This window comes from Gorilla gorilla, chromosome 1, assembly GCF_029281585.2.
Source record: "Gorilla gorilla gorilla isolate KB3781 chromosome 1, NHGRI_mGorGor1-v2.1_pri, whole genome shotgun sequence".
NCBI lineage: Eukaryota > Metazoa > Chordata > Mammalia > Primates > Hominidae > Gorilla > Gorilla gorilla.
In genome coordinates this window covers 223,768,148-223,821,621 of record NC_073224.2, presented here as the reverse complement: position 1 = coordinate 223,821,621, position 53,474 = coordinate 223,768,148, and the positions used below count along the sequence as shown (strand labels likewise).

General features: G+C 49.6%; 3 protein-coding genes across 6 annotated transcripts; 1 reads left to right on the top strand and 2 right to left on the bottom strand.

The window, feature by feature from the left end:
* The first annotated feature begins 3,436 nt into the window (after positions 1-3,436).
* Positions 3,437-34,520, top strand: SZRD1 (SUZ RNA binding domain containing 1). Of its 4 annotated transcripts, none has more exons than XM_031001403.3 (4): positions 3,515-3,657; positions 27,753-27,802; positions 29,606-29,857; positions 31,410-34,520. In XM_031001403.3, the coding sequence occupies exons 1-4, from the start codon at positions 3,607-3,609 to the stop codon at positions 31,510-31,512; spliced, it is 456 nt and encodes a 151-aa protein (XP_030857263.1). In that variant the 5' UTR covers positions 3,515-3,606; the 3' UTR covers positions 31,513-34,520. The 4 variants fall into 4 exon arrangements, with proteins under 4 accessions (XP_030857270.1, XP_030857266.1, XP_030857263.1 ...); XM_031001401.3 differs by having other exon boundaries at positions 3,522-3,657; positions 29,603-29,857; XM_031001410.2 differs by lacking the exon at positions 27,753-27,802 and having other exon boundaries at positions 3,437-3,657.
* Positions 5,500-5,880, bottom strand: LOC101143400 (large ribosomal subunit protein eL22-like). Its single transcript, XM_055385666.1, has one exon. The coding sequence runs from the start codon at positions 5,878-5,880 to the stop codon at positions 5,500-5,502; it is 381 nt and encodes a 126-aa protein (XP_055241641.1).
* On the bottom strand, positions 32,823-47,242 carry SPATA21 (spermatogenesis associated 21). The gene is given in 10 exon segments (XM_063702432.1): positions 32,823-35,197; positions 35,719-35,896; positions 37,095-37,270; positions 40,114-40,231; positions 40,355-40,426; positions 41,354-41,447; positions 41,449-41,492; positions 45,500-45,585; positions 45,983-46,425; positions 47,168-47,242. Coding segments are annotated over 10 exon segments (1,443 nt in total). The 3' UTR covers positions 32,823-35,040.
* Positions 47,243-53,474: the final 6,232 nt, after the last annotated feature.

Below are 53,474 nucleotides of genomic sequence, written 5' to 3'. Positions count from 1 at the left end.
ACTCTTGCTCTGTTGCCCAGGCTGGAGTGCAGTGGTGCGATCTCGGCTCACTGCAAGCTCTGCCTCCCAGGTTCACACCATTCTCCTGCCTCAGCCTCCCAAGTAGCTGGGACTACAGGCGCCCACCACCACACACGGCTAATTTTTTTTTTTTTGTATTTTTAGTAGAGACGGGGTTTCACCATGTTAGCCAGGATGGTCTCGATCTCCTGACCTCATGATCTGCCCGCCTTGGCCTCCCAAAGTGCTGGGATTACAGGCGTGAGCCACCGCGCCCAGCCCCGTCTGACAGTTTCAACCACTTTGCTGTTGCCAAGACTCAGTCAGGATAATTTATTTCAACGAATGGGTTCACAGTAGAATGTATTCCAAGTAAAGATAATCTCAGAGAGTGAACAAGCCAAAAATCCATGAAATTGGTGAACTCAACAGAATTACTGAGTTTTTGTGTGGTTTTTTTTTTGGTTTTTGTTTGTTTGTTTGTTTTTTGAGATGGAATCTCACTGTCGCCCAGGCTGGAGTGCAGTGGCATGATCTCGGCTCACTGGAACCTCCACCTCCCGGGTTCAAGCGATTCTCCTGCCTCTGCCTCCTGAGTAGCTGGGATTACAGGCATGCGCCACCACGCCTGGCTAATTTTTGTATTTTTAGTAGAGATGGGGTTTCACCATGTTGGTCAGGCTGGTCTACGAACTCCTGACCTCGTGATCCGCCTGCCTTGGCCTCCCAAAGTGCTGGGATTACAGGCGTGAGCCACTGCACCCGGCCGAGAATTACTTGAGTTTTAGAGACTTAAAAGCTGCTAGTGGAATATCCATGTGGAGATGGCAATAAGAAGCCTAGCTGTAAAAATCGGAATCAGAAACACCAGGTCAGTTCACAGCTAGAAGTCAACTTTGGCAGTCTTCAGCATACAGTGGGTGGCTTATACCATGAACATCTAGGTAAGAACAATGGACTGAGGACAGACCCTGGAAATGAACAATATTTCAGAGTCAGGAAGTTGTGAAACCAGAGAATTAGTAAGCATATCACTTAAGCTTCTAAATAAAGACCAGTAACATTTAACACATGGTTGCAGTTTATGATGATAATCATTAAGAATACAAATAACAGGACGGGCAGAGTGGTTCACACCTGTAATCCCAACACTTTGGGAGATTGAGGCAGGCAGATCATCTGAGGTTAGGGGTTCCAGACCAGTCTGGCCAACATGGTGAAACCTGGCCTCTACTAAAAATACAAAAATTAGCTGGGCATAGTGGCAAGCACCTATAGTCTCAGCTACTCGGGAGGCTGAGGCAGGAGAATCACATGAACCCAGGAGGCAGAGGCTGCAATGAGCCAAGATTGCGCCACTGCACTCCAGCCTGGGCGACAGTGAGACTATGTCTACAAAAAAAAAAAAAAAGAATACAAATTATGAAATTTCACAGCAGGAAGGTTTTACTTCAGAAAGATTAATGGCATACTAAAAATACAAGAAAAAACACATTCCAAGTCAGATAACTTGGTTATAGCAGCCAAATGCAACACTACTGAATGACATGTATTTAAAATTGAGAGAAAAACAGGAACATGTCAGTAAGAATATAAACACATGGTGTTTGCTTATCTCCCTGCCTTTTTTTTTTTTTTTTTTTTTGAGACAGAGTCTCGCTTTGTTGCCCAGGCTGGAGTGCAATGGCGCAATCTTGGCTCACTGCAACCTCTGCCTCCTGGGTTCAAGCAACTCTCCTGCCTCAGCTTCCCAAGTAGCTGGGATTACAGGTGCTTGCCACCACATCCGGCTAATTTTTGTATCTTTAGTAGAGATGGGGTTTCACCATGTTGACCAGGCTAGTCTTGAACTCCTGACCTCAACGGATTAGCCCACCTCGGCCTCCCAAAGTGTTGGGATTATAGGCGTGAGCCACCGTGCCTGGCATCTCCCTGTCCTTATATTTTAAGAAAGGATGATTACAGAAGTGACAATTATAAATCTTCCTCGGGCAGACAAGACACTCCCATAATGATAATAGCTAACCCTTAGGACTCTTACTATGGGTCAGGCACTGTTCTAGGCATTTCAGCATAGTAACTGGTTAAATTCTTACAATCTACTTTTGAAGTAGCTATCTCTAATGTATACACTTGGGGAACTGAGACATAGAATCCTTATGTAACTTGCGTAAGATCACACAGCTTTTTTTTTTTTTTTTTTTTTTAATAGTAGAGATGGGCTTTTGCCTTGTTGCCCAGGCTGGTCTCAAACTGCAGGGCTCAAGCGATCCACCCGCCTCACCCTTCCAAAGTGCTGGGATTATAGGCGTGAGCCACCATGCCCGGCCACATAAATAACTTTTTTTCGAGATAGAGTTTTGCTCTTGTTGCCCAGGCTGGAGTGCAATGGCGCAATCGCGGCTCACTGCAACCTCCGCCTCCCAGGCTCAAGCGATCTTCCCGCCTCAGCCTCCCGAGTAGCTGGGATTACAGGCATGTGCCACCACGCCCAGCTAATTTTGCATTTTAAGTAGAGACGGGGTTTCTCCATGTTGGTCAGGCTGGTCTCGAACTCTTGACCTCAGGTGATCTGCCCACCTCGGCCTCCCAAAGTGGGATTACAGGCGTGAGCCACTACGCCTGCCCTGACATAAATAATTTTTTTTTTTTTTTTTTTTTGAGACAGAGCCTCACTCTGTCGGCCAGGCTGGAGTGCAGTGGCATGATCTCAGCTCACTGCAACCTCCACCTCCCTGGCTCAAGCAGTTCTCCTGCCTCAGCCTCCGGAGTAGCTGGGATTATAGGCGTGTGCCACCATGCCCAGCTAATTTTTGTATTTGTAGTAGAGACGGAGTTTCACCATGTTGGCCAGGCTGGTCTTGAACTCCTGACCTCAGGTAATCCGCCTGTCTCGGCCTCCCAAAGTGCTGGGATTACAGGCGTGAGCCACCGCGCCTGGCCAATAATTTTTAGAGGTAATACTAACATATTTATCTACCATTAAAGACCCAGGAGAACTTAGTAGCTGGGAATCCCACTGGTTCTCCCAACTGAGGTGCAATATTATCTTTACTGTCTTTACCTTACGGTAGCGGATATAGTGTTAATAAACGATTAGAATACTGCTTTATGAGCAGGAAATACTGTAATCATTTTCACCCTATCAGAAATAATAAAATGTTTTCTGCATCAGCAGATATTTTTCATCATTTGTTGGTGTTTAAAAATGTTTTCAGAATTCTGAAGATACCATTATCTGTAGTTTAGGAAAACTACGACTCACTTTAAAAGAAAAAAAGTTTTCTTTAATTGCCTGCCCTTAGAAAAGATGGTTCCACAGAACACACTTCCGGTACTCGAGATGAGGACTTCCCTTGAGCGCCCATTCTGTAAGACAGATAACGCGTTGGCCCTTAAGAAAGATGGCATCTTTCCGCCTTCTCTGCCCCCTTCCAAGATGGCTGCCCTAATGTACTCTTGGGACCTTGCCTGGCGCCTCTTCCGGGCTTGGCAGCGGGCGGGGTCCATTGAGTAAAGCCTTGCGTGCCTGCGCCCGCGACGGAGGCGCGCTTCAAAGCGCAGGCGCGGGGAGGGGGTGGGGGAGGAGGGAAAGCGGCGAGTAAGATGGAAGATGAGGAGGTCGCTGAGAGCTGGGAAGAGGCGGCAGACAGCGGGGTAAGGAGGAGCCGCCGTCCCATGGCAGGGCCGGGCGAGACCTGGCGTGAGGGGAGCCTCTGGGGAGCGGGTCTGGAGATAGTTCTCCCCAAGGAAGGGCCCCACACGCTGGGCTGGGGGTGGTGGAGAGGCCCCCAGTTCCTGAGCGCCGTGAAGGCCTCTTAAAGGGGCCGCGATCCATTTTTCTCCTTTCCTTTGCCCGGTGCGCCTCCCTCCGCCCACTAACGCGCGCGTCACCCGGGGCGCCCCACCCGCCACCCGGGGCCTCCTTTCCTGACCCCCCGCGCCCACTTGCTGGCCGTGGGCCTCTGTGACTCTTTCCGATGAGCCTTGTGGCCCGAGGCACCATTTTAAAGTTCATGTGCTCTGACGGGGAGGGACACACCATGTGGGTGGTGGGGTGGCTTGCGCGGACCGGGGAGGCATGTCCGGCTTCGCAGGAAAGCGGGAGGAGGCAGCCGAGGGCGGGGGGAAATTGAATCCTCTTTGGGCTACTCAACTCTGCTAAAATCCCCCACCATCCGTCACGGTGCACGAGTCGGGGTTTTTTTCTCTTTCACTTTTACTCCAAGAAGAGTTTGTGGGCAGGCAGGCAGGTCTCACGGGGACTCTGCCAAAGCAACCGAAAGCTCTGCGGGGCAGCCCCTCTGCCACTCAGCGATCCGAGGCCCCGGGAAGGTCTAGGAGTTCGCTTGTCGGAGTCCAGGGTGTGATATATAAAACAGCCACATTCTTGGGAGAGGAGTGGGGAGATGGACCATTCGACTTGTTTTTGGAGTTTTTGTTTGCCTCCAGAAACTGTAGGAAAATAGTTTATCTCAAAGAGGATCTGTCAATTCTCTTAGATTTGTGAATAATTTGGTCTTTTCAGAGTTTGTCTGTGGTGACCCTTGTGAATATGGGGAGATGCTTTTTTTGTCTCCCCGTGTTCGTGTCTGTTCAATGCTGGCTGCACTGACATCCACCTTAAAGGTTTACGTGTGCGAGGAGTCGAGCGTACCAGAGTAGAGTAGGCGCTGGGTTTTTTTTCCTAAGCGCTTTTTGGGGGTGCTTATGAGCTCTGGAAGAGGCCGGGAAATTGACCCTGGCAGCAGTCAGTGGGTGTATCTAGCTCTACGGGAATGTCGAAACTTGGCTTTGAAGTTTTTTCCGCTGGTTCAGCATTTCTCTCAACGGTTGTTTATGTTTTTCCATTTAGCATAATTGAGAATTTGAAGGATTCGTTCGTTCAGAGGATATTTAGGAGAGTTCTTAATGTGACAACCATCTTTCTTGAGTTTTGGCTTAAGAAAGTTAAAGATTTTATAGGGAGTAACAGGTGTCAGTTGGCTCCTTGTTCATTCAACCAGCATTTTTGAGTGTCTGCTATATGCTAGGCAGTGTGCTTACCAGTGACTTTGTGCCAGAAAATGCAGCATTTTCGGTACAGGCGTTTATTGCCTACCACTAATCTGAGTGAATCATCCAGACATCCCTATAAAAAAGCTTGGCTTACAACTTTAATATCATGCAAATGATAAGTTTCTTGGGCATCTTGGCCTTTCTTTGGTTTTCCTCACCTGTTTCAAAGGGTCATAAATCCCTCATGTTAGAGAAGTTGGAGGCAAATGAACAAAAATGAATAGGATTCAGCAGAAATTGGGGCTTACTTTAGTTTTTCAGAATGGGTAAGTCAATTAGAAATTAGCTAGTACAGTCCCCCATTTAACAGCTGAATAAGCCTGGAGATGTGAGATTTAGAGACTTAGGTCTTTCTGATGCTTGTCCCGTGTTCTTTCTTTTTTCTTTTGTTTCCCAAGTTTTATTCAAAAACTTATACAAAATATTCCAGATAAATGAAATTTAATCCTCATCTTCCTCCTCTTTGTCCTGGTTAATCTGGAAGTAACGTAATTTGTAGCTATCTTTGCTGTTAGTGACTAGGAGCAACCAATCACGTAAATTATTCTTCATATATGTTTTGGTGAGATATTTGAAATACCTTTTGGAGAAAGGCACCTCGGATGTCACGTTGATCTTGCTCTTACTCCTTTCAATGGTCGCCATCCCTCCACCAAGGTTCTCAGCTTTTCCGTTCACTTTGATCCTTTCTTGCAAAAATTGCTCAAAATTGGCAGCATCCATGATTCCATCTTCTACGGGGTGAGTGCATTCAAGAGTGAACTTCAGAACCTGCTTCTTTTTTTTGCCCCCCTTCACCACAGGCTTTTTCACAGAAGCCATGGCAGCAGCGGAGGCAGAAAGCCAGAGTTCTTTCTGCTATCCCTTACTTTAGTAATATCCTTTAAAAATGTACCGCGGCCAGGTGCTGTGGCTCACGCCTGTAATCCCAGCACTGTGGGAGGCTGAGGTGGGCGGATAACCTGAAGTTAGGAGTTCCAGACCAGCCTGGCCAACATGGTGAAACCCCATCTCTACTAAAAATACAAAAATTAGCTGGACCCTATGGTACATACCTGTAATCCCAGCTACTTGGGAGGCTGAGCCAGGAGAATTGCTTGAGGAGGCGGAGGTTGCAGTGAGCTGGGATCATGCCATTGCATTCCAGCCTGGGCAACAAGAGTGAAACTCCATCAAAAAAAAAAAAAAAAAAACTACAGAGGTAGAACACAAACCTTGCCTTATTGGCATCATGAACACTTCTGCCAAAATGCAGGTTCTCTAATATATTTTATTTAATTGAATCCTTGAAACAACCTGTTGAGGCATTGTCCCCCTTTTATAGACAAGGAAACGGAGGTTTCGAGAGTAACCTGTTTTGCGCAAGATCACACAGCTGGGGGAAGCTGGGATTTGATCCCAAGCGTGTCTGACTTCAAGGCTGGGCTTTTTTTCTCTAGCATTTTGCTGCTACCTCTCTACCTGGGGACATGTGGAAAATTTGGGAATTGGGTGTTCTTTCTTTTCCTTTTTTTTTTTTTGTTTGAGAGAAGGTCTTACTCCATTGCCCAGGCTGGAGTGCAGTGGCTCAATCTCATCTCACTGCAACCTCTACCTCCCAGGTTCAAGCGATTCTCGTGCCTCAGCCTCCCGAGTAGCTGGGATTACAAGGCGCATGCTACCACGCCCAGCTAATTTTTGTATTTTTAGTAGAGACGGGGTTTCACCATGTTGGCCACGCTGGTCTCGAACTCCTGGCCTCAAGTGATCCTCCTGTCTTAGGCTCCCAAAGTGCTGGGATTACAGGCATGAGCCGCTGCGCCTGGCCTTTTTTTTAAAATTTTTTTTTATTTTTTGAGATGAGATTGCCCAGGCTGGGCCTCCCAGTAGATTATAGGCATGTGCCACTATGCCTGCCAGCTTTCATTAAAAAAAAAAAATTATTTATTTATTTTAGATACAGGGTCTCATTTGGTTTCCCAGGCTGAAGTGCGGTGGCATAATTATAGCTTACTGCAACCTTGAATTCTTGGGCTCTAGCAGTCCTCCTGCCTCAGCCTCCCAGAGTTCTGGGATTACAGGCATGAGCCACTGCCCTCAGCCAGCTTTCATTTTTAATAGTTTGTCTGGGCTTGTATTTGAACACTGTCTTGAATTTGATTCCCTTTTCAAATTTCACAAAGGTTCTTGTAAATATGCACTTTTGAAAGAGGGGAGCCAGGGAGATGATATGTCCACATCACTGGGAAACCAATGGACTGCAGGCTATACATGTCTTTCATATATAGGCAATTGCGTAAAAGTCTTGGCTTCAAGTTATCCCCTCTTCCTACTGGTAATGAGCTTTGAATACTCTACTCCAAAACAACAAAAACTGGGTGAAGACTAATAACCTAAATGGGAAAATTGAAACTACACAAAAATCCAGGGGCAGTTCTAATCCTTGGAAGTAAAGGATTTTGGAGATCCCTGCCCTCCAACACCACAAGAAAATTTTTGTCTTTTTTCTTTGAGACAGAGTCTTGCTCTTTTGCCCAGGCTGGGGTGCAGTGGGGAACACTCACTGCAGTCTCAGGCAATTTCCGTCTCAGGCAATCTCCACCCGCCTCAGCCTCCCAAGGTGCTGGGATTACAGGCATGAGCCATCATGCCCAGCCAAAAATTTTTTGACATCATGTAGAATTTCTCCCCTCCCCTCCCCTCCCTCTGCTCCCATCCCTCTGCTCCCCTCTCTCCCTTCCTTTCTTTTTTTTTCTTTTTTTTTTCCCTTTTTTTTTCCGAGACGGAGTCTCGCTCTGTCGCCCAGGCTGGAGTGCAGTGGCGCAATCTCGACTCATTGCAAGCTCCGCCTCCCGGGTTCACACCATTCTCCTGCCTCAGCCTCCGGAGTAGCTGGGACTACAGGCACCCACCACCACGCCTGGCTAATTTTTTGTATTTTTAGTAGAGATGGGGTTTCACTGTGTTAGCCAGGATGGTCTCGATCTCCTGACCTCGTGATCCACCCGCCTCGGCCTCCCAAAGTGCTGGGATTACAGGCATGAGCCACTGCGCCTGGCCCCTTTCTTAAGGCAGGAGGGTCTTGCTCTGTTGCCAAGGTTGGAGTGCAGTGGTCGAAATACAGCTCACTGCAGCCTCAGCCTCCTGAGTAGCTGGGCCCACAGGCGTGTACCACTATGTGCCTGGCTAATTTAAAAAGAAAATTTTTTTGTGGAGACAGGGTCTTGCCATATTGCCCAGACTGGAAGAATTTTTGTGTGTGTGAGTCATCTGAGGTCATTGTTTCCTGTATAGCTTCCGAATTCTTAGTATCAAGTCCTATTGTGTCATTTAGAGAAAGACTGACTTTGAGAAGTCCCTCACATATTCTGTAAATAGACTTTTTGCTTTTAGTTAGTATGGCAAACACTTTTTTCTTTTTCTTTTTTTTTTTTTTGAGACAGGGTTTCGTCCTATATCCCCAATTGTTTAAGACAATCAATAAAATATGCCAGGCGTGGTGGCTCACGCCTGTAATCCCAGCACTTTGGGAGGCTGAGGCGGGCAGATCACCTGAGGTCACGAGTTCAAGACCAGCCTGGCCAACATGGTGAAACCCTGTCTCTATTAAAAATACAAAAATGAGCTTGGCATGGTGGCAGGTGCCTGTAATCCCAGCTACTCCGGAGGCTGAGGCAGGAGAATCTCTTGAACCTGGGAGGCGGAGGTTGCAGTGAGCAGAGATCGCACCACTGCATTCCAGCCTGGGTGACAGAGTGAGACTCTGTCTCAAAAAAAAAGAGTTCATAGTGCTGGTAATGAGCTAACCCAGCTAGGGGAAGGCAGCAGATGATATAAAAATGTAATTGGACCAGTGGTTATTATAAAGCACTGACAACCTCTGTGATTTCCCTGTATCTTGCAAGTTTCCTTTTATTCTTTTTCTCAAGGTCAAGGCATGCAGCTAGTGGGAAGAAAATGCATCTTGAATAAGTTAAAGGATGACTGGTGTTCTGGATTAAGAATTGAAATTTATGTTTACTTTATACCCCCATGAGCCAGTTATCCAAACATTGCCCCATCAGTGATGCTGGATGGTGTATGAGTCCATAGGAAGGTGTCATTAAACATTAAATAACTATCGCATATCAGGCATGGAGGCCCTGTTTAGTGGGGGAGTCAGACAGGTCCGGCAGCACCTTCAGGAAGAGGCATAAGTGGGGTACCATGGCTGGATCAGAGAAGGTCTTGTAGAGAAGACGATGCCTAAGTTAAGATTTGAAAGATTAGTTGAATTAAGCAGTGGTAAGTCTGGGAGAGGCAGGTAGAGTGTAGGGCCAAAGCAGGCATGGATGAGGAGGCCGAGAGACAAATACACAGCATTGGGAGGGCTACAAGTATTTCCTTCTGGCTGAAGGGGAGAGGGTTGGCAGGGTTGAGTGGAAAGAGATGAGACCACAGAGGTATGTAGGGGCCAGATTGGGAAAGGCTTCCTTGTACTTGGTTCTGGAAGCTTGAACTTTGTCCTGAAAATGCAAGGAGCTTTGAACTTTTTTTTTTTTTTTTTAAGCAGAAGAGTGATACAGCTAGATTTATTTATTTATGTTTTAAATTTTTTGCCGGGCATGATGGCTCACGCCTGTAATGCCAGCACTTTGGGAGGCTGAGGCAGGTGGATCACCTGAGGTCAGGAGTTCGAGACCAGCTTGACCAACATGGAGAAACCCTGTCTCTACTAAAAATACAAAGTTAGCCAGGTATGGTGGTGCATGCCTGTAATCCCAGCTACTCGGGAGGCCAAGGCAGGAGAATCGCTTGAACCTGGGAGGTGGAGGTTGCGGTGAGCTGAGATTGCACCATTGCACTCCAGCCTGGGCAACAAGAACGAAACTCCGTCTCAAAAAAAAAAAAAAGACAAACACATTTTTTTTTTTTTTTTCAGACAGGGTCTCACTCTGTCACCCAGGCTGAGCGCAGTGGTGCAATGATGACTCACTGCTGTCTCGACCTCCCAGGCTCAAGTCATCCTCCCACTTCAGCCTCAACCTCCTGAGTAGCTGGGACTACAGGCATGCACCACCACACCTGACTATTTTTGATTTTTTTGTAGAGACAGGGATTCACCATGTTGCCCATGTTGGTCTCGAATGCCTGAACATAAGTGATCCTCCCGTTTCAGCCTCCCAGAGTGCTGGGATTGCAGGCGTGAGCCACCACACCTGGCCCATAGTTAGATTAAATTCAGGAGATCAGAACTTTGATTTTCTTCTCTTTCTTTGGAGAAGAGGCCATTCTCCCCAAAGTGTGACTGCCGCTTCACTCTGGGGTCCCCAGTGCTTTGTGTAGCTGCTGTCATTTTGGAACATGTACAACAAAACAACAAAAAAAGGCTATGGGTAGTGGGAAAAAAGAGATCAATTAGTTTGGGGCTATCTGATGCTGATTTCTTTATGTCTGTCCCTGCAGTAAAAAGAAGGCATTTAAGATTTGTGGTATCACAGAAAGCACAGTTCCAGATACACCATGCCTAAAGGGGCCACCTCTCAGTTGGTGCTAGTCTTTCTGGAAAGGTTGAGCCTTATGGACTGTGATGTCCTCAGAAGGGGCTTTCTGTGAAGCAGTTGGGCAGTTTAGGCATGATTCTGCTGAGCAGTCTGTCCCTGGGACTCTGGAAAAAGGTTGGTTTCACTGTGGCTTCAAAGAAAGGAGGATAATGAGCTTTTCACTAGTAACTTCTCAGCCCTTTTTTCATTGGCTGCATGGGAGGGCCTGTTCCCAGCGTGCTCTGGGTATCAAGAGAGCTGCCATGGTTGCCGTGGGCTAGAAATTCCAGCAATCACAGACCTTCTTGTTTTTACTTCTATGACAGGAGAGGATTTAGTGCGTCTTTCTAAAACTGTTGGTGCAGTCCTGCAGAGAAAAGTCACAGTTGTCTAGGTCTGATGACTGAAAACATTCCAGGGGCCAGCGCTTTCCAGTTTCCACCTCTCCACTGCTGTTGGCCCCCGACAGCTAGCATCAGTTTCTGGCTGTATCAGGTAGCTAGCCTCTACAAGGTGTGTTCTGTCAGGAAAACTACTGACCTGTTGGTTTCCTAGGAGAAGGTTGAGTTTAGCTACTTAAATCTGTGGCCAAAGTATAAAATAAAATAAAAAAATTTTAATGTAGTATCCATAGAGATTTCTCTTCTTGAGTGTTTTTGTTTTGTTTTGTTTTTTTGAGACGGAGTCTAGCTCTGTCGCCGAGGCTGGAGAGCAGTGGCGCGATCTCAGCTCGCTGCAACCTCTGCCTCCCGGGTTCGAGCGATTCTCCTGCCTCAGCCTCCCAAGTAGCTGGGATTACAGGTGCCCGCCACTACACCCAGCCAATTTTTGTATTTTTAGTAGAGATGGGGTTTCACTGTGTTGGCTAGGCCGGTCTCAAACTCATGACCTCATGATCCGCCCGCCTCGGCCTCCCAAAATGCTGGGATTACAAGCGTGAGCCACCACGCCTGGCCTTTGAGTGTTTTTCTTAAAACTGTTTGCTCCTACCAAGCATCCTTCTCTTTAACATCTAGCTCTGTGCAGGATATTAAGGTAAAACCATGCCCCACAGAAATTAGCAACAAACCCCAATAGTCTGTATGGAGACAGATAATTTTTTTTTTTTTTTTTGAGATGGAGTTTCTCTCTGTCACCCAGGCTAGAGTGCAGTGGTGCAATTTCTGCTCACTGAACCTCTGCCTTCCGGGTTCAAGCAGTTCTCATGCCTCACCCTCCCAAGTAGCTGGGACTACAGGCTCATGTCACCATGCCCGACTCATGTTTTGTATTTTAGTAGAGATGGGTTCACCATGTTGCCCAAGCTGGTCCGGAACTCCTGAGCTCAGGTAATCTGCCCACATAGGCCTCCCAAAGTGTTAGGATTACAGGCATGAGCCACCGCGCCCGGTCCGAGACAGACAATCTTGTCCTTGACGGTGAGACATTTCAAAATGCCTATCACAGTAAGCCAGCCCCTCCCTCCAACAAACTCGTTCCCTTATAAAAGGAACACAGGAAATAACGGTCATTCCTTTCTAAAAGGAATAATAAATATGTACAGCTAAAATTGCATTCTTCAGGGGCCATGGCAATTAGATGAGATTGTATAGAAGGAAAGTATGACTTGAGTCTGGAAAGGTCAGGACTGTCACCACTCTTCACTGACCTTGAGAACAATTCCCAGCCCAGCCCTTCCTAGCTTATAAAAACATTTGTGACCTTCCATATGTCAGTAGTGTTTCTGCTGTCTAGTTGTTCATCTCACTGGCGAACAAGCGCGCAGCCTGTGGGAAGCTCCCAAGTCCCTCGGGCCCTTTTTGGAAGAGCTTCTAAGATATATGTTGTATGGCTGCCTACAGCCCAGGGGGAGTGCATTTTTACAGTCATTAGCAGTGACCTTGTGAGGTGTAGGTGCTATTATTCCTGGTCCGGGGGAGGAAATCATGTGGTCGGTCCAGCCCTGGCTGTTAGGCCTGAGCCCACACTCTGAGGGACCTTTTTCGGAGCAATTTGTTTACATTTGCTTCTCACCAGATAATTAACTAGTTAAGTGCTTTAGGATGCTTAGTTACTAGCTCCTTTGAAGCATTTCATTTGTTTTCACCTGGGATTGACCTCCTGCCTCTGTAGCCTGCATGAGCTCATAAACTGCATCTGAGAAATTTGAACTCAGTGCTGAAGAGCCAAGCGATAATCCTGCTGTCAGTTATAATACTAAGAACAGTGACTGCAAGTGAGATGCTGGTCAAAATCTTGATCATAAATGAGAAATAACTTTTTAACATTTGGCCAAGTGGAAAAAGATAACATAAATAATTGGGCAGGGCGCGTTGGGTCATGCCTGTAATCCCAGCACTTTGGGGGGCCGAGGCAGGCGGATCACTTGAGGTCAGGAGTTCCAGATCAGCCTGGCCAACATGGTGAAACCGTGTCTCTACTGAAAATACAAAAATTAGCCAGGCGTGGTGGCAGGTGCCTATAACCCCAGCTACCTGGGAGGCTGAGGCAGGAGAATCGCTTGAACCTGGGAGGCGGAGGTTGCAATGAGCTGAGATTGTGTCACTGCACTCCAGCCTGGGCGACACAGCGAGACTCTGTCTCAAAAAAAAAAATGTTGCTCAGGATTTTTAGATGGAGGGGGCGGTGGTCTTGCCTTGTTACCCAGACTGATCTGAACTCAGATCGCTTCAAGTGATACTCCCACCTCAGCCTCCTCCTGAGTAGCTCGGAGTACAGGTGCGTGAGCCACTGCACCCAGCCGGCAGGATTTTTAAATATTGAACTTGAATGCCTTTACCGGGTGTTGGCTGCTCTCTGCTGTCCTCTCCTCTGCTCTCCCCTGCAATCCTCCTTTACCTGTTGTTACCTCTTGTGTTCCATTCTGCCTGCTTTAGCCATTAGGGCTTGGAGGCATTGTGTTTGCCACCCCTGCTGAGTGCTGGCGATTCTAACTGGGATTTGATGAGGGCACCCTTGGGTGTTAAAGTGAAATCTGGTGGATGAGGGTTAATAGTGTCTTTGTTTCATCCTCCAAAGTCAGTAATGCCTGATATTTCCTTTGGGAGAGGAGCCTTGCAGTCATTATAAAAGGTAGCAAGAGTGGCTTACACCTGTAATCCCAGCACTTTGGGAAGTCAAGGCGGGTGGATTGCCTGAGGTCGAGAGTTCAAGACCAGTCTGGCCAACATGGTGAAACCCTGTCACTACTAAAAATACAAAAAAATTAGCGGGACGTGGTCGTGTGCACCTGTAATCCCAGCTACTCAGGAGGCTGAGGCAGGGGAATTGCTTGAACTAGGGAGGCGGAGGTTGCAGTTAGCCAAGATCATGACAGAGCCAGACTCTGTCTCAAAAAAAAAAAAAAAAAAAAAAGTAGCAAGAAAGGATAGGTTCCCTCTGCCAGTTAACGGCCTACTTTTCTCCATTAATGGCAATAGGTCAGAAGACTGGGATTTAAATGCCTGGTCTGATTTTTGGGCAAATCACTACCTACCCTTCTGTCCACATCAATCTCCTAATTTGTAAAACTGAATTAATAGAATTTGCCTTGCCTGGTAGTGAGAGTTAAAACACTTAGTAAAGCGTCATTCACAGGTGGATGTGGGAGCCGAGAGTGCCGTTGCTCTGAGTGTGAAGGCATTGTTCCCGGCTCTCCAGCCACTCACAGTGTAGCCTCTATCTGGTTTGGGTTCAGGATTCCTAAAACTGGCTGAAGGGTCACTTTCTTGCTGCCCCTGAGGACTAATATACTCTCTTCTGAGAATTGTATTGCTTAGTGTTGTACGAAAATCAACAGGGAGAAGCAGTTACAAAAACACAGAGAAAGCAGGAGCCCCATTAGATTCGACCCCATTTTATTTCCAGGGCAAGACTCTTCACCATTACTTCTGCCTATCCCATTACTTTCAGGTATAGGGCTGAGTGTGTCCCTCCGGCATGGAGACCCTTTGAAGAGGCACTCAAAACAATACATTGTCTCAAGATGGCATCTACAAAGTTTTTGAGGCTTTCTAGCCTGGGATACATCTAAACTGCTAGGCCTGGTTGCTGCTGAAGAATTATTTCTGTTTGGCAACTTCTTTTTTTTTTTTTTTTTTTTTTTGAGATGGAGTCTTGCTTTGTCGCCCAGGCTGGAGTGCAGTGGTGTGATCAGCTCACTGCAACCTCCGCCTCCCAGGTTTGAGCAAATTCTCCTGCCTCAGCCTCCTGAGTAGCTGGAATTACAGGCACCTGCCACCATAACACCTGGCTAATTTTTGTATTTTTATTAGAGACAGGATTTCACTATGTTGGCCGGTCTGGTCTTGAACTCTTGACCTCAGGTGATCCACCCACATCGGCCTCGCAAAGTGTTGGGATTACAGGTTTGAGCCACCATGCTTTTGGCAACTTATTTATAGCTTTAAGATCAGGGCCTTCGGAGTCAGCTGTTTTTGTCTGTTACTGCTATAGGCCTTAGGAAACCTGGGCTTGCACTGACCTGGCCTGAGGTGTAGCAGCAGGCTGGGATGTTGTTATCTGTCAGCCCTTATCCTACTTTATTTATTTATTTATTTATTTATTTATTTATTTATTTATTTATTTTGAGACGGAGTCTTGCAGGCTGGAGTGCAGTGGTGCAGTCTCAGCTCATTACAACCTCCACCCTCTGGGTTCAAGCGATTCTCCTGCCTGAGCCTCCCGAGTAGCTGGGATTACAGGCACGTGCCACCAAGCCCGGCTAATTTTTGTATTTTTGTGGAGAGGAGGTTTTGCCATTTTGACCAGGCTGGTCTCGAGCTCCTGACCTCAGGGGATCCACCCGCCTCGGCCTTCCAAAGTGCTGGGGTTACAGGTGTGAGCCACTGTGCCCGACCTCCTTATATCCTACTTTGTTCCTGATGCCACCTGCCTGCCAGTGTCCTGAACATTTTTGCTTCCCCTTCTTGAGATTTAGGGTTCAGTTGTGTTTTGTTTTGTTTTTGAGATGGAGTCTCGCTCTGTTGCCCAGGCTGGAGTGCAGTGGCACGATCTTGGCTCACTGCAAGCTCCACCTCTGGGATTCACGCCATTCTCCTGCCTCAGCCTCCCGAGTAGCTGGGACTACATGTGCCTGCCACCACGCCCGGCTAATTTTTTGTTTTTAGTAGAGACGGGGTTTTACCATGTTAGGCAGGATGGTCTCGATCTCCTGACCTCATGATCCGCCCGCCTCGTCCTCCCAAAGTGCTGGGATTACAGGCGTGAGCCACTACGCCCTGCCTTAGGGTTCAGTTCTGTCACTTACTAGTTGTGCATAGTTGTGCAGTCAGAGGCAAATCACTTAACTTCTGGGTATGCAGCAAGGCTGCTGGACGCTCCACAGGTTGTAGCGAAGATTAGAGGTGGTAAAGGGAGGACATAATACCTGTTTTTTGCCAAGAAATGCCTAAGGCAGCCTTAGCTCTTATTTTGAATATGGATAGTGTCATTTGTCAACTGGATCCAGACAGATCCAGTTCAAATTCTGGCTCCACTTCATACTAGCTGTGGAACCATGGTCAAATTATATAACCTATCTGAATTGATTCCTCTTCATTTGTAAAATCAAGATATATCTGTAAAATCCTGTTGATTTAGGGTTTTTTTTTTTTTTTTTTTTTTTGAGACGAAGTCTCGCTCTGTTGCCCAGGCTGGAGTGCAGTGGCGCAGTCTTGGCTCACTGCAACCTTTGCCTCTCGGGTTCCAGCAATTCTCCTGCCTCAGCCTCCCAAGTAGGTGGGATTACAGGCGCCAGCCACCACACCCCGCTAATTTTTTGTATTTTTAGTAGAGACAGGGCTTCACCATGTTGGCCAGGCTGGTGATTGTTCTTTAATTCGTGTGTTGGGTACTATTTTAGACATTGGACAAATGCAGTGAATGAAGTTTCTGCTCTCATAAGGCTTACTTTCCACTGGGGAAAGATGGACAATAAACAGTAAGTGTTTTATATACCACTCAGTAAAGAAAAGTAAAACAGATTAAGGGTCTTAGAAAGTGACTGTGGTGGAATTGCCATCTTACAAAAAATGGTCAGAGGCAGGCAAGGTGGTGCGTGGCTGTATTCCCATCTACTCGGGAGGCTGAGGCAGGAGGATCGCTTGAGGGCAGGAGTTTGAGACCAGCCTGAGCAACATAGAGAGACGCTCGTCTCTTTATTTATTTTTGAGCTGGAGTCTCACTCTGTCACCCAGGCTGGAGTGCAGTGGCATGATCTCAGCTCACTGCTGAGATCCTCCCAGGTTCAAGCAATCCTCCTGCCTCAGCCTCCCAAGCAGCTGGAATTACAAGCATGTGCCACCATGCCTGGCTTTTATTTTTTTTTTTTTTTGAGATGGAGTTTCTCTCTTGCTGCCCAGGCTGCTGGAGTGCAGTGGCGTGATCGCGGTTCACCACAGCCTCCACCTCCTGGGTTCAAGCGATTCTCCCGCCTCAGCCTCCCGAGTAGCTGGAATTACAGGCATGTGCCATCACGCCTGGCTAATTTTGTATTTTCCGTAGAGACGGGGTTTCTCCATTGTTGGTCAGGCTGGTCTCAAACTCCTGACCTCAGGTGATCTGCCTGCCTCGGGCTCCCAAAGTGCTGGGATTACAGACGTGAGCCACCGTGCGTGGCCACCTGATAATTTTTGTATTTGTAGAGATGGGATTTTGCCATTTTGGCCAGGCTGGTCTCGAACTCCTGAGCTCAAGCAATCCACCTGCCTTGGCCTTCCAAAGTGCTGAGATTACAGATGTGAGCCACTGCACCCAGCCCCTCATCTTTTTTTTTTTTTTTTTTTTTAAGAAAAAAATAGCGGGGCATAGTGGCATGTGCCTGTAATCCCAGCTGCTCAGGAGGCTGAGGCAGATCACTTGAGTCCAGGAAATCAAGGCTACAGTGAGCTATGATTGCATCACTGCACTCCAGCCTGGGCAACACAGCAAGACCCTGGCTCGTTAAAAAAAAAAAAAAAAAAAAACTAGCCAGGTGTGGTGGCACATGCCTATAATCCCAGCTGCTCAGGAGGCCGAGGCCAAAGGATCACTTGAGTCCAGGAGTGTGAGGCTGCAGTGAGCTGTGATTGCACCATTGCACTGTAGTTTGAACAACAGAGTAAGAACTCGTTTCTTAAAAAAATAAAAAATAATGTTGGGCATGGTGGCTCACACCTGTAATCCCAGCACTTTGGAAGGCCGAGGTGGGTAGATCACTTGAAGTCAGGAGTTTGACAGCCTGGCCAGCATGGTGAAACCCCATCTCTGTAGAAATACAAAAAAATTAGCCAGGTGTGGTGGCACACGCCTGTAATCCCAGCTACTTGGGAGGCTGAGACAGGAGAATTGCTTGAACCCCTGAGGTGGAGGTTGCAGTGAGCTGAGATCGTGCCATTGCACTCCAGCCTGGGCGACAGCAAGACTTCGTCTCAAAAAAAAAAAAAAAAAAAAAAAAAAAAGATCAGAGAAGGTCTCTTAAAGATAGGCAGAGAGACTTAAAAGAAGTGCAGCAACAAGCTGCTTAGAAGCTCGTTGAAGGCCGAGTGCGGTGGCTCACCCATGTAATCTCAGCACTTTGGGAGGCTGAAGCAGGCGGATCACCTAAGGTCAGGAGTTCAAGACCAGCCTGGGCAACATGGTGAAGCTCTGTCTCTACTAAAAATACAAAAATTAGCCGGGTGTGGTGGCAGTCGTCTGTAATCCCAGCTACTCAGAAGGCTGAGGCAGGCTTGAACCCAGGAGGTGGAGGTTGCAGTGAGCTGAGATCGTGCCACTGCACTCCAGCCTGGGCGACAGAGCAAGACTCCATCGCAAAACAAAACCAAAAAGAAAGAAGCTGGTTGAAGTGCATTCTAGGCAGAGGGAACAGCAAATGCTAAGGCCCAGAGGCTGGAGCATGATTGTTTTGTCTTGAACAATGGGGCCAATGTGGTGGCCATGCTTGATAGGGGAGAGTGGTAGGAGATGAGGTCAGAGGTAGTGGACAGCCAGATTTAGTAGAGACCCGTAGGCCAAGATGGATATCACCTCGAAATAGCACCAGGAGAGGGTGCTGAGCAGGGGCTAGCATGGGTGGGTTTTTTTTTTCTTTTTTGAGATGGAGTCTTGTCTGTCGCCCAGGCTGGAGTGCAGTGGCCCGATCTCAGCTCACTGCAGCCTCCGCCTCCCGGGTTCAAGCGATTCTCCTGCCTCAGCCTCCTGAGTAGCTGGGACTACAGGTGCACGCCACTGTGCCCAGCTGATTTTTATGTTTTTAGTAGAAATAGGGTTTCACCATGTTGGCCAGGCTGGTCTGGAACTCCTGACCTCAGGTGATCCGCCCACCTCGGCCTCCCAAAGTGCTGGGATTACAGGCATGAACCACTGCGCCTGGCCACTTTTTTTTTTTTTTTTTTTTTAATGGAGTCTCGCTCTGTCACGCAGGCTGGAGTGCAGTGGCACAATCTCAGCTCACTGCAACCTCCCCCTCCCGGGTTCAAGCGATTCTCCTGCCTCAGTCTCCCGAGCAGCTGGGATTACAGGCACGCGCCATCACACCTGGCTAATTTTTGCACTTTTAGTAGAGACAGGGTTTCACCATGTTGGCTATGCTGGTCTTAAACTCCTGACCTCAGGTGATCCGCCAGCCTCGACACTCCCAGAGTTCTGGGATTACAGGCGTGAGCCACTGTGCCGAGTCGGGACCCATCTTCTAAGGTTAGACTCTAAAGCAGTGTTGTCCAACAGAAGGTACAATGTGAGCCACATGGATAATTTTTTTTTTTTTTTTTTGAGACGGAGTCTCACTCTCTCCCCCATGCTAGAGTACAATGGTGCAATCTCAGCTCACTGCAACCTCCGCCTCCCGGGTTCTAGCGATTCTCCTCCCTCAGCCTCCTGAGTAGCTGGAATTACAGGCGCCCGCCACCAAGTCCAGCTAATTTTTGTATTTTTAGAAGGGACAGGGTTTCACCATATTGCTCAGGCTGGTCTGGAACTCCTGACCTCAGGTGATCCACCCACCTCGGCCTCCCAAAGACACATGGGTAATTTTATATTTTCTTTTTCTTTTCTTTCTTTCTTTCTCTCCTTCCTTCCTTCCTTCTTGCTTGCTTCTTTCCTTTTTTTTTTTTCTTTTCTTTCGAGGTGGGGCCCACTCTGTCATGCACCTGGAGTGCAATGGCACAATCATAGCTCACTGCTGCCTCAAACTCTTGGACTTAAGCAATCCTCCCACTTCAGCAGCCTCCCAAGTAGCTGGGACTACAGGTGTGTGCCACCATGCCCAGCTAATTTTTTATTTTTTGTAGAGTTGAGGTCTTACTTTCTTGTCCAGGCTGGTCTTGAACTCCTGGTTTCAAGCAATTCTCCTCTTTCAGCCTCCCAAAGTGTTGGGATTACAGGCACGAGCCACTGCCTCAGCCTTAATTTTATATTTTCTAGAAGCAACATTTTAAAAGTACAAAGAAACAGATGAAATTAATTTTAATTTTTTCTTTTTTTTTCTTTTCTTTCTTTTTTTCCTTTTTTTTTTTTTTTAGACGGAGTCTTGCTCTGTTGCCCAGGCCGGAGTGCAGTGGTGCAATCTCGGCTCACTGCAACCTCTGCCTCCTGGGTTCAAGCGATTCTCCTGCCTCAGCCTCCTGAGTAGCTGGGATTACAGGCATGTGCCACCACGCCTGGCTAATTTTTGTATTTTTAGTAGAGATAGGGTTTCACCATGTTGGCCAGGCTGGTCTGGAACTCCTGACCTCGTGATCTGCCCGCCTGGGCCTCTCAAAGTGCTGGGATTACAGGCGTGAGCCACCGCGGCTGGCCAGTTTTAATATTTTTAATTTAACTCAGTATGTCCAAAATAGTATAATTGTAACATTATTATTATTTTAAAATACGTGAATTGTTTAAAAATATGTGAAGCATTCCTGTAAAATCAAACCTGGGGTGATAGGACTTGGGGTGTGTCCCTCTCTGGGGTTAGTCAGGGGAAGTAGAATAATTACAGGAGCATTGGAGGTGGCCAGTCCTAGTCCTACCAGGCCAGGACACTGTCACCGCTATGCTACTGACGGAAACAAGGCAGAGACGAAACAGAATTAAATCAACATGGAGGTTGTTTGGAGAAGTCCATGGATTGTACATCTGAACTTGAAATGGCCAGTGGCCAGGCGCAGTGGCTCACACATAATCCCAGTACTTTGGGAGAGTGAGGTGGGAGGATCACTTGAGCCCACAGTTCAAGAGCAGCCTGGAGAACATAGCAAGACCCCGTCTCCACCAAAAAAAAAAAAAAAAAAGGGAAAAAGAAATGGCTAATGATGCGGGAGACATTTTTATCTGATAGTTTTAGACCAGATTTTGCTATTGTAGATTGCTTCTACCTGTGAATTCTTTGACTGTATTCCCAAGTGAAATTGGGGCCTATACCCAAGGAATCAGAATCCCATCCATATTTGTGGTATGAGAAACAAGACCCCTTGCAGGGGAGACTGGTCCACCAGGAGACCCTGTAGCCCAGGGACCTGGGCGCCAGTGTCCCTCCCAAGGCCTGAAGACATAAGGCCAGCATGGGCCCTGGCTGGCTGTGTGGGAGTTCAGGGCCGGAACAGGTTGGAAGGTAGTCTCGCCTGCTATCCCTTATTTCTTCTCTTTGCTTTTTTCTTTGCCCTTTGCTTTTTGTGTTACTCAGGGCCTGTGGGACCCTGATCCTGGGAGAAATCTGTTGTGCTCTCCAGGTTCCTGTCTCTTCTTCACATCTCCCCGGGTCCACTTGTAGACTTGTGCACCCTGATTCAGGATGAGACCAGAGGACCCTGTGGGGCAGCGATTCATAGGGAGCTCAAGGCCAGTTGTTATTCTTTGAATTTGAAAGAAACATTGGAAATGTCATCTTCTGAAATGAAAACTAACAGAGAAAGGCAAATCATTTGGGAAAAGTTACTTAAATGGTAACCTTGTTGCCAATAAAAGAGTATTTTCTAATTCAAAGTCCAAAGCAAGGGTCCCTCTTAGATCTCTGTTCAATATAAGATTGCTCTGTTTCTTGGGAGTCGTGCTGGTGACACTGGAGACCAGAGGATTCTGGTTCTCAGAGAGAGGGATGCTGTGATGGAGTAGGACAGTACAGTCTTTTGGCTTGTATACAGAGGCAGAGTGGGGAGGCCTGCTGGCCTTGGGGAGTGGGTAGCAGCAGATCAGGCACCAGAAAGGATGAGACACCCCCTCTGACCCTTGTAGTGTAACAGGTGTGAGTTTGTTCACTTTGTCTCTTGTGAGCTTGGCTAGTTCGAATCAGTCCCCCAGGGCATCATCACCCCAGGCTGTTGTGTAAACATTCGTACCTGAGAAAGTACAACTGTAATGGTGCTTATACTTGCTGTGCTTTACACTAAGACCCAGAATAGCCTATTTCTTTTTCTGCTCTGCCTTTCTTCCTCTCCTCTCCCCTTCTCACCTTTCTTTTTTCCTTTGTCATCGACCTCTTAACGTTACAGGAGTAAACCTACCACTGTAATCTGCTTCACCTTACAGACACATCCCTATCTTTTGTCACCTTTGTTCCTTTTGTAGCTTGTGACAGTAACAAACTGGGTTGTTTGAGGTGACCCCTTCCCTGCTCTCCTCCTTGGGAATGATCTCATCCCCATTGTACTCCTAGGTCCCATACCCCAACTTTTCAGCCAGAGGCATATTCATAGCAAGGTTAAGGGCATCAGCAGCCAGTGAAGCTGAGCTTCCTCCTCTGGTGAGTTAAAATTGCAAATGTTGACATCTGATCCCATTCACCTTGTGGTTGTGGCTCTCCTTTACCTCCCATAAAGGACCAGCCCTATCGAGAACCACCTTCCTCCCCACTGTGCTTCTTTATGATTTCCTGCCTCCACTCTTTCCTTCTGGCTTTGCTTGTTCTCTGAGACCGAGAAGCTTGTGTCCCATTTCTGTAGATGTGTAGCCTCATAGGACAAGTGATGTCAAGGTTTGGCAACAGTAGATCTTTTGCTTAGGATTTGGACCCGGAACACAGAATGTCACCTTCTGTGGGCTGCTTGGTGCTACTTGGCTGAAGAGCCTTTCCAGGAGCAGGAGCCATAGGAGATCACTTTCCTGGCCACCGCCCTGTGTGGTATGCTTGTGCCCTAGCACTTGCCTTGTGCCCACTCACAGCAGTCACAGAGCTTACGGTTTTCTTTCACTAGCGATGGAGGTCAGGCCTCTAACACAGGAGCCTAGACCTTGGGCAGGACTCTGCATCCTTGTCTAAAGAGAGGGTTCCCTTAGGTAGTACGATTCCTTATTTCAGGCCTGCATCTAGATGCTTCCCCACACAAGTTCTGAGGCCTGTTTAATTCCATTGGGCTATTGCATCTCTGGGGGAGATGCGCATTTTCCTTGTAATGCACCCTGTAGGAAAGTTTTGACTTGGTCCAGCTTTTCAGAGCATGAGTCTGAGAGCAGATTGATTGCAAGGCCTTGTCTGAGAAGAGAATAGACTGACTCATGATACCTGGACAGACTCCAGAGGGAGATGCAATGCCCTCTCCAGCTGCTGGCAGAGCATTCCTTCTCCTGCTTGGGCGCCTCTGAGCATGCTGGCGTCCAGCTGGCCATCTAAAGAGGACCAGGATCCACTTTCCACCAAAGCTGCTTGGGTTTCCATCCCATTCTGTAATCTCATGGAAGAATCCCTCTCCAGCTCTGATAAAGCTCTGGAGTTGGATGAGAGTTGTAGTTCTTGGCATGCCAGGGAGCAGTGTGGAACTGGGGGAGATGACCAATATCTAATGGTTTATACTGGCATTTCCAGGGGATTTGAGCAATTGTTGGGGGAGGGTGGTATGTCAGCATAGGGGCCTCAAAAGGCGAATTCTAGGGCTGTCTCTGTGGTTTACTACCGTGTGACCTTGGGTAAGTTCCCTAACCCTCATCTGACAGAAGGATAAAAGCTACTTTGTCTGCCAAACAGGGCTGGTGTGAGCAGAAAATGAATGTCTGGGGAAGAATGTTGACAGCCATAATACATTATATCGATATAAGGTATTATTTTAAAAGCCATTAGTATTATATTACATGCCAAGTATGTTAGTCATGTTCTAGTTTGGGGACAGAGGCGCATTTACTCAGACATGGCCTACGATGTCCTCTTGAAGCGCTTTTCTTCCACCCAGGCTCCTTGTGCTGGAACTGGGCAGATGGTCCATCTTCCTTAAACCCTAGAGGAAGAAGGAAGCAGTTTGCTTTCCTCAGAGGAGACCTGGATGGGACTTCTCAAATTCACTCTAATGTGTGAGGCCCATTTCTCTCTCTGCCTTATTTGGCTCTCACAGCGATATGAAAGTGAAAGTTCACATAGTGAAGTTGGAAAATTCAGTGCATTGCCATAAAAATACTGATTTGGTTTCTTCTGCGCTAGATCTGGCCCTGTCTGCCAAAGCTTGTTGGCCGTCATTAGGCAGGGCAAGTGCTCTTTGGTGCCCTGCAGCCCCTTCACTTCCCCAGGTATGCTCCGTGCGAGTGGAGTTTGGCTGCTTGCCTGGTCTATGAAGGCATTTGGTCTCAACCCTCAGAGGCTTCTAAATTCTACAGCTGTCAAGGCTCTGTTTATGATGGAGAAACTCGAATAGGCAGTCTTGTATTTAGAGTGGAGTGAAATGATACAGTATGAAACTTTAAAACAAGAAGTTACTTGTGAGAAGCCCTTAAAAGATAATAGGCAATAGACTAATATGAGCTGTAGTACTTACTAAGGTAATAACACTAGTATTAATAGAATTAATACAATTCCATCAATACAGTCATTTTCAGGACAGAGTACGTAGTGGACATAGATTCTGTGTGAGTGTCTGTGTTTGTCAGTTCACAGAAAACATCCAGGTCGTTCTCTTATTATTGGTGTACCTTTTCCATTCAGTCATTCAGCATTCTTTGGCACCAACTGTGTTCCAAGCTGGAGTGAGAGGTTTCCATTTTAGTGCCTTTCTGGCCCCTCCAGAGATTTGATGGTGCCTCAGAATACAATAAATTACATATATATATATAACAAATGTATATATATATATATATATTTTTTTTGAGACAGAGTCGTGCTCTGTTGCCCAGGCAGGAGTGCAGTGGCATAATCTCGGCTCACTGCAACCTCCATCTCCCAGGTTCAAGAGATTCTCCTGCCTCAGCCTCCTGAGTAGCTGGGATACCACGCCCAGCTAATTTTTGTATTTTTAGTAGAGACGGGGTTTCACCTTGTTGACCAGGCTGGTCTTGAACTCCTGACCTCAAGTGATTCACCCACCTCGGCCTCCCAAAGTCAAAGTGCTAGGATTGTAGGCGTGAGCTACCATGCCCAGCCAAATATATTTTAAACACAAGTTAGTACCAATCAGGATAGGTGTCAGTGTTAGACTAGATTTAAATCTAGTTTCATATGGTTAATCTAGTTCATACTGTTTACAAGAGATGCAAATAAGGACATGGAAAGGTGAGAAAAACTATGTTCTAGGAAATACTGACCAAAAGAAAGCTGGCCAACTTTATTAATATGAAACAATACATTATAAGGCAAAAAAAGATCACATCATAATGATACACTGTTTAACTTACTAGAAAGAATAAGTCTTTTTTTTTTTTTTTTTTTTTTTTTTTGAGACAGAGTCTTGCCCTGTCGCCCAGGCTGGAGTGCAGTGGTGTGATCTCAACTCACTGCAGCCTCCCTAGTAGCTGGGATTACATGTGCACACCACCACGCCTGGATAATTGTTGAATTTTTAAATAGAAACAGGTTTTCACCCTGTTGCCAAACTGGTCTCAAACTCCTGACCCCAAGTGATCCGCCTGCCTCAGCCTCCCAAAGTGTTGGGATTACAGGCATAAGCCACTGTCACTGTGCCTGGTCAATAATTCTTAATTCTTTACCTGGTCAGCAGATCAAATGAGTCAGTAAGAATTTACAAGATTAGAACAATATAGCTAACCAGCTTGAACTGCACCCATCAACTGGAGAATGGTTATTTCCTTTTTCTTTTTTTTTTTTTTGAGACAGAGTCTCGCTCTGTCGCCCAGGCTGGAGTGCAGTGGCACGATCTCAGCTCACTGCAAGCTCCGCCTCCCAGGTTCACGCCATCCTCCTGCCTCAGCCTCCCGAGTAGCTGGGACTACAGGCACCCACCACCACGCCCGGCTAATTTTTTGTATTTTTTTGGGGGGGGTGGGGGGGCAGAGTCTTGCTCTGTCGCCCAGGCTGGAGTGCAGTGGCGCCATCTCGGCTCACTGCAAGCTTCGCCTCCTGGGTTCACGCCATTCTCCTGCCTCAGCCTTCTGAGTAGCTGGGACTACAGGCGCCCGCCACAATGCCTGGCTAATTTTTTTTTTTTTTTGTATGTTTAGTAGAGATGGGGTTTCCACTGTGTTAGCCAGGATGGTCTCGATCTCCTGACCTCGTGATCCGCCCACCTCGGCCTCCCAAAGTGCTGGCATTGCAGGCGTGAGCCACCGCGCCCGGCCAGTTTTTTGTATTTTTATTAGAGACGGGGTTTCACCGCGTTAGCCAGGATGGTCTCAATCTCCTGACCTCGTGATCCGCCCACCTCGGCCTCCCAAAGTGCTGGGATTATAGGCGTGAGCCACCGCGCTGGGCTGAGAATAGTTATTTTCAGAACATACAGAGCACTCATGAAAATGGCCTACATGCTGAGCCATGGGGCAGATCTCACCAAATTTCAAAGTCTCCTCACTACGGCTGTGGTTCTTCACATTTTGCAAGTGATGGACTCCTTTGAAAATCCCATTCTAATAAATTAAGGTTGCCCAGACTTAGCACTGTTGACTTTTGGGGTTAAATAGTTCTTTGTGTAGGGCTGTCCTGTACACTGTAGGACATTTAGCGTCTCCCCGATAGTGGCAACCAAAAATGGCTTGACATTGTCCAGTGTCCCCTGAGGGACAGAATCTTATCTGGTTGAGAACCACCATTAGAGATCTTGTCTCTAGAAAAACACAGAATTTTGCATACAGTTTCTTCCGTCTCCATTAGAGCTAGTTGATCTTGTCCTCACTGAGGATGGCTGAGGGAGTGGGACTTTTTCTAAGAAAGGCCATAGGGCAGCCAAGCAGCCTGGGGGTTTGGTCTTTGTTCTGTGCACGGCCTCTCCCCACACCCCTGTCCTGGATATAGATGCTCACACGCGTGTGTGGAGGTGTCAAAGGCATGCTGGTGCTGATGGGCTGAGGGCTCAGACTGCCATGAGCCCAATGTCCCGCTCAGGGCTTGAAGAGATGAGGCCAGGGCGTGTTGGAAGGCAGTCCCGCCTGCTCCTCCTTCTCAGCCTCTTTCTTCTCTCTGCTTTTCTCTAAAATGGTGGTGGTGTTTTAATCAAGACCTGTCAGGCTCTGGTTCTGAGAGAAATACTTGCTGCACTCTCAGGTGTCTTGTCTCTTCCTCAGGTTCCCCATGTTCACTTGTAGACCATGGACCTCCAAAGCCACAAACATAAGGCATAGGTTTTACTCTAAGCCTTTCAATAGGTGCCAGTCACAGAGAGTTCAAGTCCGTAACAGTAAAAAATAGATTATTAAAATATTAGATATGACCATAAAGGAATGTAAAAGGGAGAGTTTATTCTGAGGACCAGGTGATGCACCATGCTGGTGGGATCAGAGGAGACTTTATAAAGGAGAGGTAGACATCCAGGCTGGGTTGTGCAGGATCAATGGGAGTTTGCAAGGGGAGGGGACATTGCAGGCAGGTGGAACAGCATGCTGAGTTCTGGGGGCTAGTGATAGCAAAACAGAGACAGAAGGTAAAAGAAGGTATGGGTGAGGCATGCTCAGAAGCTTTGACTAGGTCTGCAAGCAGTTGAAGGGTTTAAAGTAGGGAAGTGACATGATCAGATTTATGTTTAACTTTTTTTCCAACTCTTTATTTCATAAAATAGAGTAAGTGTTCCTAAGTTTAGGTTTAGAAGTTGACATGAGTGGCTCTGTGAAAGACAGATTACAGGTCAGAAAACTGGTTGGAGGCTATGCAAAGAACCCAGCTGAACAATGAGGTTTAGAACTGTCATGGTGGCCATGGGGCTAGAAGGGAGATGGACCTGCAGAGGGTATCAGGTCCCCAAACCCCAAAATCTAGTCCACATTTGTTATGTTGAAGGACACAGTCATGTCCCTGGCTAGAGAAAGGACACTGCCCTTAGCTCCAAAAATAAAGACTAAGTTTTTATTTGAGAGAGATTTTTTCCTCTTTTTATATACATTTTTTTCCTCTAGGAAATAGACAGACGGTTGGAAAAAAAACTGAAGATCACACAAAAAGAGAGGTAAGGCTGCTGTCTGGTCTGAGGGCTCATGCTCTCTGTGGTTTGAGAGCCGGGCAGTCAGTGGTGTTCTCCAGCTGGCCATTAGGATTAGCAGGTCCTAGCAGGTCAGGCTCTGGGGCAGCAAACCCTTCCCTCCAAATTGGAGACCAGGACGTGGTGGCTTGAGGCTTTAGGGTTGAGGCTGGGGTGTTGCACCTGCCTCTGACCTTCGTGGGCTCCCTGTGTGAGGTCATCTGATGCAATGTGAGGAAGTGACAAGTTGGAAGACTTGAGTTTTAGGCCTGGCAGTGCCCCAGTTGCTCTGAGGTCTGGGGCAAGTCGTTTCCCAGATCTGGACATCAGTTTCTTTCTCTGTGGCATGAGGAGTGTGGGCAGATGATTTCTCTGGGTCCCCAGTGACTTGGTGGTTTAGGGTATTATGAGGGTATCCTGGAAGAAAACATTCTAGGAAATTCTTGAAAAAACCTTTAAAAATAGCTTTGTTTTCCACCTAGACGACAGAGGAGGGTGTTTCCAGAGTAGGTGAAAGTTGACTTCGGCGTTATGCTTTTGGGCTTAGGGAACCTGTTGGTTTTCCATAGGTACAAGGGACAGGAAGGAGGATAGGGCCTCTCTGGATTTGCTCACGGGGCTGCACAGTCATTCCCCAGGAAACTCTGGGGTGCTCTGCCCGCCCGCTAGTTTTCCTGGCTCCCTGCCTCTTTGATCAGATTGCTGGCTCCTTGTCTGTCTGCTCATCTCAGCAACCATGCTAACCCTGGGTTACAGTCCTCGTTCCATACCATTTGTGTCCTACCCGAGACTTGTTTCCATCCACCCTGGCTCAGTTCCTCCAATCCCGACTCCTCGTGACAGCCAAGGATCTGAAAGCAGGCTTGTTTGGTTCTGAAGAGAAGCTGGTTGACTGCTCTGGGGAGGGTCCTGGTGGCTGTTGTCGGGTGGTCATTCCTGCCTGGGTTCCTGTCTCCTCCTGTGGCTTTTGTTTCTTTCCCTTCCTGTGTTGTTGTCCCTCTTTGTTTTTTGTCATTCCACCTCTCCCTGTGGACACATCGCCTTGATGTACGCGTCCACCAGCCTTGGACAATGCTTTTCTTTTGAGCATTGCCAAGCACTGTTTCTAGGAGCATCCTTCACTCCAGCCCCGCCGCTGTCCAAAAGACCAGGGAGCCCTGGCAAGGGAGGTTTCTCTGTTCAGAAGCTTTTTGAAGAGGATTCAGTTGTCTGGTGTAGCTTGTCTCTGGGAGGCACAGGTCACTCTCACTAGAAGGTGGCTTGGTAAATCTTGATGCCAGGCAGGGATGGCGTAGTGGGCTCCTTTGTAGTGTTTGTCTGGTTTGAACACGTGATGGAAGATTTGGCTGAGTGAACACTGCTGACCCCCAAGTTCAAAGGCTCCCACCCCACCAGCCAGTCCTACTCTGATCTGTGTAGAGAAGCTGGGATCTTAACTGACGTCATTCGATTCTGGACATAAACTGTTTTGCTGCAGGGCCAAATAGTGGTTGATGTGGCTGTGGTGAACATGGGGATAGAAGTGCCAGAATGAGGTGGCGTTCCGGCCCCCGTGGCCAGGGGTTAGGGCTGAGGAGCAGTTCCTGTGGCCTGCCAGAGCTGGTCGCAAGCTTGCTTTTTTGGGACACCCTTCTTGAGGAGTGGAAATTTTGCTGTCTGGTCAGAGGCCAGAGAATCATGGGTAGAATTAGGGAGGGAGAGGAAAGTGATGAGAGGTGGGTGTGGGACATGGACAGGGCCTCCTTAGTCAGGAGCATGATTTGTGAAGCTGTGTTTGCTCTTTGTCAGCAGGAAATCCAAATCTCCTCCCAAAGTGCCCATTGTGATTCAGGACGATAGCCTTCCCGCGGGGCCCCCTCCACAGATCCGCATCCTCAAGAGGCCCACCAGCAACGGTGTGGTCAGCAGCCCCAACTCCACCAGCAGGCCCACCCTTCCAGTCAAGTCCCTAGCACAGCGAGAGGCCGAGTACGCCGAGGCCCGGAAGCGGATCCTGGGCAGCGCCAGCCCCGAGGAGGAGCAGGAGAAACCCATCCTCGACAGGTGAGTGTGGCTGGCAGGGCCGGCCAGTGATGGCTGTCCCAGTCCACCCGGGAAGAGGAGAGCATCCTGGCTGCGTGTAGAGTAGTGAGAAGCAAGCAGAGTCAGGGTAGGAACCATGCAGCTCCAGCTGCTGACCCCAGCCTGCTGGCACTAGTTCACTGTGCCGCATTGGCTGGAGAGGGCTCTGAAAGCCTTGCCAGGGAGGAGGTGGCAGTTTGCTGGCATGCTGCCTCTGCGGTTGGTAGTCACCAGGGGGCACTGTTGTGTAGAGAGTGAAGGCACAGATGAGCTTGTGTCAAAATCTGCCTCTTAACCTCTTCTTTAGAACGACTTGACCTCTCTGGGCCTTAGTTTTCTCATCTGAAAAAATGGGATAATAATAATACCAACCTTATCAAGGTGTTGTGCAATTCAGTGAGTAAATGAGCATACGATGTGGAGAGCTTGGGCTGGCAGAGTGGAAAGTACCCAGATAAGTGCTTTGATGATATTTTCTGGGTCTCCAGTATGCCCACTGTGATGTTTTTGTGAATTTTCTAAATTCCTTTTTACTCTTAACATTTTTTTCTCTGCAGTATTAGAGGTTGCATCATATAAGTTTATCACTTTCGAATCAAACAGTATTCATTAAGATGGCCTCCTTCTGACTTTGAGGGGCTGCTATGGTTTGGTGTTCTGGGACTTGAAGAAAAAAATCTGCGTACCTTCTTTCTAGCTCTTCATAATTTTGAAGAGATACCTGTTCTTTTTGTTGTTTCTCCTCTAAGTCTTCACCTTTCCAGGGTGGAAAAATAGTCATACGAGTCAACCGTTAACCGCAGAGTTTGGAGAGGAGTGGAAGGGAAGAATTGGGGGGCGGGGGATGTGTCCCTCTGCTGAGCTCTTGATTCCAGTTCTTTACTTTGGCCTAACACTCTGGAGATTCCAAATGGTTCTGCAGAGCATGTGCTATCCATGGTCACTGCCTCTGGGCAGAGTGGGCCCTCAAGCACTCCCCCTGCCTACGAGTGCATGATGGCAGCTGAGCAGGGGGAAAGGATGCTATAGCTGCTAGAGGTGAATGTGCACCACCGACCCTGCCTGCTCACAGGGGCCTCTCAGCTTGGAGGTGCCCTGAGTCAGCTTCCCAAAGAAGCAGGCTTGTGGAGCCAGAGTGACGTGGGCCCAGCTATAAGGACAGTTGATTTTAAGATGGGGGACATCCAGGCCAGGTGCAGTAATCCCAGCACTTTGAGAGGCCGAGGTGGACGGATCACTTGAGGTCAGGAGTTCAAGACCAGCCTGGCCGACATGGTGAAACCCCATCTCTACTAAAATTACAAAAATTAGCTGGGTGTGGTGGCATATGCCTGTAGTCCCAGCTACTCGGTAGGCTGAGGTAGGAGGATCACTTGAACTCAGGAGGTGGGGGTTGCAGTGAGCGGAGATCGTGCCACTGCACTCCAATCTAGGTGACAGAATGAGACTCCGTCTCAAAAATAAAAATAAAGAAATGATGGGGGACATCTATTATATCCTTCTTCAGGCCTTCCTCTGCTTTTCTTCCTTTCAGGCCAACCAGGATCTCCCAACCCGAAGACAGCAGGCAGCCCAATAATGTGATCAGACAGCCTTTGGGTCCTGATGGGTCTCAAGGCTTCAAACAGCGCAGATAAATGCAGGCAAGAAAAGATGCCGCCATTGCTGCCGTCACCGCCTCCTGGGTCGTCCGCCACGGGTTGCACTGCCGTGGCAGACAGCTGGACTTGAGCAGAGGGAACGACCTGACTTACTTGCACTGTGATCCCCCTTGCTCCACCCACTGTGACCTTGAACCCCATGCACTGTGACCTCCCCCCTTCTCCCCCTTCCCACTGTGATTGGCACATCGACAAGGGCTGTCCCAAGTCAATGGAAAGGGAAAGGGTGGGGGTTAGGGGAAGGTTGGGGGGACCCAGCAAGGACTCGGAGAGTCAGACAGTGCCACTTGGCCACTTGGGGTAAAGCCAGTGCCAGCAATAACAGTTTATCATGCTCATTAATTTGGGATTTCAAAACACAAATGAAAACTCACACCCACCCACCCCCAAGTGCATGTCTCCATCACTTAAAAAGTAAGTTCCATTTGAAAATATCCTTTCTTTTTTTTTTTCTTCCTATTTTTGTTTGTTTATACAAATATCTGATTTGCAAGAAAAAGTGCATGGGAGGGGTTTTAGTGGTTTAATGAATTTTTAATTAAGAAAGGGTAGTTTGGTAGTCTACTTAAAAATGTTTCTGGGAAATTCACTAGAAACATTAACCAATAGGATTTTGGTGAGCTTAGCTTCTGTATTCCTACTGCCGCCCGGAAAAGGGGCAGGGCTCTGCAGCCGCCAGGACAGATGAGCACCCCATGCCTATACCTCCCTCCCCGAGCTAAGTCCCAGGGCATCTGGGCCTTGCCTGGAGACTGGGCTAGCTCTGTAGGCTCGGAGAGCCTGGGGAGGGTGCCAACCCCACCTCTAGTATTTTGGGAGATAGGGAAAGTGAACCGACTTCCCCTTCCCATACCCCTCAGGGTGGTTCCCTACCAGCCAGGCTTACTACTTCTAGAAGAAAGCAGAGTGCCAGGGAGTGAGATTGCATCCCTGGGCTTAGAAGTGACGGAGAGAAGACTTGTTTAGTATTTTGCCATCAGCACAAGGAAAACCAGGAGAGAGTCTGCCTCCAGGACTCTGAGCCTTCTGCCTCGTATGTTCAGAAGGTGGATAGGTCTTCCCACTCCGGCATGGCTTGAACTCTTAGGGGTCTGCAGTGCTCCATCTCCATTGGTGGCCCCAGCTCAGTAACTATACCTGGTACATTTCCTGTGTGCAATCAGTACCTTGAAGGCAGAACATTCTGAATAAAGTTGGAAAAAGAACAGCTTTACTTTGCAAAGATTGATGACAGACTGGTTCCTCAGAGGCCTAGGCTACCCGTCACCCCTTTTTCCAGAGCGAGGGCCTGGAATGAAGGCAGTTTATCCTCTGTCCCTGGAGCCTGGGGTTTGCTTTGGCTCCTTGAGGTGGAAGAGACTAAGAGGGCAGCTGCCCAGAGCGGCTCTGTGTGTACCTGGCTCCTCTCAGGCTTCCTGATCCCTTCCGTTGCACTGCGCCTTATCCCTCAGCCAGCCAGACAGCCTCCCTGCTCCTGACCAGCAGATACGTTTCGGAGTGGTTGGTGTGGTTTTTGTGATGAGGGCAGCACGTGGTGGCCAAGGTGGCAAGCTGAGTCTCACAGGCTCACTCCACCGTTGGTTCCCTGTGGGAATGGTAGGCCAGGCCCAGCAAGCCATGCCCCACCACGTCCTCTCCTCCGGAGGAAGGGCCAGCTGCCAGCTGAGTCAGCAGCTAGTCCATAGCACAGCCTTATAACTGTAAAGCCAGGCATTGCCCATGAGCAGAGCTGGAACCAGAGCTTCAGTCAGTAAGAGGGAGGATTACCTTCAGGAGAAGGCAAGGAAGAAAATTGGCTGCTATCTTTATAGTTCCACTGCCCTAACCAAGTGTCCACATTCTAAATGTGTAGTGTCCATCCCTCATGTAGTAGTGGTTTCCCGCCCAAAGTGAGACTTTCCTTTTAATTGGAGAAGGGTATAGAGGTAGTCCAGGTGGGAAGGCCAGAAGTGCTGATTGCCCAGCCATTGGGACCACCTGTTCTTGCCCCACTATCCTCTAGTGGGAGGCCAAAGTAAAGGCTGGCTGGTGGGTGTCTGTGGATTGAGGATGTGGCAGGGACTGGTCCTCCCACCTCCCTCTGGCCAAAGATGGGCTTTGCCCGCTGTGTGCCTGTCACCACCCACCAGCAGTCATGCCCTGGGCTTCCCAAATGGAGAGGTAGCAGGCAACGTTTTTAAAAAGAAAGAAAACAGGAAACTGTATTGTGTCGGGGGAGGTGGGAGGGAGATGAGGAAACGGTTTGGATTTTGTGTGTGGGAGGGTATTTTTTGGGGGTAGTTGTCTGTAACTTTCCTAAGTGCTTTTTTTCCTTTTCTTTTTTAAAGTAAGTTGCAGGCTTTGGCTTGGAAAACCCCAGGGGGATGGGGGGCAGAAACCTGAGGCTGCTGCCCCTTTATCTGCCTTCATGGTACTGTCCCCTTCCCCCAGCTCCTCCCTGACCCCATGGGCCAGGCCTCAGACCTTCCAGCTAACCGCTTCCCATGAGCCACTACTCTGATGTCAGCCTATAACCAAAGGAGCTGGGGGGTCCAGGCCTGGTGACCAACCTTTCTCAGCCCACTCAATCAGGGTGCTCCCCACCTGCAGGCAGGAGGCAACACCCTATCTGCTACCATCAGCCCCTTCCAGAGCCCATCTGCCCCGCCTAGCCCTGCCCTGCCCAGCCATACCCTGCTCTGCCCCATCTGGGGGTGCCCTGCTCAGGGATGGGCCGGCAGGGCTGTACCCAGCCTCCCTGGTAAGCAGAGACTCAAGAAACCTCTGGGGTCCTGTTTTCTGGTCGTGTGATCCCAGGGGTGCACATGGGCCCCTTGGGTGTCTGAACAGAAGGGCATGGGAGGGAGGGCCGCACCCCTGCAGTCTTACTCTGCTGGTGTAGCGGGCAGCTGCCCACTCCCACCCCACCCTGCACCGCGGGCTCCTGAGTCGGCAGATTAAGCATTTTATAAATTGTATTTTAAATACATGTTTTAAACTTGTCAGATCTTTGTCCTCATTTCAGTCCCTGCCCTCTACCTCTTGCTGTGGCCGCTTATTTAACCCTGGGGGGTTTCCCTCTGCCCAGTCCCAGGGAAAGACTGTCTTTGGTAAAACACGAGGCCGGATGGTATGTGGGTTGAGGGGAAAGGACCCACCCCTCTTGGGGCTCCCAGAGAATGAGAGCCCTGGGTCCTGGGGCTCTGTCGGGGGAGCATGCAGAGGCCACCTCCTGCTCTTCCACAGGGCCTGTCTTAGAGCCAGTGGAGAGAGAGAATGGCTGCTTTTGTGGGGCTCCCAGTCCAGAGGGGGAAGTGCTCACCTGAGGAGAGGCCTAGCCCTGTGCTTTGAGAAGGCACAGAAGGTCAAGACTGCACGCAGGGGCACCTGTAGCAGAAACCCCAACCCCGGGCAGGGCTTTGAGGTGGAACCCTGCACTCTGAGAGCCCAGTGGTGGCTGGGTGACAACTTGAGGGCCTTTCTTGGCAAGAGGCACAGAGGCTGAAGTTATTGGTGTTTATTAGCTCACCAGGCCACAAAAGCAAATCCCAGCAGCAGCTCCTGCCTGGTGGCCCATCTGTCTTCAGGCCTTGAGCAGCTGCCTAGAGTCAGGCCTCCAGAGGGTCGGTGGGTTCGAGCTGGCACAGAGCTGAGCCACTTTCTGCTGTCAGAGTTGTGTTCCCTGGGGAGAGGAGGAGGGCAGAAGGGTGGGAGACATGTAGCCCTTTCCCTATCTGCCAGTATATGAGCCATCTGTGCGTGCCCAAGTGAGGAGAGAGAGGAGGCCTCCCCTCAGAAATGGTGGAACCAGCAGTTGGGCTTAGGGGCCTGATTCCAAGTCCAGAGCTCCCTTCCCCAGCGGCCTGGAGGGGGGCTGCTGCAGGAGACGTTCCCCTCTGCCCAGGTGCACAGTCTGCTAGTCCTAATATGGAACCACAGGGAACTCAGAGTACTCAGTTAGGTGCCACTGAGTCCTGGACACAGGAAAGCAGAAGCACTCTGGCTTCAGTGGAACAATCTGCTGGGTACACAGGCCCTCAACAAAGGTTTGTCTTCTTCGCCTTTTACCCTTTCTCCTCCCTGGAGCAAGCAGCCTTTCAGGTATGATCTCTTAGAAAGATGGATTCCCAGGCATTAGGCCAGGGGCCTCTTAAGGAAGAATCTGGAAGGGCCTGGGCTGGGGCCCTTTCTCTGGGCACCCACCTGTTTCCTTGAGATCCTGACTGGAAGAAGGGGCTGCGGATGTCAGGATCCAGGCCAGGGGGTGTGCACTGGTCTAGTGCATAGTGGTTGCTCGGCTGCCTACGGACCATCTTCTTGTCCAGCCGTGGGCAGAGTGGGATGCAGGGCACCTGGGCATAGGGGCTCTGCAGGTTGGGAGCTGGTGAAGAAGGAGGCAGAAGGGGGAATGCTTCAGAGTATGCCCAGCCTTGGGAAGCAGGCAGATTCAAGTGAAATCCTGGCATTGCTACATAATGACCTGAGTGGTTTGGGACAAGTCACTTAACCTCTCTAAGCTTCTGAGCTGGAGGTGATAGTGGTACCCACCTCACAAAAGTTGATGATGAGGATTAAAGGAGAAATACATGCAAAGCACTCAGCTCAGTGCTGCACACAGAATAAGAGCTGGTAACAGCTTAACAAGGAGCAGAGGACTTTGTGATGGGTGCTGGCAAAGTCTAGTAGGCATGCTCTAGAAAGACTGCAAAGCTTCTATCCTGTTACTTGGCACATAGTAGGAGTCTAATAAATGGTACCTGGGGGAAGGGAGGCAGGCTTGCCCAGTGGAAAGAGCATAGGTTTTGGGGTCAGACCTGGATATAAACTCCCCTTTCCAAAACACTAGCTAGGGGCATTGGGCAAATTGCTGAACTTTATCAGTTTCATTTTTCTTTTTTTTTTATGAGACAGAGTTTTGCTCTTGTCCCCATGCTGGAGTGCAATGGCGTGATCTCGGCTCACTGCAACCTCCATCTCCTGGGTTCAAGCGATTCTCCAGCCTCAGCCTCCAGAGTAGCTGGGATTACCGGTGCTCGCCACCACACCCGGCTAATTTTTTAGAGATGGGGTTTCGCCATGTTGGCCAGGATGGTCTCAAACTTCTGACCTCAGGTGATCCGCCCACCTCGGCCTCCCAAAGTGCTGGGATTACAGGTGTGAGCCACTGTGCCCGGGTCAGTTTCATTTTTCTAATCTGTAAAATGGGGTAAATACATGGTTATGAGTATTAAATTCTAGAGCATCTGCAAAGGGCCCAGCACAGTGGGCACTCAATAAACAGTGAGCTGGGATTGCTAATCTCTACAGCTGTTCTTTCTCAGTCCTGGCTCATGGGACCAACCTGTGCTCAGGCTAAGGCAGGAGGGGAGGAGTCCAATGCAGGAGGCCATTGTCATAGGCCTGGATGGAAAATAATGATTATCAGCCTGTTTTCTGATGTACACAGTTAAGCCCGAAGTGGGAAACTGGCCTCTCAGCTCCCTTGGCCTGGCTGCCTGAGGGTCCAAGGAAAGGAGACCAGATGGGCAAGAGAGCAAAGCCCCAACCCTAGCCCATCCCACCCTGCCCAGGGCCCTCACCATAGTTCTGCTGCTTCAGCCGGCTCAGGATACTGAGGACCTTTCGTTCTAGGACTTCTGAGCTCTCTTCTTGCTGGGGGTTGTAGGCAAGCTTCTTCTGCAACCGCAGCCGGCCTATGGCCGCTTCCATCTCCTGGGCCTTGCAGGTGCCTTCCTTCAGCTTTTTCTGGTAGTAGCTGGGGAGGCAGTGCCCACCCATCTCAGCCTGGCGGTGTTTAATTCACCCTTCTCCTCCTCAGCCCCTATCTATCTGGCCAGCTCTGGAGCAGGAACACAAGCCTAGGAGTCAGGAAACCTGGATTCTAGTCCCAGCTCAGCCCTTACCTTTCTGTGACCATGAGCAAGTCACTGCCCTGCTCTGGGCTTCAGTCGCCCTGTGTAAAATGGAGGGAAGGGGTTCTCTCTACCCTGTCAATGCAAGTGACTTGACTTCTCTGAGCTTCAAGTTTCCGTTGGGTAAAACAGATCAGACAGTTCACATGCCGTAGGATTAAATAACAAGGATGAATTAACAAGGCCCATCAAGCACGCAACATGGTGTCTGGCACACGGAAAATGCTTTGTACATGTTACCTATTATTTTGGGGAGGGGCGTGGCGGGGAGACAGAGTCTCACTCTGTTACCCAGGCAGGAGTGCAGTGGCGTGAACATGGCCTCACTACAGCCTCAAACTCCTGGGCTCAACTGATCGTCCTGCCCTAGCCTCTTGAGTAGTTGGGACCATAGGCACCAACCACCACGCCCAGCTGATTTTTTTATTTTGTGTAGAGACGTGGTCTCGCTGTGTTGCCCAGGCTGGTCACAAACTCCTTGCCTCAAGCAATCCTTACACCTTGGCCTCCCAAAGTGTTGGGATTACAGGCGTGAGCCACTGCATTACCTATGATTACCTATGATTTTATCACTGATACATTTACTTAGATGTGCAAGTACTTATCTGTGCAATTAACTCCTGCTCATCTTCCAGATTTCAAGTTAAGGACTCTCTGCCCCAGAAAATCTTCTCTGTCCCATCCCCACCCCTACCCTACAGAGTAGCTAGGCTCCCACTGGAGGCCCCCTGCAACCTGTAGTTACCCAATTATAGCCCGCAACCCACTTGATTTTCTTAACTCACTGCTTGCCTTTTCCTCCGCTAGACTACGACATCATTCATTTAGTAAGTATTCACTGAATGTTCACTGTGTCCTGGCCACTATTCTAAGTGATTGGAAAAGAGTGGTGAAAGAGACATCCACACAGGGTCCCTGTATCATAGCCTCAGCCCCACCTCTTACTCCAGCCGTCTACTAACACCATGCATGGGCCAAGGGTGCTGCAGTGGCCACTTTCACACAGGCTTCAACTAGCTTTGCACAGGGACAACCCTACGGGTCTCACCTCAGGCCTGAGCCTCTTGCTTCCTGCCCCAGGGATTCTCTGACACACTTGCAACCCAGAAGTGCTGGGGAGTTAAGCACCTGTGGGGCACCCTTGTCAAAGGTGTTAGTAGATGAGCTATACAGGCTTTTCCCTTTCTTCTCCTGGCAGTTCTGAGCTGCCATTCTTTTTTTTTTTTTTTTTTTTTTTGAGATGGAGTTTCGCTCTTGTTGCCCAGGCTGGAGTGCAGTGGTGGCATCTCAGCTCACTGCAACCTACGCCTCCTGGGTTCACGTCATTCTCCTGCCTCAGCCTCCGGAGTAGCTGGGATTACAGGCGCCTGCCACCACGCCCAGCTAATTTTTTGTATTTTTAGTAGAGACGAGGTTTCACCTTGTTAGCCAGGATGCTCTCGATCTCCTGACCTTGTGATCCGCCCACTGCAGCCTCCCAAAGTGCTGGGATTACAGGCATGAGCCACCATGCCTGCCTTTGCTTTTCTTTTTTTTAAGAGATGGACTTTCCTTCTGTCACCGAGGCTGGAGTGCAGTGGTGCCATCATGGCTCACTGCAGCCTCGAACTCCCGGGCTCAAGCAGCCCTTCCCCTTTAGCCTCCTGAGTAGCTAGACTACAGGCACACACCATCTTGCCCAGCAACAAAGTGCCTTTTGGCTGGATGTGGTGGCTCATGCCTGTAATCCCAGCACTTTGGGAAGCCAGGCATGGTGGCACGCGCCTGTAATCCCAGCTACTAGGGAAACTGAGGTGGGAGGATCAATTGAGCCCAGGAGGTCGAGGCTGCAGTGAGTCGTAATTGTATCACTACACTCCAGCCTGGGCGACAGAGCGAGACCCGGCCACCTCTGCTGAAAGCTAGCATTTATTGAGCAACAAGCATTAAAATATGTTCATTTCAAAGATAGGAAATGGAGGCTCGGGCTCCTCTGAGGCATGAGGGCCTGAAATTGCTATTTGAAGGTCAGCTGGACTGTTCTGCCTTCGCCTTTGCTTCTTGCCCTGGAACGTTCATGTTGTTTCACCTATGGCTATCTCTTCCTTAGATGAACCACTACCTACCCACCCGCCTGCCCTGGAGACACGTGGAGGCTTTTGTGTCTTCTGACCCAGATAGGGTCCATCAAATTCCTTTCCTGGGACTGCTCAGTGCATGCTGCAGGAAAGAATTCCTCTTGCTGCACTAGGAGGGTGTAAGCACGTGGCCGCCAGCTACCATCCCTCCCTCTGTAGGGAGAGCCTAGCTGAGCTCAAAGCCAGTGTGCACAGACATGGAGAGGTGGAGAGAGAAAGCCTTACTGGTATCATTTGGTCTCTGGGATCCCACTAGACCTGAGGAACCAACCAGTGATTTGAGCCATACATTCCCCTTTTGCTTAAGCTAGTTTTATTCTAGTTTTTTTCACTTTTTTTTTTTTTTTTTGAGACAGAGTCTCACTCTGTCACCCAGGCTGGAGTGCAGTGGCTCAATCTCAGCTCACTGCAACCTCCACCTCCTGGGTTCAAGTGATTCTCGTGCCTCAGCCTCCAGTTTCTTTCACTTGTGACTAAAAGTCGTAACTACCAAAAGTTCTCAGTGCCAAAATGCTAGATGCCACCTCTGTGTCCACAACCCTTCACCCCCAACAACCGGCCCCACTCACTTTGTGATTTCCTCTAAGACTGCCTCTGGTAAGGCCAGCATCTCTACCAGCAGGGACAGGATCTCAAAGAGTAGAGTGTGGGGGTTGTGGGGAGCCATGTCCGACAGGGCGTTCTGTTCTGGAGACATGGGATTGTGGCTGCCATTACCACTGGGCAGTCCTGAATGCCCTCTCCTCTCCCCGCAACCAACCTCCCAGCCCCTCCTCCAGTTCTGACTACGCTGGGCTCATCCCTGCTCACCCACAGAGCAGAAGAAGCGCCTGGTGTCTGTCATCACAGCCAAGAAGTCTTTGAAGTTCACATGACCATCTCCTGTGGAGGCCAGAGGAGTAGGGTGGGCAGGGACCTTCGGAGCAGGTCCGTGCCTTGCAGCCCAGGCATGGTTATTAGAAGTCACTGTCTGGGTCTGATTATCAAGCAGTGCATACTCAATGCAGAAAACATGGGGCACACGGGAAAATACAAGCTGAAAGTGCTCAGACCTGTAATCCCAGCACTTTGGGAGGCTGAGGTGCGTGGATCACCTGAGGTCAGGAGTTTGAGACCTACCTGGCCAACATGGTGAAACCCCGTCTCTACTAAAAATACAAAAATTAGCTAGGAGTGTTGGCACACACCTGTAATCCCAGCTACTTGGGAGGCTGAGGCAGGAGAATCGCTTGAACCTGGGATGTGGAGGTTGCAGTGAGCCAAGATCGTGCCACTGCACTCCAGCCTGGGCAACAGAGCAAGACTCTGTTGCAAAAACAAACAAAAAAACAAAACCAAAAAAAGGAAAAAAAGAAAAATTGTTAAGAATTTCTATGATGTTGGGCGTGGTGGCTCACGCCTGTAATCCCAGCAGTTTGAGAGGCTGAGGCAGGCAGATTCCTTGAGTCCAGGAGTTTGAGACCAGCCCAGGCAACAAAAACTCCATCTCTACAAAAAATAAAAAGTTAGCTGGGCATGGTAGTGCGCCTGTAGCCCCAGTTACTCAGGAGGCTGAGGTGGCAGGATTGCTTGAGCCTAGGAGGTCGAGGCTGTGGTGAGCAGGGATCACAGCATTATACTCAGCCTGAGCAACAGAACCAGACCTCATCTCAAACAACAGGAACAACAAAGGCATTTCTAGACTGTGACAGTAGAGCATTAAACCAAGCACAGGATCCTTTAGGTGCAGAGCCTCATGCAACTGCACAGGTTTCAAGCCAGTGAAGCAGGCCCTGCCTGGGATGCAGAGTGGAGCCCTCTGCCACTCACCATTGACATCAGCACTCATCAGGGCGTCCTCCACCTGGGCCGGCGTCACAGAGAAGCCCATTAGGAGCAGGATATTCTTCAGGCTCTGTGCATCCCACCTCACCAGGGCCACTGAAGATCTCAAAGTAGCTGTGGAAGGCTGTGGGGAGGGCAGGGTTATGTGGGGTGGGGGCATTTCTTGTTTCCCTCATTCATCCCATCACCCCAACCACCCTCCTGCCAGCCTCCTCCACCATCAAAAGTGAAAATAAAAGAGCTGGGTGCGTTGGCTCACACCTGTAATCCCAACATTTTGGGAGGCCGAGGCAGGCAGATCACCTGAGGCCAGGAGTTCAAGACCAGCCTGGCCAATATGGTGAAACCCTATCTCTACTAAAGATACAAAACTTAGCTGGGCGTGGTGGTGCATGACTGTTGTCCCAGCTACAACACTCAGCTAGGCTGAGATAGGAGGATTGCTTGAGCCTGGGATTTCAAGATCAGCCACGGCAACACAAGGAGACCCCATCTCTACTAAAAATAAAAATGAAAAAAAAAAAAAACTGGGCATGGTGGTGCGCACCTGTAGTCCCAGCTACTGGGGAGGCTCAGACAGTAGGATCCCTTGAGCCCAGGAGATCCAGGAAGCAGTGAGCCATGATCACACCACTGCACTCCAGCTGGATCAACAGAGTAAGACCTTCTATTGACTCCAACCCAGATTTTGCAATGGGGCTGAGAAACCTGACACCACACAATCTGACTAGTACACGGCCTTTGTATCGGTGCTGCTCTGGGACGTTCTCTGACCCTTCCCATCCTCTGCTCTGGTCCACACAATGCAGCGATCCTTGCGACCTTGTCCATCCAGATAGGTGACCAAGGTCTAGGGCACAGACTTAGTCAGAAAAACTGTCCAGTCATCTAACCTCTGAGCCTCAGTTTCCCCATTGTTACAACAGGAATAAGCATTCTACTCTTTTGAGAACATGGCTGTAAAGAGCCTAGTCCAGTGTCTGGCACATAGTAGGGTGCCCTAAAGTGGGTGGGCTACTGGCACTGAGTGGAGGCCACTAATTAGCTGAGCTGTTGGCACTCAAACCAAACCCTTGGCCTGGATATGGAATAGACAGCAGAGTGAGTCAAGGGGACCACAGCCCTTTCTTCTTTTCTTTTTTTTTTTTTGGTGAGACGGAGTCTCACTCTGTCACCCAGGCTGGAGTACAGTGGTGCAATCTTGGCACACTGCAACCTCTGCCTCCCAGGTTCATGTGATTCTCCTGCCTCAGCCTCCCAAAGTGCTGGAGTTACAGGCATGAGCCGCTGCGCCCGGCCTGGCTCTGCCATTTAATGAGCCGGATTGCTCTTATGTTGAAGCCCTAACTCCAGTACTTCCAAATGTGCCTGTGTTTGAAGATAGGGCTTTTAAAGAGGTGAGAAAGTTAAAAAGAGGCCTTTAGGGTGGGCCCTAATCCAATCCAACTGGAGTCCTCATACAAAAAGAAAATTTGGGCTAGGTGCAATGGCTTACACCATCCACCCAGCACTTTGGGAAGCTGAGGCAGTAGAATCACTTGAGTCTGGGAGTCCGAGAACAGCCTGGGCGACATAAGAGACTCCATCTCTACAAAAAATTTTAGAAATTAGCCAGCCACAGTGGCACATGCCTGTAGTCCCAGCTACTCAGGAGGCTGAGGTGGAAGGATTACTTGATCCCCGAAGGTAGAGGCTGCAGTGAGGTAGGATCACATGACTGCATTCCAGCCTGGGTGACAGAGCAAGGCCCTGTCTCAAATAAATAAATAATAAACGCAAATTTGGACACACACAGAGATACCAGGGTTGCCCATTCACAGATGAAAGACCATGTGAGGACAGTGAGAAGACAGCTGTCTGCAGGCCAAGCAGGGAGGCCACAGAAGAAAGCAACCTGCCGACACCCTGATCTTGGACTTCCAGCCTGTGACAAAAGAAACGTCTGCTGTTTCAACCATCCAGTCTGCGGTCCTTTGTTAGGGCAGCCCGTGCTGACTGGGATGGTGGGCATGGGCAAGCTGCTGCATTCATGTGAGCCTCTATTTCCATATCTGTACGATGGCCATGACAACAGTGCATCCTCTTGGAGGTATTCTATGAACTCAGTGCTGGCACACAATAGCCTCTGTTAGCCTGGAAGTCTCTGACAAACAGCGCTGAATGGTAGGGAAGAGGTGGGGCTAGGATTGGTGTTGGGGCACATGGTGACCTGTCGTGCGCAGGCACACCACAGAAGGAAAAACCAGAGCAACTCTCAGAAGCAGGTGTGATCGCTCAGAATGCCTGGTGGTTTGAGCCACTGGAGCAGGGCAGTCAGCCCTTTAATTACCAGACAGGGATTGGGAGCTGTGGGACCTTGAGTCTCTGAGTCAAAGTGGCATGTTGTTCATGAACTGCTCAAGGAGGTGGGGCAGGGAGAGCTGCACTTAGGAAGGTGGCTAGGGAGTTGTATATCATTATTATTATTACTATTATTATTATTATTTTTGAGACGGAGTCTCTCTCTGTCACCCAGGCTGGAGTGCAGTAGCGCGATCTCGGCTCACTGCAACCTCCGCTTCCCAGGTTCAAGCGATTCTCGTGCCTCAGCCCCCTGAGTAGCTGGGATTACAGGTGCCCACCACCACACCGGTCTAATTTTTGTATTTTTAGTAGAGACAGGGTTTCACCATGTTGGTCAGGCTGGTCTCGAACTCCTGACCTCGTGATCCACCTGCCTAAGCCTCCCAAAGTGCTGGGATTACAGGTGTGAACCACTGCTCCCGGTTGGAGTTGTATATTATTTTATTTTTAAGAGACAGGGTCTTGCTCTGTCGCCCAGGCTGGAGTGTAGTGGCATAATCGTAGCCCACCATAACCTCGAACTCCTGAGCTCAAGTGATCCTCCTACCTCAGCCTCCTGGGTAGCTGGGACTACAGGCTTATGCTACCATGTCCAGCTAATTTTTAAATTTTTTGTAGATGTGGGGGTCTTACTATGTTGCTTAGGCTAGTCTTGAACTCCTGGCCTCAAGCGATCCTCTTGCCTCAGGCTCCCAAAGTGCTGGGATTATAGGCATGAGCCACTGTGCCCAGCCCTGGTAGAGGGTTTTAATACTAAAAGGGGTGAACTTCAAGGATGGGTCACAGGGAGCTAGTGGGAGCATCCAGGGAAGACAGAGGAAGGGGCCGCTGTGGCCAAGAGGGTTGCAGGCTTTGGGGAGGAGTAGGGGATGGAAGGAGGATGTACATCCATTCTTCTAGGGCCAGGGTGATGGGGGAGTCGGGTCACAGCGCCCCTTCCTGAGGACAATAGAGAGCAGGGTAGGTGTTCAGAACTTTTTAACTTTTTGGTGAAGGTGAGATGCAGTGGGAATGGGGTACATGTTTAGGCTGGTGGCCTTGTTTAATGGTGAGGGACCATCTAGGATGGGCAGGGTTCCTGGAGCCCTGTCTCCCATCCAGGGTGCTCTGAAGAGGACCAATAGAGCAGGCTTGGGTTAAGGGAAGGAGAAACTATTCCAAAACCTAAAGCACTGTGCAGGGCATCTGTCATTCTCTCAGAGAGGCAGCTCTGGCACAGGGAGAGCGCTGGACTTCGAGTCAGAAGACCTAGCACGAGGCCGGGCACGGTGGCTCACGCCTGTAATTCCAGACTTTGGGAGGCTGAGGTGGGTGGATCACTTGAGTTCAGGAGTTCGAGACCAGCCTGGCCAACATGGTGAAACTCTGTCTCTACTAAAAATACAAAAATTAGCCGGGCGTGGTGTCACACATCTGTAATCTTAGCTATTCAGGAGGTTGAGGTAGGAGAATCGCTCGAAGCCTGGAGGCAGATGTTGCAGTGAGCTGAGATCGTACCACTGCACTCCAGCCTGGGTGACAGAGCGAGACTCTGTCTCAAAAAAAAAAAAAAAAAAAAAAGACCCAGCATGAGTTCTGGCGCCCCCATCCCAGCAGCTTTGTGAGCTGGAGCCAATCCCCCACCCTGCCCTGCCGCATAGGCCAAGTGCAGAAAACCCCTGCTGGGTCTGCTACACATGGCGGCAGCCATGTGATCTGGAAAGCACCCCAGTCCACCCTGCGCCTATAAACCCCCAAGGACCAAGGGTCCTGCCTGTGCTGGGACCTCCCTGACCTCCCTGCCTTCACCTTCCTCTTGCTTCAGGGTCAGTTGCTCCTCAGACTTCTCCCGGTTTTGATAAAGCTTTTGGAGGCTCTGCTCTTCCGGCTCCTGCCTGCAGAGGACAGAACCCCGACCCAGGGCAACATCCGGCCGCCCACCCTGCTGATAGCTAGGGGAGGGGTTGGGGGAGCCTGCAGGAGGAGGTCGTGGGGGAGGCTTTGGGGAGCCCGGAGAGATCAAGAATGGCAGGAAAAAGGAGACCCAGAGGAGAAGTGGGACAGAGGAGAGGGGACTAGAGGGAGACCCCTTCGGGGGAGTTAGAAAAGGGGTCAGAAGTGGGAGAGGAGGCAGAGACATGGGAGATGCGGAGAGGAGACACATGAGGAGAAATGGAGAGAGGGGGACACACAAGGGAACAGGCAGGTGCAGGGACAGGGACCTGCATCCGGGACAAGGCTCTGATCTTGGGGCCTTTCAGGAGCGGGCGGGTGAGCAGCGGGGGCTCCTACCGCGCCTTGGCGTAGCTCAGGGTTCTCTCGCTGCTCTGGTGCAAGAGTTCCATCCTTCTCCAGCCCAGGTCCAGGGCAGGGCCCAGCAGGACAGGGCAAGGCATGGAGGTGGGGACCGGGGCTCCCATGGGGGCAGGCTCTGGCCCAGGAGCTGGCAGCCGGGCCCACGATGGGCCGCTGGCAGGGACCGAGGCAGGGGTCTGAGGCAGGCTTGGGGCTGAGGTGGGCGCCGGGGTCAGGGTCCTGGGCGATTTCTGGGCTGTCTGGGACCGGGCCTTCGAGGCTCTCCGATGGGAGGCCTCCATTTTCTCCACCTCCAGCAAGCACTTCATGAAGCCCTGCCGGAAGTTCCCGAGGCTCTGTGTCCCTGCAGCCACCGCGGGCTTCTGAGGCTGCTGCTGCGCACGGTCTGGCTCCCGCCTCTCTCCAATGTCCCTCACCTCCTGGGGATAGGGGAGGGGATCCAGGAGGCCTCTAGTGGGCCAGAGTGTCCCACAAATCTCCTTCCTGCCATCCCCTCTCCAGAGATCCTCAGACTGCCCCTTACTCTCTGAGCCTTTGGAGGATGTACCCCAAATCTCACACGCACCCCACTGTGCTCCTGCCCCACGTCCTCCCCAACACTTGACTTGCCACCTCCAAGTGAGCTGTATTTTTTTTTTTTGAGACAGGGTTTTACTCTGTCACTCAGGCTGGAGTGCAGTGGTGTGATCTCAGCTCATTGCAGCCTTGACCTTCCAGGCTTGAGTGATCCTCCCACCTCAGCCTCCAGAGAAGCTGGGACTACAGCTGCGCACTACGACGCCCAGCTAATTTTTTTTTTTTTTTTTTTTTTTGAGACGAAGCCTTGCTCTGTTGCCCAGGCTGGAGTGCAGTGGTGTGATCTTGGCTCACAGCAACCTCCACCTCCCAGGTTCAAGCGATTCTCCTGTCTCAGCCTCCTAAGTGGCTGGGACTGCAGGTGTGCACCACCATGCCCAGCTAATTTTTATATTTTTAGCAGAGATGGGGTTTTGCCACGTTGGCCAGGCTGGTCTCCAACTCCTGGCCTCACATGATTTGCCTGCCTCAGCCTCCCAAAGTGCTGGGATTACAGGCATGAGCCACTGCGCCCAGCCTAATCTTTGTATTTTTTGTAGAGACAGGGTTTCACCATGTTGCCCAGGCTGGTCTGGAACTCCTGACCTCAAGTGATCCTCCGCCTTGGCCTCCCAAAGTGCTGGGATGACAAGCGTGATCCACTGCGCCCAGCTGAGCCATGGTCTTGAGTGAGTTACTCCTGGTCCCACCACTTGGCTTTGTTCATGCCTGTTGTCTGCCTTCCTGACCAGAAGGTAAGCATTATGAGGGAAGGATCTTGGCTGCCTCTTTTATTCCTGTACACTCACTTCTCATTCACTCAGCAACCCCAGTCTCTCTTGCACCTGTTCCCTCCCCTCAGAGGGACTGGCTGTCCCCATTCTGCCTCTTGCCAGGCCAGGCTTTTCTCCCAATCAAAGACACTGTGCTTACCACACACTCTCTCTTCCTAAGTTATCAACTTCGCTTTCCCCACCAGATTACTCCTATCAGCATGTAAATATATTATCATCTTCCCTCTTTTATTTTGAAAGAAATAGGGTCTCGTTTTGTTGCCCAGGCTGGAATGCAGTGACATGATCTCAGCTCACTGCCACCTTGAATTCCTGGGCTCAAGAGATAATCCCACCTCAGCCTCCCAAGCAGCTGGGACTACAGGTGCTCACCACCAGGCCCGGCTAATATTTTAATATTTTGTAGAGACAGGGTCTTGTCTTGCCCAGGCTGGTCTCAAAACCCTTGGCCCAAATGATCCTCCTACCTCAGCCTCCCAAAGTGCTGGGATTACAGATGTGTGCCACCAAAACCAGCTAATCTTCCTTCTTTAAGAACAAAACAGGCCGGGCAAGGTGGCTCACGCCTGTAATCCCAGCACTTTGGGAGGCCGAGGCAGGCGGATCACAAGGTCAGGAGATCAAGACCATCTTGACTAACATAGTGAAACCCCGTCTCTACTAAAAATACAAAAAATTCGCTGGGTGTGTTGGCAGGTGCCTGTAGTTCCAGCTACTTAGGAGGCTGAGGCAGGAGAATGGCATGAACCCAGGAGGCAGAGGTTGCAGTGAGTTGAGACCGCGCCATTGCACTCCAGCCTGGGTGACAGAGCAAGACTCTGTCTCAAAAAAAAAAGAACAAAACAAAGTCTCCTGATACCACCCCACTCCTGATCACCCCAGTTCTCTGCTCCCCTTCTGTTGCAAAATTCCTTGAAAGTGTTGGCTGTCCTGACTCCCCACTTCCATCTCCAATCAGGCTCTGCCCAGCACTCCCCAAAGCTGCTCTCGCCATGCCACGGTCAGATCTCTGCCCTCATCTGAGTTGACCCCTTGGCAGCATTAGACACAGATGCCCATTCACTCTGTCCTTCTGGAAATGCTCCCTTCTCTAGACTCCCGCCCCTCACTGGCTGCTCTGCCCCTGCCTCCGGTGCTGGCTCCTCCTCACTTGTGCTCCATTTCTCAGTGTTGCAGAGACCCAGGGATTTGTCCTCAGTCTTCCCCTGCTCTGGACTCCCTCCCTCCCTAAAAGTCATCCTGCTGCCCATGACTCCATTTTCCTCACATTTCTTTGTCCTTCCTAATACCAGACGTCCTCCTTGACATCTCTTCTTGGGTGTCTACAACAGGACCAAAGCAGAGACCCCAGGTTCCTCTTATCTGCTGCTACCCAGGCTCGTGTCTCACTTCATGACACCCCTGGTGGCTCAGGCCCCAGACCTAGAGTCCTTTTATTCTTTTCCAACTTTTTTTTTCTGTGATAACATACACGTAACATTTACCATCTTTGTTTGTTTGTTTGTTTTGAGACAGAGTCTCACTCTGTTGTCCAGGCTGGAGGGTAGTGGCATGATCTTGGCTCACTGCAACCTCTGCCTCCCGTGTTCAAGCAATTCTCCTGCCTCAGCCTCCCAAGTAGCTGGGATCACAGGTGTGTACCACCATGCCTGGCTAATTTTTGTATTTTTAGTAGAGACAGCATTTTACCATGTTGGCCAAACTGGTCTCGAACTCCTGACCTCAGGTGATCTGCCTGCCTCGGCCTCCCAAAGTGCTGGAATTACAGGCATGAGCCACCATATCCAGCCACATTTACCAACTTAACGATTTTCTTTCTCTCTTTCTTTTTTTTTTTTTAGATGAAGTCTTGCTTTGTCGCCAGGCTGGAGTGTGGTGGCGTGATCTTGGCTCACTGCAACCTCCAGGGTTTGAGCAATTCCCCTGCCTCAGCCTCCTGAGTAGCTGGGACTACAGGTGTGCACTACCATACCCGGCTAGTTTTTTGTATTTTAGTAGAGACAGGGTTTCACCATGTTGGCCAGGATGGCCTGGATCTCCTGACCTCTTGATCCGCCCACCTTGGCCTCCCAAAGTGCTGGGATTATAGGCGTGAGCCACCACGCCCGGCCAACGATTTTTTTTTTAGAGACAGGGTCCTGCTATGTTGCCCAGGCTGGTCTTTTCATCTTGTAGAACAGAAACTCCATATCCATTAAATAATAACCTCCCATCACCACTCCCCCGGGCCCTGGCAACTACCATTTCCACCTCCTGTCTCTACAGATTTGACTAAGAATCTCATATAAGCAGAATTGCTTTGTCTTTTTGTGACTGGCTTATTTCACTTAGCATAACATCCTCAAAGCTCATCCATGTGGCAGCATGTGTCAGAATTTCCTCCCTTTTTAAGGCTGAATAGTCTATTGTACGTACAGACCACATTTGGCATATCCATTCATCTGTCAATGGACACTTGAGTTGCTTTCATCTGTTATCCATTGTGAATAATACTGCTATGAACATGGGTGTACAAAGATCTCCTTGAGACCCTGCTTTCAGTTCTCTGGGGTATATACCCAGAAATGGAGTTTCAGCATCATATAGTAATTCTATCTTTAATTTTCTGAGGAACTACCATCTTCCTCTTCTCTTTTCTTTTTTGAGACAGAGTTTCACTCTTGTTGCCCAGGCTGGAGTACAATGGCGTGATCTTGGCTCACCGCAACCTCCACCTCCCAGGTTCAAGCGATTCTCCTGCCTCAGCCTCTGGAGTAGCTGGGACTACAGGTGCGTGCCACCATGCCCGGCTAATTTTTGTATTTTTAGTAGAGAGAGGGTTTCGCTATATTGGCCAGGCTGGTCTTGAACTCCTGACCTCAAGCGATCCGCCTGCCTCGGCCTCCCAAAGTGCTGGGATTACAGGTGTGAGCCACCATGCCCAGCCTATCATACTGTTTACCACAGTAGCTATACCATTTCACATTCCCACCAGCAGTACACAGATGTTCCAGTTTCTCCACATCCTTGTCAACACTTGTTATTTTCTGTTTTTTTTCTTGTTTATAGCAGTCGTCCTGATGAGTGTGAGCCTAGAGTTCTTTTTTTTATTTTTTTGAGACAGAGTCTTGCTCTGTTGCCCAGGCTGGAGTGCAGTGGTGCAATCTTGGCTCACTGCAACCTCTGCCTCCCGGGTTCAAGTGATTCTCGTGCCTCAGCCTCCCGAGTAGGTGGGATCACAGATGTGCGCCCCCATAGCCTGGCTAATTTTTTTGTATTTTTAGTGGAGACAGGGTTTTGCCATGTTGCCTAGGCTGGTCTTGAATTCCTGGCCTCAAGTGATCTGCCCACCTCAGCCACTCAAAGTGTTGGGATTACAGGCGTGAGCCACCGCACCCGGCCTAAACTGTATTTATTTATTTACATGTTAATGGTCTAGACTTTCCGCCAACTAGGTCACAAGCTCCATTCACCATGAAATCCCCAGTTTCACAACTGTTTTTGGTATGTTGTCCTCAATATGTATGTTAACTAAACACTGATTATTTCAGTTTTCTCAGTGACATCTGAGAAGCAAGATAATGTAAATAATGCACTTGGACAGAGTAAACACTCAGCAAACAGTACGGTTGAAAATAATCATAGCTGGACAGGCGCGGTGGCTCACGCCTGTAATCCCAGCACTCTGGGAGGCTGAGGCAGGCAGATCACCTGAGGTTGGGAGTTCGAGACCAGCCTGACCAACATGGAGAAGCCCCGTCTCTGCTAAAAATACAAAATTAGCTGGGCGTTGTTCGCATGCCTGTAATCCCAGCTACTTGGGAAGGCTGAGGCAGGAGAATCGCTTAAACCTGGGAGGCGGAGGTTGAGGTGAGCCGAGATCACACCATTGCACTTTAGCCTGGGCAACAAGAGCGAAACCTCATCTCAAAAAAAAAAAAAAAAAAAAGATTCTAGTTGAGTATTCTGACAGCCTAGAAAAGAGACCCATTTTCCCATGTCGAAGACTCCTTTAATTGTTTTCCTGAATTAAGGGCAAATGCTCAATTTCTGTCAAGCCTAAAACAAACCAGCAATTAAAAGCAGTTCTGGGCCAGGCGCAGTCGCTCACGCCTGTAATCCTAACACTTTCAGATGCTGAGGCAGGTGGATCGCTTGAGCTCAGGAGTTCGAGAAGAGTCTGGGCAACATGGTGGGACCCTGTCTGTACAGAAAATACAAAAATTAGCCAGGCATGATGGCTCGCGCCTGTACTATCAGCTACTTGAAGGGGCTAAGGTGGGAGGATCACTTGAGCCCAGGAGGCGGAGGTTGCAGTGAGCCAAGATTGTGCCACTGCACTCTAGCACTCTGGGTGGCAGAATGTGACCCTCAAAAAAAAAATCAGTTCTGGGGCTCCTGCTCCATTGTGATATTGGGGCCCAAGATGGTGGCCATGAATCCAGCCTCACTGTCATCATGGCCCTCCGGGGACTCCCCATGGCCCTCTGGGGACTACGGGGCTTCCAAAGTCCGGGGCCTCTGCCCCTGTTGCAGATACAGACTCTGAGCCCCAAGGTGGGTAGAAGTCTGTCTCAGAATGTCTCCTATTATTATTATTATTCTTTTTTAGAGACGGAGTCTTGCTCTGTCGCCTAGGCTGGAGTGCGTTAGTGCGATCTTGGCTCACTGCAAGCTCCGCCTCCCGGGTTCACGCCATTCTCCTGCCTCAGCCTCCTGAGTAGCTGGGACTACAGGCGCCCGCCACCATGCCTGGCTAATTTTTATATTTTTAGTAGAGACGGGGTTTCACCATATTAGCCAGGATGGTCTCGATCTCCTGACCTCGTGATCCGCCCACCTCGGCCTCCCAAAGTGCTGGGATTACAGGCGTGAGCCACCACACCTGGCCAAATGTCTCCTATTATTTCAGGATCCAGCACCAAGTTTTGCTCCCAGCAGGCGCTCAGCCTGTGGGTGAACGATGGTGCCAAGGCCCTGACATCTTTCCCTCCAGCTTCTCCAACCCTCACACACCTGGATTCCTCCTTCTGCCTTCTCTGAGCCCCTTCCACCTGGCACCAGGTGTCCTGAACAGGCCACTGCATTGACCTCTGTGCAGCTCTTCTGTCACTGCTCTGCTACCCCCGAGCCTGCAGGGGCTCCCTGTGACTGTCACACCCATCCCTTCATCCATCTGTGCCACAAGTGCAGTCACGTGGGTACAGGGGTGCCTAGTGCCCAGCCTCGGGGTGCTCTAGTCTAGTATTTCTTCCTAGGCCCAGCTTTTTGCAAGGTGTTAAGAGTGTCATTGGAGTGCTAAGGCCAAATGCTTCACTCCACGACTGTGCAGGATGGGTCTCCGGTGCAGGTGGGCCTTGGACCCACCCAGTTCTCTCTCATTTCTCACTTGTAGTTCTGAAGATTACACAGTTAAAGAATGTGGTGGGGGCCGGGCACGGTGGCTCATGCCTGTAATCCCAGCGCTTTGGGAAGCTGAGGCGGGTGGATCATTTGAGGTCAGGAGTTCAAGACCAGCCTGGCCAACATGGCGAAACTCTGTCTCTATTAAAAATACAAAAATTAGCCACACGTGATGGTATATGCCTGTAATCTCAGCTACTCAGGAGGCTGAGGCGGGAGAATTGCTTGAACCCGGGAGGCGGAGGTTGCAGTGAGCTGAGATCACACCACTACAGCACTCCAGCCTGGGCGACAGAGAGAGACTCCATCTCAAAAAAAAAAAAAAAGAATGTGGTGGGAATGCAATATCCTAAGATTGGGAGGGACTGGCTGGAACACCCCAGGATCTGTTCCACTCCCCTGAGCCCCAGAAATAGGATGGCCTTCAAGGCTTTAGCCCAGCAAATCATGTCACCTTGATGTATAAAACCCAGGGTGGGCTGCTTTCTGCGGTCCCTCAGCAAGTGCGGCACACGCAGACAAGACTCCCTCTGCCCCAGACAGCTTTCCTGAGCCTTGGGGCCCAGGCTCACAGTGGATCCTAGGCTTCTATTGTCCTTTGTTGCCCATCTTTAGTAATAAACTCACTTTTTATAACATGCATGCATGGGTATTCTGCCTCACTGGACTCAAGACAAGTTGGTAACCAGTACACGGTGAGCCTGCCTCACATCCTGGAGGCTTCATATCACAGCCAG

Excerpts from the sequence above, each read along its gene's own strand:
- SZRD1 (XM_031001401.3), top strand. The coding sequence starts at position 3,607 with ATGGAAGATGAGGAGGTCGCTGAGAGCTGGGAAGAGGCGGCAGACAGC. Across the intron at positions 3,658-27,752 it reads AAGAGGCGGCAGACAGCGGG|GAAATAGACAGACGGTTGGA; the intron begins GTAAGGAGGAGC and ends TTTTTCCTCTAG. Across the intron at positions 29,858-31,409 it reads GAGAAACCCATCCTCGACAG|GCCAACCAGGATCTCCCAAC; the intron begins GTGAGTGTGGCT and ends TCTTCCTTTCAG.
- LOC101143400 (XM_055385666.1), bottom strand. The coding sequence starts at position 5,880 with ATGGCTTCTGTGAAAAAGCCTGTGGTGAAGGGGGGCAAAAAAAAGAAG.